Below are 72089 nucleotides of genomic sequence, written 5' to 3'. Positions count from 1 at the left end.
GACTACATGGCATGCCAACACATGCTAGGAGTGTGCTATCTTATGCTAGGGCCTGCCAACATGTGCTTGGGTGTCCTAGTCATGGCAAGATGTTCTAGGTATAAAAATGTTCCAAGAGATGTGAGCTGCCAATGAATGTTAGTGTGTGCCACAACATGTTAAGGTGTGTCAAGAGTGTAGAGGAATGTTAGGTATCTCTCATTAATAGAATTTATAGAGATTGATTATGTATTAAATAGTTCCTACACACACTAGTGGAACTTTATCTAAAGAGAATTTGTTAGATAATAAACCCAATAAAGATGAATCATGTATTGACTCATAGGAAAACTATATTCTCATTACTTGAGGAATTGATACACACTAATTACTTCTCAACAAATTGACTAGATCTAACCACTATAGAATTAGACACATAATGAAAAAGACTCCACAACAATGGTCTTAAATCGTTATCTTTTAACAAAAAATATAGTAACATGCACATAACGTCATCAAAAACTCATTGGAATTTTCAATGATGACAACATTTTTTTACCATCACCAAAAGTAACCAAAGATAGCATTGGTGAGGGTAAATAAAAGATCGTCACTAGAACTTTCACCAATGAGAGAATTAGTGATGGGCCTTTAACAACCCTCAACAAAAGTGTCACTGAAAATAGCTTTGGTGACAAACCTTAAAGGACCAGCGCTATATGCACTTACAACAACACTTTTTTAAGGACCGTCATGATATGTGACATTGGTGACATACCTTAAAGGTCCGTCACAGGCATGCCCCTCACCAATGACCTTTTTTGTTGTAGTGCAAGGGTCAGCAAGTGAAGATATACATGTATGCATACATACTTGATGCAGTATGTGCCTGTGAACAGTTTTTAGGCTTGAGTTGGGCATGGAAACCTTCAGAAACCTCTGTGTACACTTATTGCAGATTGTTCTCCAAATGCAGCTTCCTGTTGAGGGCCCTGAAATCGGGTCAACAACAAGGGGGATACCCACCCGGTCGAGAACCTGGTTGGCGGCTCCGTGCCCGTTTGGTGTAGCGGGTCCGACTGGGGATAACGGGACCAACTTCCCAATCTAAGGGGTGTGTGTGTGTGTAGAGTTTGGTGATGTGTGTGTGTGTAGAATATGATAATGAAAATCTGGAATTATTTCTAAGCTAATTTAATTCTAAACTCTAAGACTGAATTTTATACTACTTTAATCTATCAAGAACAACACATCTAATCTACGCTAACCCGGGATAGAACTTTTTCCATTATGCGATCTAGAAAGATTTCACACAATAACTGGTAATGAAGATTATTCAGCTATTATGAGAATATAAATCAATTAAGATGAACCATCCTACATAAAAAGTTAAGCAAAACGGTTGTGAACAGCATATCGCATAATCAGTTATTCATGTATTAAGCACAAATCAATGACTCCACCGTACAAAAGTGCCAAATGGTAGTCCACTCATTCATACATTAACATATAAACAACATCAGCTGTATATTACTCTAAGAATGCAAGCAGAAATTCGTCAAGAGATAAAAGTGCCATTTATGACTGATTTTATACTCACAGACCTTAAGCAATAACGATCTATTTCTACTTACTTCTAATGCCTACTAAGAGTACAGAAGTGCAACATCAGTAGCAGGTATTAAAATGCAAACATAAATAAATCTCGATCCGTCCATTCATCAAAAACCCCCTCCGAGGGTGCAAAAGTGCATGTTCTGAGGACAAGTTTTTTGACAAATTTCCGGACCCTTCTCCAATGCAACAAGAAGGGTTAAATACTACTAACCGGCTAATTTTAATTACACAAATTTAGGGAACGGCTTCAAATGACCGCCCTTTTACTAAAACAAATTTATTTCTAAAAACTGAATCTAATTTCTAACCATTTTTGTATCTGCTCCTTAGTGCTGTAAGCGATGTGCTATTCGCCGTGAAAGAGTCGGCTGCTTGTCCTTTCCTTTTGTTCGAGCTTGAAAATTAGAAATAACAAGAGCTGGCACCTCTTTCTGACAAACTAGAAGATATTTTTGAAAGTGTTCCTCTGGAGGAGTGTCTTCACGGCGTGTATACTTAGTACAACTCAGATTTCTTTCAAACTGATTGTGTTGTTGCTACTTCGGTTTCCGGCCGTGCGAATGACTCAATGAGCTGGAGATTTTGTTGCCTGAACGATTTTCTCAATTGAAACTGGTTTCCATTCTTTGTTCCAAGCTTTTCTGAGACGTCTTTCCCCTTAAGCGTTTTTCTTTTTGCTTTACCCAATTTGGGACTCAGGATCTTTCATAAACGCTTTGCTTTTGTGTGCCTTTGACTCTGAGTCCTGGATAGCCTATTTCCATCAGCATTTGTTGAGTGATACTCTGGAATCCGCGGCCCTACTGTATGCGGTATCCATCTGCGAAGTCATCTCCTCTCTGTTCTTCTAGTTCTGGCGCTTTTCCTTAGATGTTTCCTGCATATAGATTTATATCAGTTGCTGACTTATAGTTCACGTAAATGAAAAGAGACAGAAGAAAAGATTGACATGAAAGCAATTAAGTTCTAATGAATGCATAATCATGTCACCCATTATGACTTGACTCTTCGAAAAACGCAACATAATCATCTTTGGATACACAGGCGTACAATCATTAATTTCCCGTAAGGTGGGCGCCTAATATTGGGCTCACAGATCATGCCGAGGAATGCCTGCGACGAATGGCTTCTGCGATTTGCATCGCAGCGTCGAAGATTGCGATGTAAATAGTGGTATCGCAGCAATTGATGGACTCATTCGTCGCAAACCATAGATCGCAGGTCGCAGGTCGCAGCTTTGCATGGTCGCAAATCGCATATTGCAAGATCGCAAGGTCGCAAGGTTTTCGCTTTGTCACTTTGTGCTGCTTATGCGACATTGCGACGTGCGACGTCGCATATCGGCCGTCGGTGATTCTTTAGGTTTTCCCTTTTTGAGCGCTTTTAATGCACGCAGTGCGATGAGTTCTCGCGTCGCTCCCTTCCAGTGTATTTATGCGCTTTGGGAGAGCACCTCTTTTTCTTTTGCGACGCGATATAGCTCTTAGGAAGTTAATACAAAAGATTTTTCAAACAAAAATATTTTTTGGATTTTTGGTTGAGGGTCCCCCTTTGCTTGATGTTATTACTAATATCAAACAAAGAGGGGGGTTGTTGGTGACCACAACAATGGCGATTCACTGTGAAGAACCAGTTATCTCTGCATTTCTATTGACCGTTCACTTCCGAAACAACAAAATTTTTATATGTCTAAATTTTGTTATGGACAGATAGAGTAGATTACCCCTCACCTTGCCAACGATATTTTGTCTCAACCCTTTTTATATCCCAATTGCTTGCTTCCTCAGGTTTTTTCTTGCATTCGCATCAGACATTACTTGGTCTTGATTAAAGATAAAATAAGGTCTTCTCTGCGTACTGGCTTAAAAGTATGCTCATTTGTCGTAGGTAGAGCCTCTGCTGCCCGCAAGCGTCCATAGCCTCGCAGGGTTACCATGTTATCCAGCAATGATCCTTTTTCCTGTTTGAGGTTACTCGCAACATTCCAGAGAAAAATCCTTTTTAACACACTTTTCCTTTTTTAATTCTCTAAAGAACAATGTCTTGGTTTGGTGGCCAAATTATGACACAGTCATTCACCTGATTTACACTTTTTCTGAACAAGCCGGCTCGTGATGAGACCTCTTGTCTTTTGATTGCAACAATCTTAAGTCGTTGCCCTGTTTTGATAGACAGTATTGGCAAAGTCAGCAAGTTATAATATCTGTGATCATGATAAGCCGGCTCGTGATGAGACCTCTTATTCTTTGAGATATAGTGTTTTCCTTGGATTGTTTCTCTGAATGCTGTAATTTCCTTTTAGCAGGGAGGAAGTCATTGTTTTTCCTTAAGAAAGCTCTGGACGACAATAATAGAGTTTTTGAAAACAACAGTTTTGCAGAGAATGCTTATTTTATTATTGATGATACCTTTCATGGTGCTGATACAAAACAATTCTTTTACCAAAGGTTGCTTTTGTCAAAGTTTTTTTTAGAGGTTGAAACGAGTATCGTAATCAAAGTGAAGTTAACTCTATTTGTCAATAATAAAATTCAGATTTTCAAAAAAATTTGCTATTTGTACAAGCGAAATGAAAATCTGATAGAGAATTGGCGTGCTCTTTCATGAATCCTTTTTTAAATGATCATTTACAACGGGTTTTATTCAAAAAAGAGAAAAACAAAACAAAATAAAAACTAAAAACTAAATCTATCCGACAAAAATTAGAAGAATTCTCTTCTATGGAAAATATAATTTAAGAATCAGTCCATTGACAGGTAAAGAATCTCTCCTACCTGCCAGATCCTGCAACACGAATGTAGACGGGCCTACGACTTCTACAATCTGAAAAGGGCCAAGCCACAGCTTTTGAAATATCGTATGTTTGCCCTTTTCTTCATGAGCCTTATCCCATTTCAAAACTAAATCACCCATCTGAAAGTTTTTTCTGGTTATGATGCTTGAGTCAAAAGAAGATTTTATTAGCGCTTGGTGATGAGCATGGGTTTTCCTAGCTTGTTCTCTTTGTTCTTCTAGTTTGATTATTTCCATTTGTCTTAATTGTAAAGAGGAAGTAGATACTTCATCGATATATTGCACTAAAGACAAAGAGGGAATGACTAGGTGAGTCGGAAGAACCACTTCTCTCCCATAAACTAAATTAAAGGGAGAAGTGTCGATTGAAGCTTTCTTTGTGATTCTATCAGCCCATAAAGCATTTACCAGCGCTTTGTGCCAATTCTTTTGGTTTTGGTCGACTGTTCTTTTGATAATTCTGATTAGGTTCTTGTTTGTTGACTCAGCCAATCCATTACCTTGCGGATAGTAGTTGGCAGAATATTTCAGTTTGAACCCTCTTTTAAGCGCAAACTCAGTCATAGTATTTCCAGAAAAATATGAAGCGTTATCAAACATTAATGCTGTTGGCAATCCAAACCTAGTGATGATAAATTGATCTATGAATTCAATAATATTTTCAGAATGAACTGTCTTGAGAGGAACTGCTTCTACCCATTTGGTAAAATAATCAGTTGCCGTAAGGATATACTTATGCTGCTTAGAAGAGTGAGGAACGATCTCACCTATTATGTCCAAGCCCCATTGACTGAATGGTTGGTCGATGTTGACTGGTTGTAGCGGCATGGACGGTTTCCTTTGTTTTCCTGCAGCAGTCTGGCAGACTTGGCATTTCCTTACGTGATTGTATGAGTCTTTGAACAGCGTGGGCCAATAATATCCTGCACGCAAGATTTTATGTGCAGTCGCATCTCTGGCATAGTGTCCACCCGCTGGTCCATCGTGGAGTTCCTGCAAAACCTTTTCGGCTTCAGTTTTCTCAAGACACCTAAGAAGTACAGAATCGTAATTCCTTTTAAACAAGACATCATTTATGAGCTGGTATTGTTTAGCTTTTAATCTCAGAGCTCTTTTCTTGGTATGATCCAGACGTGATGGAGCATACCCGTTCTTAAGAAAATAAATGGTGTCAGCATATGATGATTCTGCATCGTTTAGGCTTACCTCATACGCTTGTACCTCTTCAGATGAGTTCTCTGGGATTTGCGATGCTCCGGCTAACATCCTGCAGAAGCCTTGACCTCTTACGATGTTTGCTGGTTTGATCTCAAGATCATATTCTTGTAAAGCGGTAATCCAATTAGCTCTCTTTTCGCCCACGTCTTTCTGCACCAAAAGGTTTCTTACCGCTGGAAACGGTACTACGACTTTGGTGTGGGCTTTAAGCAAGAAAGGTCTGAAATATTTGATCGCTTTGAAAACAGCATATGCTTGTTTCTCTACGTCTGAGTAATTAATTTCAGCACCTTGTAAGTTCGAGCTAAAGAATGCGATTGGAGCTTCCGCTTTCTCTTGATTTTCTTGGGTCAAAATCACGGCATAGGATTTCTCTGAGGCAAAGGTGTACAAGATAAAAGATTCCGAAAAATTTGGGGTGGCAAAAGATGGAGCATTGATGATAGCTTGTTTGATTAAGTTGAATGCTTCGTGCTCATCTAGACCCCATTTGAAATTTGAATTCTTTTTTATCATATTTTGTAAGGGAGAAATAATACGTGAAAAATCTGGGACAAATCTTTTGACAAAATTGATCTGTCCAAGGAAGGATTGCATGGCTTTCTTGTTATGGGGTATGGATATTTCGGAAATTTCCTTGATTCTGTCGAGTTCTATGTGAATACCAGATTTCGACACTATGAATCCGAGCAATTTCCCTTCGCTTAATGCAAAGAAAGATTTCTTTGGGTTGAGCGAAATCCCATACCTCAAGCATCTTTGAAAGATTTGCTTCAAATCTTTGAGATGGTTGTTTCGTTTTTTGGAGTACACTGTTATATCATCCAGGTAAATCACTATTGATTTATTGACTAACCCTTTAAACGCGATGTCCATGGCTCTCTGAAAGGTAGCTCCAGCGTTGATCAGACCAAATGGCATCTTCCGATATGCATAAGTGCCCAATTTGGTTCGGAACGTAGTCTTTAACTGATCATCGGGATGCACCAGTACTTGATTGTATCCTGAAAATCCATCCAGGAATGACATTAATTCTGAGCCTGCTACTGCCTGTAATATTTGCTCCATAGGTGGGAGGGGAAAGTTATCTTTCTGACAGGCTTTGTTGAGATTTCGGAAATCGATACAGATTCTAATGTCTCCGTTTTTCTTCCTAACGGGCACCATATTGGATACCCATTTAGAATGCCTTACGGGGAAGATTATTCTGGCTCTCAACAACTTATTAAGCTCAGTTTTTATCTGATTTTCTAGGTTAGGGTGCATTTTTCTGAGCTTCTGCTGGACAGGTTTTTCATTGTCAATCATAGGGATAACATGTTGAATGATAGAAGTGTTGTATGTCTTTAGCTCATCGTAATTCCAGGCAAAAACGTTTTTGTATTGTCTCAGAAGACGGATATATGCTGATTTCTCTTCAGGGGCTAGGCCGTGACCTAGGTTAACGTTTTGTGGCTTCTGATCGGTCCCTAGGTTTACTAATTCATAGTTCAGGGTAGAACTGCAAAGTTTAGCATTGGCGGACCTTTTAAACCGACTTTTCAAATCATACAGATCTTCTAACTTGACCACTGATTTCGGTATAGCATTGTCAGAGCCATTTTGTTGTATTTGGTGATCATGATGGTCTTCGTCGATTATCTGATTTGAGTAGGATCCTTCAGAAGTAAGGAAATTTACGATGTCAGGATCGTCGTTGAACACTCTCCAATTGGTGATATTGTCAGGGATGGATGGTCTAAAGATTAATTCTATTGAAAACCTATCAGGACTAAAATCTTCAGAAGGGATAAGTCTAGAGGCCACGTTAGCTAACAGGTCTGCGCTCGTGTTTTGAATTCTTGGAATTGACGAGATGTTGAATGCTACGAAATGTGCAGTGAGATCTTGAACTAATGATTGATAATGCTTTAAATGACTTGACAGGCAATGTATGGTGTTACGTACCTGTTTTACGACGATCTCCGAATCTCCAAAGACTTGAAGATACTTAACGTTTAATCCGATTGCTTTGTATAGGCCTTGAACCAAGGCTTCGTACTCCGCTGTGTTGTTCGTGCAATCGAACTCAAGTCTGCATGTGAGCATAATCTTGTTCCCGTTTGGGTTAATCAGAACACATCCTGCTCCTGCTCCCTCATTGGATTTAGATCCGTCAAAATATAATTTCCAAAATAAAGATGTATTTACAGAATTATCTAAAAAACTAAAACATTTTGAGTCATCAGTTTGGGAGAAATTTTCAACTTGGGATAAAATTAAATTCTCTAAGTATGGTGAAATATGAGCATTGAAATTACCTAGGAAAGAATCTATTGCGTAATTGCCTACAATGCTGCTATTGTATGTTATGGCTTCATTTTCTCCTTCCAGTTCTGTCACTATGTATTTTTGGTGCAACTCTCGTTCAACCTTTATTTGATTTGGTTTACCATTGTATGGTAACCACATGTGTGACCAGTCGGTTGAGAAATATCTGTGGAGTTTCTCCGACCAATCCCTGCTAAGAATCAAACCATAGAACTCAGGGATATCAGCTACTAGAATGTCGATAACCTGACACACTTTTGGGTTAGACGACAATCTTATGGTCACCTGATTAAGTTCACCAATCACTTCGACTTGGGATCGATCAAGTTGAACTATACATACTGCGGATTTTTGAGGTTGCACATTCAATTTGGCACATATTGACCTGGGTAAAATATTTGTTGAAGCACCAAAATCGACCAAGCAATTGTGCACGTTTTATTGAAGATTTCATATGTGAGAAGAAAAGGGGGAGTATGAGACCTTGATCTTCCTCCAATCAAGGCGATGTCATTTGGATCAATTTTATTGATCGCGTTGGTTGGAGGCCTTCCCAAATTGTGGGAAGCTACAACTGTAGGTAAAGATGTAGTAGGCACAGCATGTAATTCTTTCATCATTATTTTCTGCTGGTGTTTCAATTTACTCAATTCATACAGAGTGATATTAGCCCTAGTCTTCTTCATGTCGTCAATGATGTTATACTCCATTTCATCTGACACTATTAGTGTTCTTGATGGAGGTGCTTGATCAGATTGGACTGGGCTAAGCTGGGTCGCTTTAGCAGTTGTCTTTTTTGTTGCGGCCTTTTCTTTTGTTGCAGGGTTTGCGCCCTTTTGTTTTGGGGTAGTTTGGGGAGGATCAAGTTGATTTTTGCTTCTCGTGATAACAGGAAATGCTTCTTGATCCTCTTCTTGTGGGAGGATGAAGTCCCACATTCCTTGTATTTCTACGACCTCTTCCTCGTCGGTCTGCCCTTCAGTGGTATTCTCTTCTTCTTCGTCTTCTTTAGATTCAACGTTTGAGACAACACTAGGTGGTTGTACCTCCATGGGAGGATTTCTTTTAAAAGTCCTAAAGGGCTTTTTCGAAGAAGTCTCTGCTACTTGTTTCTTAATATCAATCATCTCATTGGACATGGCTTTCAACACTTTTTGTAATCCTTCCAAATCGAAAGGAACTTTCGTTTGCTTCTTCTTGGTGTCTTCTTTGAAAGAGATCTTCTTAGATTTGCGTTCTTCTATAGCAGATCTCTTTTCTAGGGCTACCACGCGTTTTTCCACTGCTAACGCTTTTGTCAAGTTGTCGACTAAGGTGGTCTTGTTTGCCCTATCTACGAAGATAGCCAAGTTTGGAGGTAAAGCCGTGATGTACCATTCACATCTTACTTCCTCGCTGGGTTGTGAAGCAGCGGGGATTTTGTTGAGGATCTTATTGAACCGTAAGTTAAAATCTTTAATGGGTTCTCTAGCCTCAGCCTTAAGATTAGATAGGTCATTGATCAATGTCGCCGTGGATCTGTCATCACCAAACTTGGTGAGGAACTGACTTTGAAAAATGTCCCACCTTGTGATGGATCCGGAAGGTAACGAAAAGTACCATGACCCGGCTGTTCCTTGCATTGTATAAGGGAAAAGCCGGACAACAACATCTTCGTTAGTGACTCCGTTGAGATTAACAGAAAGCATGAAATTATTAATATGTTCCTCGGCTAGCATGCCTGCTTCCGGATTGAATTTAGGCAGCCATTTCTCAGGATGGGCCGGTATAGGGCTCAGGGGTGGAGGCATTAAGACTGCCCCAGGATTGTTCCATGGAGACTGGGCCATCGTTGAGCTGCTGGCTAATGGAAGTGCAGAAGATGATCCCTGATGCTGAGAAGATGAAGATATTAAGATCTTTGATGTTTGAAGAGGCAGGTTTGTAGAAGATGGGTGAGTGAGTTGGAATGAAAGAGTGGGTGGTTGACTTCGCGGTGAGGGAGTTGATATGGACGAAGTGGATGAAGGAGTCTTACTGTCAGACTCTGGTGGTGTTTTCCTTGCTCTTTTCCTGGTAGGAAGAGGGAGTTCACTTGGTTGTATGCCAAATTTTTCACTCTTTAATCTGGTAAGGGGATGAGCAGGGTTGTACTGCGAAGTCACGCTGCTTTTAGATTTATCAGACTTCTGGTTAAAAATAGAGAATCCCTGGAGTTTACGAATCAAAGTTTGAATTTCAGGGGGTTTAATGATAGATTGGTTTGATATATTCGAATATGTAGCAGTGGTAGATACTTGAGCGACTTCAAATTCCGGTTTTAACCGTGTTGGAGAAGTCGAGGGAGTTGATGAGGGTGTATTACTCTCAGAATGGTATTTAGATATTGCTTTAGGTGCCATTCATAGTTCGTGCCCTCCTTCTAGCACCAAATATGTTGAGGGCCGTGAAATCAGGTCAACAACAAGGGTGATACCCACCCGGTCGGGAACTTGGTTGGCAGCTCCGTGCCCGTTTGGTGTAGCGGGTCCGACTGGGGATAACGGGACCAGCTTCCCGATCTAAGGGGTGTGTGTGTGTAGATTTTGGTGATGTGTGTGTGTGTAGAATATGATAATGAAAATCTGGAATTATTTCTAAGCTAATTTAATTCTAAACTCTAAGACTGAATTTTATACTACTTTAATCTATCAAGAACAACACATCTAATCTATGCTAACCCGGGATAGAACTTTTTCCATTATGCGATCTAGAAAGATTTCACACAATAACTAGTAATGAAGATTATTCAGCTATTATGAGAATATAAATCAATTAAGATGAACCATCCTGCATAAAAAGTTAAGCAAAACGGTTGTGAACAACATATCGCATAATCAGTTATTCATGTATTAAGAACAAATCAATGACTCCACCGTACAAAAGTGCCAAATGGTAGTCCACTCATTCATACATTAACATATAAACAACATCAGCTGTATATTACTCTAAGAATGCAAGCAGAAATTCGTCAAGAGATAAAAGTACCATTTATGACTGATTTTATACTCACAGACCTTAAGCAATAACGATCTATTTCTACTTACTTCTAATGCCTACTAAGAGTACAGAAGTGCAACATCAGTAGCAGGTATTAAAATGCAAACATAAATAAATCTCGATCCATCCATTCATCAAAAACCCCCTCCGAGGGTGCAAAAGTGCATGTTCTGAGGACAAGTTTTTTGACAAATTTCCGGACCCTTCTCCAATGCAACGAGAAGGGTTAAATACTACTAACCGGCTAATTTTAATTACACAAATTTAGGGAACAGCTTCAAATGACCGCCCTTTTACTAAAACAAATTTATTTCTAAAAACTGAATCTAATTTCTAACCGTTTTTGTATCTGCTCCTTAGTGCTGTAAGCGATGCGCTGTTCGCCGTGAAAGAGTCGGCTGCTTGTCCTTTCCTTTTGTTCGAGCTTGAAAATTAGAAATAACAAGAGCTGGCACCTCTTTCTGACAAACTAGAAGATATTTTTGAAAGTGTTCCTCTGGAGGAGTGTCTTCACGGCGTGTATACTTAGTACAACTCAGATTTCTTTCAAACTGATTGTGTTGTTGCTACTTCGGTTTCCGGCCGTGCGAATGACTCAATGAGCTGGAGATTTTGTTGCCTGAACGATTTTCTCAATTGAAACTGGTTTCCATTCTTTGTTCCAGGCTTTTCTGAGACGTCTTTCCCCTTAAGCATTTGTCTTTTTGCTTTACCCAATTTGGGACTCAGGATCTTTCATAAACGCTTTTCTTTTGTGCGCCTTTGACTCTCAGTCCTGGATAGCCTATTTCCATCAGCATTTGTTGAGTGATACTCTGGAATCCGCGGCCCTGCTGTATGCGGTATCCATCTGCGAAGTCATCTCCTCTCTGTTCTTCTAGTTCTGGCACTTTTCCTTAGATGTTTCTTGCATATAGATTTATATCAGTTGCTGACTTATAGTTCACGTAAATGAAAAGAGACAGAAGAAAAGATTGACATGAAAGCAATTAAGTTCTAATGAATGCATAATCATGTCACCCATTATGACTTGACTCTTTGAAAAATGCAACATAATCATCTTTGGATACACATGCGTACAATCATTAATTTCCCGTAAGGTGCGCGCCTAATATTGGGCTCACAGATCATGCCGAGGAATGCCTGCGACTAATGGCTTCTGCGATTTGCATCGCAGCGTCGAAGATTGCGATGTAAATAGTGGTATCGCAGCAATTGATGGACTCATTCATCGCAAACCATAGATCGCAGGTCGCAGCTTTGCATGGTCGCAAATCGCATATCACAAGATCGCAAGGTTTTCGCTTTGTCACTTTGTGCTGCTTATGCGACATTGCAACGTGCAACGTCGCATATCGGCCGTCGGCGATTCTTTAGGTTTTCCCTTTTTGAGCGCTTTTAATGCACGCGGTGCGATGAGTTCTCGCGTCGCTCCCTTCCAGTGTATTTATGCGCTTTGGGAGAGCGCCTCTTTTTCTTTTGCAACGCGATATAGCTTTTAGGAAGTTAATACAAAAGATTTTTCAAACAAAAATATTTTTTGGATTTTTGGTTGAGGGTCCCCCTTTGCTTGATGTTATTACTAATATCAAACAAAGAGGGGGGTTGTTGGTGACCACAACACTTCCATGGAGTTATCACATAGTTGTGAGACCACTTTGTCACCCCAGTGTACAAAATTATATTTGAGCAAGATCCACCTTGCATTTCGCAGGCAACGATGGAGGCGTTGATTGACATAACAGATTGGTATGCCTCATCCCTTGGGACCTTCATACGAACGTACAATACAATGAAGGCTCCGCATGTTTTACCAAAGTTTGCCATGGTCAAGCCCATCATGCAAGAGGTGTCATATTACATCTCGATAGGGTTGTCAGCAATACAGCACAGGAAGAAGAAGGAACCTTGGGCCGCTCTTCCTTTGCGGATCGGGTTGTATGAGATACAAAATCTCAAGCATGTTGAGGCTGAGATGGAGGAGTTCAAAAGATTCACCTTTGGCACCACAATTTTCAATCCGTACGACTCACATTGCTTCGTGAAGGACCATTATGCAAGAGTGTGGTTTCCTTGGATCCACGGGGCATGCCATTGGCCTGAGGAAGATCCATGGAGATATTGCTATAACTTCTCCAGGGTCAATGAACTAGTAGACATAGTTGTAGAGTGGTTGACAAAGCAGAAAGAAGCAACATCTTAGATAGCACTATCATCAGTAACAACAAAGGGTAACATACATGCGAGTGACAAAGGAAAGAGAAAGGTTATTGACAATGTAGAGACAGAACAATGTGCAAGTTCAAAGAAGATCCACTTGTGATGAAAGAAGCTTTCGAGATTGAGGCTAAGAGGTGATAGCAAAATAAGAGGATCGCACAAAGGCTAAGAGAGAAATAGAGGATGGAGGAAACAAAAAATGAGTTGTTGGAGTTGAAGTAGCAACTCCAGTAACAATAGGAGCTGCGAAGAAGAGAGAAGGAAGTGTGACAAAGACAGGAAGAACAGGGGGCACAACATGCACAGATTGATGAAACTGTGCCCATACAGGTTATAGACTCATCCAACCAGCTGGCACAGAGCAAACAGGGTGAGAATTCGCATGAGCGGGACTTAGCCCAAGAGATTGAATAGATGCTTGAATAGATGGACACGGATATGATTCATCCAGAGTTAGATCAGGATATTGACCTCATGCCTCAGAACTAACAGGTCACCCCACCAACTTCACCAAATCTGGAACCAGAGAAAGTCCCAAGAGATCAAGGAGACAAAGATACCCTTGAAGACAAGCCAAAGGCGTAGATGCAAAACATATCTTTCGATGAGTTGCAACACAGAGTTGTGCAGTCGCGCAGAGTGCCCACACTGGATGTTCACATATCTCCTGCATAGTTTGAAGAACAAATTATTGTATCCAATGTACACAAGCATCCAACAACAATGGTTGATGCTACCCGAGCATATGCTGAAGCCACCAGCTTGAGTGTTCGATTCTTGATAGTAGAGAACGAGTGCATGGCTAAGGAGTTACAAGTGGCCAAGCAGGGACGAGAACAAGCTACATCATCCACCAGAGAAAAGTTAAAAAGAGTGATACTGGATGAAGTATCATCCCTCGAGACAATCATGCAGATGTTGTATTCCAGATTCAGCACAGTGCATAAGTCAGTTGTCCATCTCAACAGTAAGCAGCAGCGCTATGCTAGGAGAGCATGGATCTTATCAAATCTGCACACTGTTTTCGATCGCATGCATAACATGGACAATGAGGTACAAAGGAGCCCCATTTCATTTGCTAAAATGATGAAGATAAAGGCGGTAGAGTTGAAGGCAAACATCTGGAGTCAAATCTGGAACTATGAGGAACTCCCGTAGCCCATCACTAATTTGCAGGTTTCACATGCACGGGTGTTCAGAAGCATGGATGTCATTGTGCACATGCACACGATCCCATCTATTGGAACACTCACCAAGGTGAAGTCAAAGAACCAAGTCCGACGGGAGCTAGACATGTACTTTGATCAGTTGATTCGTGTAGCCACTAGCGCAGAATTGAAGATCAACGCAGACACTATGCATCAGTATGTTTCTGGTCCAGCTGCACTCAAGACTATGATGCACATTTTATTAGACGAGTTGGAAAGAGGTTCCAAGTCAATGTACCCAGATGCAATAGAGGCGAGAGTTCGTTTTCATTAGGATGTAACTATTGAGCACGTGGACACCATAAGAGACTATCAAGCTTGGCATTCATTCACCACCATTGATCATCACGAGGATGTGATAGAGTTGGTCTTCCCACAGCTGTCTGAGTCTTGGTAATGTCTTGCATGGCTTGCTCAAGCCAATTTTGTCTCACATGGGTAAATGTGCAGATTGTAATGTAAAATCCAGTAAAAGTGAAAGACCAAGTGTCGATGGTAGAATGTAACGGTCATGTAGTAATTGAAGAGTCATGAGGGTAGGTGAAGAGTCACAAAGGGGTATGTTAAGGGTCACCCCAGCCTTTGCTATTTATGGAACCTCATAACTCATTATACAGGTTTTGGGAGCCAAGCTTCCTATAGGTGTATCTTAGAGAAAGCTTGGAGTTTATTGTAATGAGCCTTGGCCTCTCCAAAGTGTAGAGCTAGTATATCTCTTTAGAGGAGTAGCTGGAAGTGACTATAACATTCCATTTTTGAGACTAGTGGTTGGTCATAGTTGTATGTATGATTGGAGCTTTCACTTTCTTAATATAACAGAGCCAACACATTTCATGCATATGTTGTTACTGTATTTCAACTATCATGGCTACTCTAATGATATATGTATTTGATGTTTACGCATGTATGTATGGAATTTTCTATATATGTTTGTATGAATATTATCGAGATGTGTTGTTGGTTTAACCATTAATTTGGATCGTTGGCTAACCTTCTTTCCATCTTGTGATGTATCTCTCTCGTGTGTTCCCTTTCAAGCTACGTGTTGTCACAGGTTTCTAAGGGGCGCACTCATACCCCCATTATGTGTGTTAGATCGATTCATGCACCTCCCTTAACTTGATGCACATATCACACCCTTGTGTTATAGCCATATTTGGGCATTGCAACCCCAATCACATATGTCAATAAACCAAGGGCTCTCAAACCTCTAAAAGTGTTGTTTCATACCCTAAAGGATCAAGGTCAACTGATTACATCATTTCCTAGAACTTCTCCCTGAAAAACTGCTTAGAACTGGTCAAAACTGGACCATACAGACTGCTCCATGCTGAGGGTGCAATGCATCTCACCTGCTACACACAAGGGGTGCGATGCATATTGAAAAGCCTTTCTGTAGGGTGTGATGAGCGAGAGAAGACAAATGGCAGAGGCAGTTTGCTAGGTGGAAACTCAAAGAATCTTCTAGAAACTGCTCATATGACACTTGCCTCTCTGAATTCGCCCGAGGATGAGTAAGAAATCATGAAATCTCCAAGTGGAACCAAGAACTATCAGTGAAATGACACTAATGAAAATCCCAGAAGTTGACTCACTCCCCTGCAAACATCTATATATGGATCCCTCATCCTAGAGATCCAGAGGCTGGAATTTTGTAATTTGTAAGGAAGTGCTGTTGGTTTCTCTTTGAGACATGGTATTGTTGGGTGATCTTGCTTTTTATGAGGTGAAGAGGGCTTTCATGCTGGGAGGATGATGTTGGATCAGACAGCTAGGTTGTAATCCTCTGTTCTACTACTTCTATCAATAAAGATATTTAAGTTTTCCTCCATATACTTGTATATTTCTAAACCTTGTATTTATGTATGCATTTGTATGGTTAATGTACATCTAATTTTGCATTATTTATGGTTATAGATCTCTATGCTTTGATGGTATTTTGCTGCTTTGATTCTACATGTTTTCTTTGAAGCGGGACAAGTGAGAAAGGAGTGGTGAAGCTCTATCAAAGGAGAGAGGAAACAAGTGAGGAGCCAAGCGAAAGACTGAGGTTGGTACTCTCTACTTCTCTCTCATCTCTCTCATAAAGGAAAAGACAAGTTACTTTGAATTTTTTGTTTCTAAGATAGCTACCCATCTTAGTGGGACTAGTAGCTCTGAATAAACACTAGTTTTCCCAATAACAAAATGGCGACCCTACTGGGGAGCGAATAGTTTGTTTGTTTGTTACTCTTGTTTGATTTATAAACTACAGAAGGAGCCTGAAGTTAAGCCAGCTAGCCTTCGAACTGCTTTTGCTATGCAACTGCAAAGTAGATCAACGCTGCTTCAGTCAATCTCCGGGTTGGTTTATGAACTGAACATCTGACTTGCAAAGATCCTAAGTGCCCTGGTGGTAGCTCAAATAACCTCACTAGATCAGTCCCTATACTTTGTGTTTATTTCCTATCAAAATCTCATCCTAAACCCCTGAACTTAGCCGCAAACTATGAGTGAAAACCAAGCTCAGTATCATCCCTGGACCATCGCACTATCTCTCATTGGCAATCTAGATGCATCGCACCTACCGTGTGTTGCAGGTGAGATGCATCCATGTTTCCCTGTGTTACAGGTGCGATCATTGAGTGAGACTATTTCTACCTCCATATTTTGGTTTTTTCTTCATTGTCTTCAGCTTTATTCAGTAGTTTTTCTATCTATGATCAGTATATCACTGTTGAAACCTTCTTCCTTCACATTATTCAACCTCCATTGATAAGGAATTGTGAATGTTTTTTATGTATTTTTTATCATTTACAATCCTCCTTTGCAAATAGTAGCTTAATCAAACTGTCGTCTTTTGATTCGAAAGTGTCGCAACTGTCATTTTCAGTCAAGAAAAAGAGTGTCATAAAATCTTCCTCTTTTAGATAGTTGATTACACTTTTTCTATTGTATTTGATTTGAATCATCAATTCTTTGAAGTGTCGAAAGTAGTTTTCAAGTCAAAATTGAAAGTTTCGTCTTAGTTTTCCTTTCGTTTTTAACAGAAATTGCTAAAGTGTAGCTTTGAGGAAAGATAATTCAGATTTGTACTTAGTTTTATTTTTCTCATTCTCACATTAAGGAAACTGAAAAAAAAAATACATGCATGTGCATTTTCATTTAGGCTGCATGTGGAAATTGATTTAGGAAAAGTTCATCTAGTGTGTGCTCTCTGCTCTATGTTGAAAGAATCTTATTTATCTTTCCTTAGTAGCTAGGATTTTCATTGCTAAAAGAAAGTAAACAACTGTTTATCATCTTAGATTGCATGTTTAGGAATTGTATATCTACATCACGTGGTGAACCTTAAAGGAAAACTTCTTAAGAAATATCAAATGTAAAATAAACCTCAATGAACATAAAAACGCTTTGGAACCTAACGCACAACATCTAGAAGTCCAGGCTAGAGATGTATTCCGATGTCGTAAAGCCTGGTAACTATCATTTTCATCGTAGGTTGGGTTATTCCTCCTATTTGATACAACAAGTGCCAGTACGGACTTGTGCTCCCACGTACCGTCGAGTATATATTGGGAGACCACAATAGGCTTTATCCTTTATCCTTAGGAAGCCGTGTCTACTGCCCTATTGATCGTAATGCATTGAACACATCATTTGGGAAGATTGACTGCAGTACATAAAAGTATATTGCAATTTTGCGATTGGCTTGGTAATCCCTCTGTCTAGATTTCCAGAGTAGTCACTTTCGTTCCTTTTCAGAATCCTTAAAAGAAAAGGTCCATCTGAGCACTTGTCACTTCAGGCTCATTAAAAATCGAAGGCTACTAGATTCATCTTTATATTTTTCTCGACTCTTAAAAATTGAAAAAGCAATTTGTGTCAAAGCGTCATAAAATTTATTTTATTCAGAATAACATCACTATTCCCTCGTTGGTCTTAGGTTGAGAAAATGGAGTCTACCAATCAAGGATTTCCCCTTGGGGGAAATCCTAGTCCTTTCTCCTCTTGGGGAGATGTTGGTGCTCCACACATGGCTACATTGTCCCTTCCAAGACTCACAATTGGCCTGCCAGTATGGATTTTATCGACCTCTGTTATTCAAAACACTGTAAATCCTCAATAATCAAATCAATAACCAAATGATACTGAAGTTTCCCCCCCACCTTCTACTTCAATCGTTTCTCCCTCTCCTTCTTCCTCTTCACTTGGTGAAACTAGTAACACTAAAAACCAAGTAACTGAGAAGAAGAAGAAATGGAAGGAAAAGAAGAAGAAGAAGCCAACGGGAAAGGGGGAAACCATGCATCGTCTGGCGAAAATCCACACACTGCACCTTCCAAACCTAAATCTCCATGTGTCATTTGCAAGGGAGACCACTATCATCAAGATTGTCCCTGCATCCCATGGATCCTGAGGGACTGGTCTCCCCACTTGCATAATCCGGTGTCTTCAACCTCTGTCAATCATGTTGAGAGTACGCCGTTAACTAGTGAAAATGAAGTCAATGGACAAAAAGGAAGATCTAAATTTCCTTGTAGGCTGTGTGAAGGCGATCATGACCTCCACTGTTGTCCTTTTCTAGACAAAGCTAAAAGAGTCTTGGATAACCGTCCTACTTCACTACAACGACTTCCTCCTGGATACAAGAAACTCTTGCCAAGTCCATCGCTAGTTGAAAATCCGACTGACACACCTTTGTTGTCGGTCGAAGCATCTATCATTGAAGATAAACCCTCTGAGTCCACACCAGACCAAATTCAACAGGTCAAGACAACAATCGACCCAGTGTTGTCTTCAGAAGGTCCATCTTCGAATGATACAGTCTCCAAAGAGAATGAGAACGACACCGTTCAAATTCTTTTTGTTAACATAGAGTCAAATGAACATGGGGGAAATCTACTCGTTCCTTTACCACAAGAAGGAAGTTCATCAAAGATTCATCCGGCAGTTTATTCAGTCCCTCCTCCAAGCAATCTAGTCATTTCCTTTGATTAGAATCTACTAGCGAGACCCCGCCTACCATCTAATGTACCATTCTGAATCATAGTACAAGCTTACAGAATGATCATGGCTAGTACTATCATAGATGAAGGGGCTTCTGTGAGTATCCTTTCCTCAACTGCTTGGAAAGCGCTTGGTTCACCATTGCTTCTGCCTGAGATTCAAAATCTGTCAGGCTTCAATAAAGGAACCAGTCGACTATTAGGGATCCTTCCAAATTTTCCTATAACTTTGAGAAGGAAAACCATTCATCTAAACGTGATGGTAGTCCAAGGGCCGCTAGATTACAATCTACTCCTTGGGTGTGACTACATTTACAGCATGGGAGCTATTGTTTCCTCACTCTTTTGGGTGATGTGTTTCCCGTATGAAGGCAGAATGGTCCAGCTCGTAGACTAGCTTTCATTCCCTAGTTCAAACATGGCTACTAGTCAAATACCATCCCTAAATGGTCTTTTTGCACAAGGCATGTCTCATCAACCTCCAGTCCGTCCACCTGATGAGCGCGAATGATTCGGTGAATGTGACTAAACCCAGGGGGCATTCGCCCTCGTCTGCGTCGGCAAGAAAACCCCAGATATAAGGTAGGTTTCCTCGTAGGATATATGACTAGTCTGACACACCCGTCCATTTAGGAAAATGGGATCAGTATGGAAAAGTATTCCCTCATCGAAGGTTATGTGATTGGAAGCTCACACCATTCACCTTTGTCTATTTCGATAGACAGAGCCAAGGGAGTGTTTTGTCTGCTACGTGGATGGAACAATCTTGCTTTAATGCAAGAACTTCCATATGGTAACCTGGAAAGTCTACTTCTCTTTATACCTGGTGGCATGCAAACCTTTTTTACGCAAGTGAAAAGAAAGCAACGTAATTCTAACCCTGTAGTTTTTTACTAACTTCAACTACTTAAGTTAGGTGATTGGTCTGATCCACCATTCACCTTTGCTAGAACCGACAACGATGGCAAAGTAAAGGAAATGTTTCCCACCGAGAAACTATCCTACCTAACCTCAGTAGTTCTTTAACCCTTAGGATAGTAGTTGGTCATTCCTAGCTTGCATACAAAAGGCTCGGAGCAAAGTTTCGCATGGGGCAAGCTCCCTAAAAAATGAACCTACTAATGAGAGACACCCTTATTATATGACTGGCATGAGCAGGTTTACGCGAAGTTCAAGCTCATTAAAAAATAAACCTCGCAATGACAATATGTTCCCCCAGAGTTCAAGCTCATTAAAAAATGAACCCACCTTCGGTAAATAACCTTTGTGATTTCATAACTATCAGCTTTTGAACCTTGGTCGTGTTCTTACCATCACCTCCACTCTTTTTTAAGCCGATCATATGCCTCCACTTGATTGTTTACCCTTTTGAGGAACAACTATGACGAGTGATTCTATTAGCCACCTTCTTTATACTACTGTGATTGAAAAGTTCCAAACCTTACCTGGAACCAGCTGCTACCCGAAAACATCACTCATTCCTTAAAAAAAGAGTCTCTTTTAAGCGCTTTTTAGACTTGTAAAATATAAAAATATTGCCGAGCAATTGGCCTCTCCAGCTCGTTAAAGTGATTAGAAGTGCCATCCCTCCTCTATATTTTAATCTCGTTGGACCTGAGGGATCATTACACAAAAATATCGAGCGCTTGTCTTTTTTGGCTCGCTAAAGTGATCGAAAAAGTCATCCCTTTCGTATTATTTTATACTTTTTCGGACTTAAGGGATTATACTATGAAAAAGGACTACTGGAGTTTCCTTTCCGTCTCTTTTCAGACTCTCTAAAACTGAAAAGGACCGAGTTATCTTTGTCGTTAAACTCATTAAAACAATAGCGACAAACTTGTCCATACAGACAAGAGCGAGTTTCACTGTCGCTAGGCTCACTAAAACATAGCGACAAGTTTGCCCGAAGGGAAAATTATAGAACAAGCATATGTTATCCTCCTCAAGCTTGACAAAAATAAAGAGGTATTGGTTAGCAATGACTGGGGAAAAAGGGAAGAAAACTTGAAGAACTTCATTAGTAGCAGGTCGCTCTTGAACATGACACTTTCACTCCATTACCATGATTGAGTCGGGTTGGGTTATTCTGTTCACCGGTCATATTACCATTGGTCCTCCGTACCATACATTTTGGTGTTAACGCTACCAATCCATTCCAATGTTGCTGATATGTTCAAGAGAAGTCGCTCAGAGAATTCACCAACCCAGCTAACACCTCATCCACTGCAATACCTTCACTCTCCATTTTTCATGACTGCCACCATGAACCTTGTATCATCATATCGTTTTCACCTCCACAAAATCATTTGCTTCGTTCGGTGTCATAGATGTGGGATTCATTAAGGCCCTCCTACGATAGGTCACTTCTTGTTGACATCAACTCATTATCCAAGAAGTTGACTTAGGAACAACCCTGTCAGTACTTTGAAGCTTGCATGCCTCAATGACAAGTTTCTCACTTCCGGTGACAGGTTTACATCAATGGCCTTCGACTGAAATATTTTGCATGGTGTTCGACACCGACTCATGTATTCACACCATGTGAATTGTACTGCAATACCTTTAGGGTCATTATCATTATCAGTGATTCCTCTCGCGTCTATTAACGACTTACATCATTGGCTGGTAATTAGGTGATGTCTTTCCATGTTCGACATCAGAACATCTTTTCACATGGATTAACTTGTACTTCGGGCGAAGATTGAACGAGTTTGAAGACCCCAGATCTAGTTTCATCCATTTGGGCTGCAATATATTCAGGAAAATAAAGACATCAAATGTACACCATAGCTGCACAGATAATCATCCAAGCTAAGGGATGATGACTCTACCAGAATCATCAGTCTACCACATAGACGGTTGTCTGTCCTATGTACATGAAAATGAATTTATAAAGCTAAGCATGGGAATGCCTGCCTCAGCTAGATCATGAAAATATTATGAAGATAATGTATTGTATTTTATCTTATTACAGGTCACCTTCCAGTTCGAAAAACCTCGGATCCTCATGATAAAGCATTTCACCCGACATCAGAAGATTTACAACCTCATGCTTTAGGGGGCAACTGTTATAGACATATTTGGGCACTGAAAACCCAATCACATATGTAAATAAAACAAGGTCTCTCAAACCCCTAAAAGTGTTGTTTCACACCCTAAAGGATCAAGGTCAACTGATCACATCATTTCCCAGAAGTTCTCCCTGAAAAACTGCTCAGAACTAGTCAAAATTGGACCATACAAACTGCTCCATGCTGAGGGTGCGATGCATCTCACCTGCTACACACAAAGGGTGCGATGCATACTGAAAAGCCCTTCTGTAGGGTGTGATGAGCGAGAGCAGACAAATGGCAGAGGCAGTTTGCTAGGTGGAAACTCAAAGAATCTTCTATAAACTGCTCATATGACACTTGCCTCTCTGAATTCGCCCGGGGATGAGTAAGAAATCATGAAATCTCCAAGTGGAACCAAGAACTATTACTGAAATGACACTAATCAAAATCCCAAAAGCTGACTCACTCCCCTAAAAACATCTATATATGGATCCCTCATCCTAGAGATCCAGAGATTTTGTAATTTGTAAGGAACTGCTGTTGGTTTCTTCTTGAGACATGGTATTGTTGGGTGATCTTGATTTTTATGAGGTGAAGAGGGATTTCATGCTAGGAGGATGATGCTGGATCAGACAACAAGGTTGTAATCCTCTCTTCTACTACTTCTATCAATAAAGCTATTTGAGTTTTCCTCCATATACTTTTATATTTCTGAACTTTGTATTTATGTATGCATTTGTATGGTTAATGTACATTTGATTCTGCATTGTTTATGGTTATAGATCTCTATGCTTTGATGGTATTTTGCTTCTTTAATTCTACAGGTGTTCTTTGAAGCGGGACAAGTGAGAAAGGAGTGGCGAAGCTCTATCAAAGGAGAGAGGAAACAAGTAAGGAGCCAAGCGTAAGACTGAGGTTGGTACTCTCTACTTCTCTCTCATCTATCTCTCATAAAGGAAAACACAAGTTACATTGAATTGTTTGTTTCTAAGATAGCTACCCATCTTAGTGGGACTAACAGCTCTGAATAAACACTAGTTTTCCTGATAACACCTTGCTACCAACATGGACATCTTACTCACCTCTGCACAGAACTGCAGTCAAGGCAATACCGTACTACCCCATTGCTGGGAATCCTACACCAAACGGTTTGAGGTCTAGGTGGAACTTCTTACCGAGGAGATCCCCTGACATGTTGGCAGGTCCAGCACCATCAAAATTTATGGCGCTAAAAGGAGGGCCTGATGACAAGCTGAGTCCTCACATCTTGTTTTGAACCTTTGCATATCTATCATGGAAACTGTTAGGATCATCCCTCAGCGATGTCTGCCTAATTCTAAACCTATTGACATCACGAGGGAGTTTTTTGATCTCTTATCGTAATTCATGTATGATGGTGAAGGCAAAGTGGCCTATCCTGAGTACTTACAAGACTTCTTTGCATTCCCTGAGGATGCAGATGAGTTCTATGAAGAAGAGGTCGACTTGCTACTTTCACACACACTTCACGAATCCCCACAACGATGGTGCCATAGCCTGCCTCACGGTTGTGTGCAGTCACTTCAACAGTTATGTGATCTAATTGAATCTACTTTCCATTATTTTGATCTAGAACCTCTTGACAATAAACTGTTAAAACAACGAAAGAATCTACAAGAATCACCTATGGATTTGTGGCAATGCTTCTGTGTATTGTAATTTGAAGATCCAAAAAAATAGATGAAATTTCCATATCTTTGGGACAAATTTGTATATTTCCTTAGTAAATCACTCTATCCAAAGACAAATTTGAATTTCAAACCCCACTCAACATGCTTCGGTGATGGAGTTGTGCAATCAAAAGCAGACACAATCACTGTCACAAGTAACTTTCCACCTTCCCCTCATCAAACAACTCCACCACCATAGAGTGATGTGGGAAAACATGCACACAAGTCTGTTCAACGGTCATATCCTCCCAGCATCACTTCTCTCAATTTTTGCACAGATTTGGTTGCGAAGCACATGGGTTGCCATGTTCATTTGTTACCTCAGCCTCTGTCTTCATGTTTTACTGATCCTCTAGATTGCACTGTCTTGTGTTCTTCCGTTCCAGACTCTACACCTATTGTGAATGAGGATCAAGCCATCGGCGAAGTTGATGTTGCAAAACCAACCTGCGCTGTCATTCATGATGAGTATGACTAGGAACCTGAACATCAACACGTGGCAAAGGATGATATCCTCCTATCCACGTCTCCTCCAATTTTTCCTGACATCTTTGGTGATTCTGCTATCTCTGATCTACCTTGTGTAAATCCGTCAACAAATGTATCCATTGTTGATCATCCGCAAAACACACCCGATGTCAGTCCATCATTTGAAAATGGAGAGGGCAAATTATTCATTAAAAATCCACTTGATTTTTCATCTTCTTTTTCCGGAAATGCAGAGGATGAACATTATTTGTTCTCATCTACCCCTTTGTTTTATTTATCTGATCGTGAGGATGCCGATGAAATCATCGATTTTTCTGATCATAGCTGTCGTAATCCATTTACTCCTGTATTCGGTCACGATGATGATTCTATCACTATTGATCTATCTAAGCCACTTGTTTATGATTATCTATTTATCGACGAAGCCAAAACCCCATAGATTATTAAGGCACTTCAACTCGAGCTGATGGTTATGTCAGGTCCTCGCTCTCCTGAGGTTGGTTTCACTTCTGGTGAGGAAATTTTTGAAACACCCAAGGCTCCTCATCACTCATCTTTATGCATTGAAGATCAATCCAACACATAGATTTCGCTTCCTCCATTTTAACTACATGATCCCATCACTCATGCATTGGAGGAATCTTACACAACAAGCACACTTGTGCAATGCAAGTTGTCTATGTTTCTCGTGTTTTCTTACATGTTAGAGTCAAGATAATACACATGATTAACATCTGCACATAGTGTAGCACAACACCATGGTAAGTCCACGGATTTCATGTCATGCTCTTTCACCTTTTTCTTTTCTATGGATGCATTTAAATTCAGAGTCTGTTTGTCTTCATTGTTATATCTTTCATGTTTGCTGGTTCACCTGAATATGTTGTTCGCGAACCATGCCTTCACCAACATGGGTCGACCAATGTGCCGGTAGCTGCATTGGAAATATCACTTCACATGATCAGGCCCATGCACTGTTAGCTTAGGAGTAGGAGTAGTGTTTTCTTTGTCTTGTTTTCTTGCATGCATGTTTTCTTTCTTGCTCTGTTGTTTGTTTGCTTTCCTTCTTGTTTTTCTTACTTTCTTTTCTTTTGCATTTGTTTCTACTCTTTGTTTGCTTGTTTATGTTCATAGGTTAGTTTCGCATGAAACCATGTGCAAATCTTGAAACAAGCAAGGGTAAAGTACAAGAGGACTTGTGCAGTTATCAATACTTGGTTATCTATTGTCCTGTATCTTTATATAGAACTTGTTGTCTTTAGTCCATGATACACCAATGGAAAATATGTTATGTTTGAAGTGAACCTTGATGAAAACATAATGCTTACATACTAACTAGTATCACCTACTCTAGTCAGTTGTTTTGGGTTAACCCTTGTCAACTCATTCAAGTAGAGTAATGTGAGTGGGAAAAGCCTTAACAAGTATGTCAGAGGTATATACAAATACTTCTCTAAAGGAACAACCTCTTCTTCTATCAATAAGTCGAGATCCCTCTTTAGCCTTTGAAATGAATAAGTGTTATGCATAGTTATGAAAATGAAAAATGAAAAATGAAAAAATGAAAATGTGAAATTTTTTGAAAAAATGAAAAATGAACAAGGCGAAAGGAGAGAAAGGCTTCCTGTGTAAAGAGGTGATGCAAGTAACTCTGTTGGGGTACTGACTAGGCTTGTTGGTATTGGAGCAATGCTTGTGTTCCTGCGTGACTCCGTCAGGGTACTGTCCAGGCCTACTAGCAGCGGAGCAACACCAGAGATGAAACTTAAACTCTGACTATCATATTTCTTATGTTATAATATACCCCTCATCCCAATTGAAACAACTGTGTTGACTTGGATTGGAATGTGTGCTGACCGACCAAGGGCATAGCAGGTGCTACATCTTTCAATCAAGCTAGTGTTGAAACCAAGAAGATCTAAGAACTAAACAATACTTCCAGAGGAGTTAGACTTCCTTTTCATGAAACAAGGTCCATTCAGAGAGATGGAGTTCTAGCAGTGTGTCGCCAAGTGTTTTAGCAGCTACAACCACCCTCCAAAATTTTTCCTTAGATTCATTTTGGAGCCTCCATACCTACCATCCTTAGCAGTATGTCTTGCACTAAGTAAGTACATAAGCTTCAGCTGAGTTTCAATGGCCTGCCAGCTTGTGCATGTTAGCTTGTTTGTCTCCCTCCACAAGCTGTCATTCCAGACTTAGTCAATCTTTTGGCTGAGATGCTCAGTCAGAAAATTTTGCAACTCTAGAGGGGAACTAGCCTTCCCTCCAGAAATTGTGCAGTCCTGTTGGGCTACTTCTGGGCTCTAGAAATGTGCAGTCAAGCTAGGTAGCCTTCCCTTTGAAAACTACACAATCTAGCCCAACACTGGGCTTCAAATCAGAAATTGCACAATTCTGAGTGACAGCCAAGGCTTTAGTCCAGAAATTTCACAATGCATGAGGGACAGTTGGTCTTGCTTAGCCTAGAAATTGTGCAAATCTCATCCCCAGGCTTACAAACTGTTGCATGTGCTTTCAGGTTGACCAATTCCCTCTAGGACTGAGAAATCCTGATTTGCATGCATGGGCTTCTTTTACCGAAAAAGAAAAAATAAAAAAATAATTCCTAGATTTTAGGGATCTATTTTTAGCAGCTGGAGGTTACATGCAAAGATTGTTTAGAAACTTCCCTCAAAGTGTCGCTTTTTCCTAGATTTGTGGCATGTGGGTTATAAGCCTCATCCTTATCATAATTATTTATTCGACACTACAGAGCTCATTCTTCACATTGATCTTGGAGCTATGAGATACCACATCGCATCTAGGAGTCTTCAGCACATTCAACTTAGCTTTTTCTGGGTAAGTTTGCTTTTCATGTCATTTGCTTCTTTTATGTCGCTTTTTGGATTTCGCTTTGTATGGATGGTGTTTTCTTCGTTTTTTTGAATGCATGCTGTTGTTTTAATTAATGTTAGCCTGTAGAAGCATTGTTTCAAGTTTTTAATTGCATCTCATTGCTGTCGCATGCAAGACATTGATTCTACACTGACAGTCATCACTGTTGTGACTCGTTTCATACACATGCTTGCTTTCTCGTTTTCTAAATCTTGCACTCACTCTTTGCAAGCATGATCTTTCACTCTTATTTACACTTAGCTTCACCATGCATTCATAACTTTTCATGTTTTCATTCACCCATCAGGGCGTCTGGGCTGCCTTGGCCCAAACCTCCAGGATTACATTACGCAATTTTGGGAGGCAGTGGCCTGCTAACCCCAGAAATTGTGCAATACAGTTTGTGGGTTTACATGTCATTATTAACTAAAACTGCGCATTACACAGTTTTAGTCCTCAACAGTCCAAGCTGGACTGTGCATTGCATAGTTCTAGCAGTCAGTCAACCTCCTAATAGCCCAGAATGTGCCTTGCATAGTTTTGGCAGTGAGTCTCCTAGGTATGTTGCATGACAATCCTCAGATTTGTTTTGGTTTTCAACTCGCAGATTTCTTGCCATGATCATTACTATCTCTCCAGGTATCACAGGTGTTCATCTGTCTCTCAGCACTTCAAGTTCAATGGCCTCCAAGAGAGTAGGGTCAAAGGACACTGTTGAAAGTGCAACTGGAGAAGTAGTTGAAAAAGTGTCTATGAGCTTGCCTATCTACGAAGACACCATGTTGTTCATAGACAAGGACATCAAGATGAAATGGCAGGATATAATGATATATTCTCAGGCACATTTGAGGAAAATCTGGAAGACCTTAGGGTTTATGTCAACATTCAAAAGTTTGGCTTGTACCAGATTACATGCAGGTATCTTACATTTCCATGTGCGAACATGATCCACTAGATTGTCTCACATATAAATCCTGAGATGATGATGTTGAGCAGTGAAAATGGAACACAGCTTGCTACCTTCAGGGCAAAGGACTTTCAAGAGATGTATCACTTGCCACGATCAGTGATGACAATGGAGAAACCTTCAGCAAAACCAACAACAGTGCAAACTCAAGAGATATCTTGAAGAGTTTGGAGAAAGAGCCAACCGAGTTTAGGACAACACCTAGACAGGTTTACAAGACGAAGATACTGCAGAAAGAATATTAGTACTCGGTCATCTTTGCATGCTGCTTATACGGCCAAGAAAGAACAAAAAAAATCCCGTAGAGTCGAGTGTTTGTGTTGGACCAACTGATGAGTGAAGGAAAACCTTGCAACTGATTCGACATGTTGGATCTCAGGTTGAAGGAACATGTGACAGAATCTCAACATCCACCCAAGGGTCAGCAAGAGGATATATACATGTCCACATACATGCTTGATGCAGTCTGTGTGTGTCAGCAGTTCCCAGGCTTGAGTTGGGCATGGACACCTTCAGAAACCTCTGTGCACACTTATTGCACATAGTTCTTCGAATGTAGCTTCCGCAGAGTTATCACACAGTTGTCAGACTACTTTGTCACCCCGGTGTACAAAATGATATTTGAGCAAGATCCACCTTGCATGTCACAGGCAGTGATGGAAGCGTTGATTGACATAGCAGATTGATATGCCTCACCCCTTGGAACCTTCATACAGATGTACAACACAGAGAAGGCTCCACATGTTTTACCAAAGTTTTCCATGGACAAGCTCGTCATGCAAGAGGTGTCATATCACATTCCGATAAGGTTGTCAGCAAGACTGCACAGGAAGAAGAAGGCACCTTGGCCCACTCTTCCTTTGTGGATCAGATTGTACGAGATACGAAATCTCAAGCATGTTGAGGCCGAGATGGAGGAGTTCAAAAGATTCACCTTCGACACCAAAAGTTTCAATCTGTATGACCCACATTTCTTAGTGAAGGACCACTGTGTGAGAGTGTGGTTTCCTTGGATCCATGGGGCATGTCATTTGCATCAGGAAGACCCATGGAGATATTGTTATCACTTCTCTAGGCTCAATGAACCAGTCGGCATAACTGTAGAGTGGTTGGCAAAGTAGAAAGAAGCAGCATCTCAAAGAACACCATCATCACAGCAGCAAAGGGTAACATAATTGCACGTGACAAAGGCAAGAGAAAGGTTGTTGATAGCGTAAATGTAGAACAAAGCCGCAAGTTCAAAGAAGATCCACTAGTGATGAAAGTAGCTTTGGAGATTGAGGCTAAGAGCCGATAACACGATAAGAGGATTGCGCAAAGGCTAAGAGAGAAAAAGAGGATGGAGAAAACTTAAAAGGAGTTGCAGTAGTTAAAGCAGAAACTCAGGGAAGAACATGAGATTCGTAGAAGAGAGAAGAAAGCACAGCAGAAGAAAGCACTATAGGGGGAACAACATGAAAAAATTGATGAAACTGCACCCATATAGGTTATAGACTCATCCAAGTAGTTGGCACAGAGCAGACAGAGTGAGCAGTGGCAGGAGCAAGACTTAGCTCAAGAGATTGAGTAGATGCTTGAGCAGATGGACACAAAGATGGTTTAGCCAGAGTCAGATTAGGATATTGACCTGATGCCTCAAAACCAAGAGGTCACCCCACCGAATTCACCATATCTAGAAGCAGAGGAAGTCCCAAGCGATTAAGGAGACATAGAGATCCTTGAAGACAATCTGGAGGAGGAGATGCAAGACATATCTTTCGATGATTCGCAACACAGAGTTGTGCAGTTGCGCAGAGTGCCCACTTCGGATGTTCACATATCTCCTGCACAGTTTGAAGAACGAGTGATCGTATCTGATGTGTGCAAGAATCCAACAACATTGGTCGATGCTACGAGAGCATATGTTGAAGCCATCAACTTGAGTGTTCGATTCTTGATAACAGAGAATGAGCACATGACTACGGAGTTACAAGTGGCCATTTAGAGAGGAGAACAAGCTACATCATCTGCCAGAGCAGAGTTGAAGAGAACGATACTAGATGAAGTATCGTCACTCGAGACAGTCATGCGGATGTTGTATTCCAGATTCGCCACCATGCATAAGTCGGTTGTCCATCTCAATAGTTGGTAGAAACGTTGTGCTAGGAGTACATGCATCTTGCAAAATCTGCACATTATTGTCGACCACATGCAAACATGGAAAATGTGGTACAAAGGAGCCCCATTTCATTTTCCAAAGATGATGAAGCCAAAGGCGGTAGAATTGAAGGCACACATCCGAAGTCATATTTGAAACTACGAGGAACACCCACAACTCATCACTAGTTTGCAGGCTTCACATGCACAGGTGTTTAGAAGCATGCATGTCATTGTGCACACACACACGATCCCCTCTATTGGCACACTCACTAAGGCGAAGTCAAAGAACCAAGTTTGACTGGAGATGGACATGTACTTTGATGAATTGATGCATGTAGCCACCAACACAGACTTGAAGATCAACGCAGACACTATGCATCAATATGTTGTTGGTCTGACTGCACTCAAGACTATGATGCACATGTTATTAGACGAGTTGGATAGAGGTTCCAAATCAGTATACCTGGATGCAACGAAGGCGAGAGTTCGCTTTCAACAGTATGTCACCATTGAGCACACGGACACATAACGGACTACTAAGCTTGGCATCAGTTCGCCACTATCAATCATCACGAGGATGTCGAAGAGTTGGTCTTCCCAGAGCTGTCCGAGTCTTAGTAATGTCTTGCACGGCTTGCTCAAGCCTATTTTGTCTCACATGGGTACATGTACAGATTGTAATGTAACATCTTATTGAAGTGAAAGACCAAGTGTCGGTAGTAGAATGTAATAGTTATGTACTAGTTGAAGAGTCACGAGTGTAGGTGAAGAGTCACAAATGGGAATGTCAAGGGTCACCCCACCCTTTGCTATTTATAGAATCTCATAACTCATTGTATAGGCTTTTGGGAGCTAAGCTTCCTATAGGTGTATCTTAGAGAAAGCTTGGAGTGTATTGTAATGAGCCTTGGCTTCTCCACAGTGAAGAGCTAGTATATCTCTTTGGAGTAGGCGGCAGTGACTGTAAAGTTTTGTTATCGGGACTAGTGGTTGGTCATAGTTATATGTATGATTGGAGCTTTCACTTTCTTAATATAATAGAGCCAACACATTTCTTGCATATGTTTTTATTGTATTTCAGCTATCTTGGTTACTCTATTGATATATGTATTTATTGTTTACGCATGTATGTATGAACCACGTATGAACTTTTCTATATATGTTTGTATGAATCTTATCAATATGTGATGTTGGTTTAACCATCACTTTGGATCATTGGCTAACCTTCTTTCCATCTTGTGATGTATCTCTCTCGCGTGTTCCCTTTCAATCCGCATGTTGTCACAAGTTTCCAAGGGGTGCACTCATACCCTTGTTATGTGTGTTAGACCCATTTATGCACCTTCCTTGACTTGTTGTGCATGTCACATCCTTGCTACCAACAGGGACATCTTACTCACCTCTGCATGCAACCGCAGTCAAGGCGATACCGTACTACCCCACTGCTGGAACTCCTACACCAAACAGTGTGAGGTCTAGTTGGGACTTCTTACCGGGGAGATCCCCTGACATGTTGGCAGGTCCAGCACCGTTAACAGGTGGGTACTCTCTAGCTTTTCCATCTTCTTTAATCTCGTGAGCCACTTGGCTTCCAACTTCATTCTTCTTTCCTTGCTTTGAAAATCACCAATTTAGTGTTAGGGGATCTTGGGTAGAATTAGAAACCTTAAATATTCTTATGAATATCCCCCTTTAACTATTAACATCCTAAAACAAACTTCCATCCTAGAATTAGAAATTCAAGTCTTTCAAACCGTATTGCATCTTATGGTCATTGGTACAACCTAGATAGGAACCATGCTTCAATCAATAGAACATAGAGGATATTTATCATCACCACCATATGGATTATACATAGCAGCTTTGATAGATTAAGGAATCACTAGAAAGCCACGAAGCTAAGATAAGTGGAATTTAGCACCAATTGGAGGAAAATAAAAGTACTCTTACTTTTCAAATTCTAGAACTCATGACAAATGAAATTGCCACAAGTTCCCTAGTTTTCCAATCTCATCGCACCTCAATTTTAGAAGACCAAGTTGGGGACCTTGAGCATCACTTAATCCACTAATTGATTTAGAACCAAGCTTTCATGCCTAGAGTGTTTCTTCCTCTGTACCCCATTAATGCACTCTTGGTGAATTATATTGTAGAAATAAGCATCCAACCATGCCAAACTCAGAACCTCGATCTCAACACAAAAGAAACAATGATGCCTTTGACTTTGAAAAGGAGGACACATTATGTAAGTGATCTTTATCTCTAACATTTTGACTTTTATGTACTATAAAGTATAACTTTTTCATGTCTCTTTTCTAGAATTTATCCATATAGGCATTTTAGACTATGGTATGCTAGAAAGTTTCTTCTTTGACTCTAGTTGGTCATTTTTCTGATAAGACTCTCTTGTTTTCTCAATGAAATAACCCTCACTATTGTACTCCTCCAATGAGTCATGAATGCAATTTTGATTTTAATACATTTTTTTTCCAATATATATATATATATATATATATATATATCTTATACATAAAATTTAAAATATTTAATAAATAAATGCTTTTTACTTATTATTAGAGTAAAAAGTAAAAAATAATATTTTTTTAGTTGACCTAGATTAAGTGCAAACCCTAAGTGATTTTGATAACTTACATGCTTGAAATTCTATAGACATAAATTAGACCATGAATTGTGATGACTAACACTGGGTATAATAATTGATTGCTTTTAATAGCAAATGGTCGTCTATCACTATTTTTCAATATTATATATTATATAGTAAAAATCAATATTATATATTATATTTTTTATTTTTTATTTTCAAAAATTATATAATACAAAATATACTATATTCTTTCTCAAATCTATTTCCAACCACACGAATTGATATTCATCCAAACTATTACTTTAATTATTTTATATTATTGTTGTCTTCGCCCGAATCTGATCCTTACGCATTCATTGATAGTCGGCGAAGAGATTCCTCCGAAATTCTCGACGCCATTTGCTTTTTTTATGCAAAATTCGAGGACGATTCGCAGGATGTTTACGTAAACGTTATTTGAACAGTGGACATATTCCCGCAGCCAATGGAGGAGTACTTCTGCTACTGTTTTAAATGTCCTACCGAATAAAGGAATTGATTTTCCCACTATTTGGCTAACTCTGAGAATAAAGACGCAGGATATGATTTTCTCACTGTTTGGCTAAGTTCCAGAATAAAGCTGAGGGATTAGGTTCTCTACCACCTCGTCGTATAATGCTTCATTTCGCTTTGACTATAAAAGCGCTGCTCTGTTACCATTGGTGACCATCTTTAAAATTTGTCGAATTTTACTTTTCTCAACTAGAGGCAGAATTCAGGTTACATTCCACGTGGTGACTTTCAATTATACTTTAAAAATTATGTGGATAGGTATGATTATTTTGAAATACGATTTCCATAATTCAATAGATAGTGGACATCTAATCTCCATAGAATATGTTAGAATATTTATGAGATTTAATTTCCACGAAATATGCTAGAATATTCATAATAGCAAGTACAAATCAAAATTTATCTTAAAGTAATTATGCTTTTTTATCCTTTAAATAAATTGATTAATTAAACTATTTAAGCTCTTATGTCTTTAATTAAAAAAATATCATATAAACATGTGTCATATGAAGTAGGTCATGGTTTTTTGACATATGTTATTGATAAGTCATAATATTGACCCATGGTATTGTAATAAACCCTATATACAGATTAAGAATATCTATAATAACTTAGGGATATAGCTCTTGTTTCATATTTTTTTAAATGCATATATATTTAACTTATATATTATTTTATTTATAACAAGCACAACTATATAAATTAAATGGTTTGTAAATGTCGATAGTTTTAAATCTATGATAAGCATCAAAACACTTACCCCAAGATATATTTCACATTACCTAGAGTAAATTTTTTTTATAAAATTAATTGAATTTTAACTTTGTTTAAATTATTATTATTATTTTAGTTATTAAAAAAATTAATATATGAGTTAAACAATATTTTTTACCATGGAGATTAACTCTCACTTTACCGTAAAAATTCTTAACCTTTAAATAGTTTTTGTTAGAATAGTATGATTTGTCAATATCACAGACACAATAGAATAAGTGTTGATATGACATTTTCTTAATTTAATTTTAGATAATTGATTAAAAGAGTATAACTAATTTGGTGAAAAATCTTAAGCCTTGATTTGTGTATACTATTATGAATATTTTGACACATTTCATGGAGATTAAATTTTCACCATCTACATAATAACTGAAATTAAAATTCTGAAAAGCTTATTCTAAAATAAACATGCCAATCCACATAATTATTAATAATTCAAAATAAAATAATAATTAATTATAATAATAATTTAAAATAAAATTATAAATTTAATTGTTATGATCTCTTTTTTTTTTATAATTTTAGCAATATGAAACACTTAATTAAGTAATTGTTTTGATGCTTATTATAGATTGATCCCTCTCCATTTCTACCAACTATTTAATTTACATGATGATCTTAATTTAATGGATTACCATTTGATGCCTATCCCTTTTTACTAACTATTTAATTTAAGTGAGATCCTAGTTTAATGGATTATGATTTGTTTGATTTTGTTCACATCTATCAAATTTATATGTAAACTAATTCTTTGCTAAAATTGCAATCAAACTAAGCTCAGGTGAAATTTTCACTTGCTAGAATTTTTTCAAAAAAAGGTTGGGAGTGTTTGAATACTTTGGGGCACCCAAAATCTTGAACACTGACACCTGCAACTTCGATCTCCGAAAAGTCCCCCAATAATACCAGAATTTTTGGTGAAAATGTGGCCTCTTTAAATTCTGCATTCTAATTTTTTTACAAAATAAAATCTACAAGCTTGTATATGGATTTCTTAGCACCATTGCATTTGTTGTCGGAGGAATTCCCTGAGCTACCAAAACAGGGGGAATCCGCACAAAAAAATTTCAAAAAATCTTGTAAAGACAATGTTTGAATCAAATTTTTAATAGTGAAAATGAATTCAGCATCATCAAAAACCTCTAAATCACCTAAAATTATGAAAATTGTCCGCTTTTATTAGATTTACAAAATTCCATAACTTTTGGACCAAAAAAGCATAATCGTTAGAATACGGCTTTGCTGTTTCTGCATATAAAGTGTTTGTACCAGCAGAATATAATCCCCTTATTCCGGAGGTTGGCCTTCAATAGTTTTCCAAAGACCCTGCGCATCGATATTCCGTGACCTAAAGAAGACCTGATCCATTCAAAGGGCGGCGGGACCATTGCACCGGACGATGGCGTATTAAAGTCTACTTCTGAATGACCCATTACGAATTTCCGGCAAATCACGACTGACTCGTACATTCATCAGAAACAGCAGTTAAGTGGCAAAAGGGACCAGAATATGCCATTTTATTGCGTTTCCAACTCAGATTTCGTGTTTTCGACGACGCAATTTCTCCACCTGGAGTCTCCTCGCGTGCATCTGGTGCCCAAGACTAGGGCGGCAAGATTGACGACAGTACGCGTATTTAATTGCCATTGCAGATAGTGCGATCTTCACAGCGGCCACTCTTCTCTTGCAACTTTTCGATGATAATTCACTCCCCCTGTCACATCTTCACAGCGACCACTCTTCTCTTGCCACTCACTTCGTTGCCTTAGGGAATATTCATGGTTTTTTATATGTTTAAACGCGTGGTTATACATCAGCCATGCATATTGACGTGGTTTTTTCTGAATTCAATATCGTTTGGGTTATAGAATATTTTGCAGAGGGCCAACATGGATTTTGCCTTTTGCTGTTACAAATTTGATTGTGAGAAAGAGATGATTTTTAAATGTATTATTGTTATCGGAGACTTTGTCATTTTGAAAATTGAATTTGATTGTAAGTGGGGTAGATGTCTGGACTGGCTACATGCAATAATTTATCAATGAAATCTTATATATTCCATTTTATCTTGCAAGTGAGTGGAAGCTGACTCCCGTATACCATTTTATCCTTGTGAGCCAATGGCTCAGGATTGTGTACGCCACAAAAATGAATTTAAAACATGTCTTTTTTTTATAAAATTTACATAACTTTAAAGAACTTCCATGATTAAAAAGTAAAAATGAAATCTTAGCTATCTTTCAGCGATATGCTGAGTAACAACAACTTATCACTATCAGTGAATCATCTCTTATCTGATCAAAGTGGTATCTGACTCCCATATACCAATCTGGCAGCTGAATCTCATATGCCATTCTATTTGATTAGAAAGTAGCATAACTAAAAACCCAGTTAAAAGGAAAATCATTTTCATTGACTTTAATACTGTGCTGAATAATAACCTATCAATAAAATGCCATTCAACTATCCATCTTATCAGAGTGGAAGCTCACTTCCTTATAACATGGTAACTTGTTAATAAGTTAATAACTCAGGTCTAATATGATCACTGAACATTGAAAATTATTTTCATAAGAATAAGTGAAAAACTTTAATTATACAAAAATATTTTTTTCACTCAGTCTAGAGGTTTATTATACAATTTAGTATGAAGGGAGGTGTAAATTTGTCAATTTGTCAATAGGGGCTTTTTAAAAATAAAAATAAAAAATAAAAACTATGTTCTAAATAGAAAAATAGTGTAGATTATAATTAAAAAAATATGAATATAATGTAAAATAATTAGACGCAAAAAAAATGTGTGAATAATGTTTAAATTTTATACTTTTCAAAAATATTTTAACAATAGATTTAAATAAACTATTTGAAAATCTTTGTTGACTAATTTATGTGAATATCAATTTTATATAGAAAATGAAATTAATCTTTTATGGTTAAAAATTTTATACTCTATTTACCATTCAAAAATACAATTTAAACAATGAAAAATAACACATTGTATTTTGCACTCTAAAAAAAATTGCAGTTGAAGGAATTTGATCGTTCTAGGCTCATGCTAGATCCATACTTCAGATAAATCTATGCTAATTATTAATAATATAATAGATAATAACCAATAAATAAAACATTACTCATCTATTTTTTTCATCAAAATGGAAGCTAATTTGTATTTATAATTTGGTTATATTATATATGGAATATTTGGAATTTTTATAAGAATATATTGAAAATTTTATAGATATAAATGAAGTTAAACATTTAATTTTATTCACATCTATAAAATTTCACAAATTTAAAATAACCCTCATTCATATAACCAAAATGAAAAATGTATTTCTTTGGTTCATATAATGAAAATGAAAACTCACTCCCATATAAAACACTACTTGTCCTATCTGTTCATATCATCGGAATGGAAGCTCACTCCCATATAAAACACCACTACTCTATTCATATGATCAAAATGGAAGTTCACTCCCCTATGATATTTTATCTGGTTAATCAATAAATAACTCAGATTTAATAGGATCAATAAACATTATATCATATCTTCGTAAATCTCATATATCTTTCAAAAAGTTAATGAAATAAAAAGATTGATGTTAACATTCACATCCCCCTCGATAGCAATATTTATCTAATAGCATAGTTTTTTATGAGCCTTATACCATCTCCATTCGCTTCACTCCGGTAACAGACTTATTTGAGTGCCCAAAATACTACTATTCCCTATCTTTCCTTCTTCAGTGCAACAAAAACACTCGGACCATCATATATTATAAAAAATCCAAGTATTTTGGACATGGTTTTGAAATGTTCAGTTTAATCCTCTTGGTCATGGTTTTGAAATGTTCAATGGTTTTGAAATGTTCAATTTAATCCTCTGTGTTTTTGGTATATTTTTTACAATCAATTTTATTCCAAATCAAGTAAAAATTTGAAGGGCGCATTATGCAAAAATCTCAACCATTTTTAATAACACTGAATTCATTTATATATTTAAAAAATGTTTTAAACATAAAAATGATATAATAAAATTCAAAAGGAAAAAATTAGACAACGCCGAGACAGCTTGACATTAAAAAAAAATTCCGAAATCCAAAATATTTTGGTCGTGATTAATAATATTGTTTGGAACGCAATGGCTGATAAAAATAAACTGCCCGGCCGGCCAATGGTTGAGTAAGCATACAATATTATAAATACCATTTTATTGAAACAAGCCTTAGGGATACATACATAGTGTCAAACTCTCCTGGCCTCCAATTTATTGAACACTTGATTCAACTAAAAAAATAGGTCTGACCTTAGGCCACTGACCCAATTATAGGAATAACAATAAAACTAGCATTAGGTCTGACCTTAGGCCACTGACCCCAAGTATAGCCATTAGAATAAACTACCATACATTTTTTTCTGACGATTATAGGAGTTCAACATCGCAATTTAGGACGTTTACAACAAACCCTAATGCCGGAAAATCTAGGTAGCATGTGTTACGGATTAGCCAAACCAGAATGAACGAGAACATACAGATGTTCTAATGAGCGTGAATTCGGTTTGTAGATTGCAGTCGCAGTTTTTCTAACATGCTTTCTGATCAGAGAACCTAACGACCTCCATTTATCATATCATATATTTCCCACAAGTCTATAAGGCTCCAAGGATTCTCCCACTGAAGGAGCTCATGAACGGCTTTCTCAATCTCCTTTGACTCGGTCACTATATTCTCCAGGCACAAGGCCAGAGAACTTAAAGAAATAACAAAATCATTTGTGGAGCTGATCTCGTCCTGCAGGCACAGAATATGTGTCACCACTTCCTGCACACTTTTAATAAGAGAAAGTGTAAATTCCCCATCACCTGCAATATCACAAGGCCCATGGCCTACTAAAACAGAATGATAATTTGAATTGGGATGGTGCTCTATGTTTATATGGATCCCAGGAACACCACCATGATCATGAACTGTGGCCAATCTAGTACCTGATTGAAGGTTCTTAGATCTGCTGTGTTCAATATGTTGGCTCTGCATAATTAGTTTTCTGGGAGATTTAACTCGGAGTACTTCTGCAAAGCATTGAAACGCCTCGCTGACTCTACTTTCAAACCCTTGGAGATCATCCTGGATGAAGCCATAGATGGTTTCTACTGAGAGATCATTTCTGGCACAGCTATCAACGATGTATTCGTGGGAAAGCATAGCAAAATGCAAGAGGTCTGCTATTTTGCAATAACTGTTCAGGAGTTTTGAGTATGTAGTTGCAGGGAATGGCAGGAACCAGAAGTCTGGCTCCACCTTTGCTTCTTCTATGTAATTACTTAGGCTACAAATATGGTCCTTTAATTTCTTCTCCTTCTCTTTCAGCTCTAGAAGAGCCAACGCATGTGAGTGCACACAACCTTTGCTATTTTGAGCAGAAATCAAGGAGCTGGTAAAATCTTGGAGGCTACAGACAACGACTACTAATTCTTTTCTAGCAAGGGTTGAAGCTCGCCTTGGCTGTAATATGAGTTCCACTAATATATAACATCCTATCCCTATGAAAGTCTCTGTGATTCTTACGATAGCAAACTCTGAGGGTGGATCCACATCCTTTCGCCCAAGAATGATGATCGCTGCAAGGAAGGCAGACAATCCTCCTGCATAACCATACATCTTGCTCTGTCTGAGAAAACTGGTAAATATTACCCATGGTATAAGAGCCACAGCTCTCAGAAGAATGGATTCTGCTGTTAAAATGCTTGCTATTACTGCATACACAGATCCTGCTACAGTACCTTGAGCTCTAACGTTTGCAAGTTTGAAGGTTGCCTCTCTGGAAGTGCCCATGCTGATGGCCACTGCAATTCCAGCCCAATATCCTCGTTGGTGACTGAATAAAACCCCCAACAAGACTGAAAGTCCAAGAGATACAGAACATTTTGATGCTATGAGTAGTCTGTTGGTATCTATGCAGCTTATCACATCACAGAGAAATTGCCATATAAGTTTAGATTTCATAACCACCTGTGATGGTTCTTCCTGTAATGCATCGATGTTAATAGAAATAGTTCTCAGAGGCAGGGAGCATTGGTTACAATAGCTAGAACCTTCTGTGGATTGGGATCCAGGGTTTAGTGGAGCAATCTGCTGCACTCTTTCAGCACAAGGTCGTATCATGTCTATGGCTTCTTTACACAGATGCTTCATGCTGAACACAAAGAAGCACATTGGGAGATGATATTTAAAGGTAGCTTGTCTTACCTTATCCAACTCTTCAGAGTTAGCAGAGCCCAATTCATGGTCAGGGATTGGTAGACTAGTGGGCTTATTTGTATAGGGCTTCTGCATGTAGGTACCACAGATTCTTTGTATGACAATTGCCAAGGCTTCGTCAAATGACTTTAAAGCCTCTTTCCCTTGTTCCAGGATGAATTCATTATGTCCTAGCATTGGATTTGTGCTCATGGAGGCTGAACCTGCATGATTTAAAGCTAGACTTGCCCACGTTGTGAGATGGAGTAGTGGGTCTGCAAGCAACACATGTGTTGTGTCTCCGATTTGAGAGGGGGGTGAAAATTTCAGGGCCATTTCCATGCCTGCAAGAGATTGCTTCAGTTTACCATATTCTTTACTGAAAAATCTAACCGATGGCAAACATCCTATTGCTGGCAGCTCCCACTTTAAATCTACCTGTTGCACAGTAACAGAAGATTAGAGTTTACTGCTGCAATTTAACTAGGAACATATGGTAGAGAGGTATGTATGTCAATATAATAGGAATTTCTACCTGATTGTCTTCCACTTGCTTAAGAATAATGCCTCCAGCAGTGGACAAGGACTTAGCTTGGAAGCGTAATGAATTAGCCTCCTCGTATTCATCTGCATTGAAGGCTTCAGCCAAAAGTCTGAAGACCTCTGAGGTTATGCGAGCAGACAGCTTGCTTTTCTCTTGAAACTGAACAACCGAGGTTATATTCAAATTTTTAGTCACTTAATCAACATATTTAGAATTCAAATTTTCATGTTTACAGAAAAAACCTTTGAGATGGATAGAAGCAAACTTTTTACCAGGTTCAATAAAAGTTCAAATACTACAATGATCTCTTATTTTGAGCTTGCCATAATGATTTGTTTCATTAAAATCTTTGTGATTTATAGAGAGCAATGAGATGAGCTATCTAGTAGATAAATTGCTCCTAGTTATAATTGTTATGAAGTATTATGTAAACCATGAAATTCAAAGAGTAATAAAATTACCATGAAACAATTCAATCAATTGCTAATATTACAAAATATTATTTAAATCATGAAATTCAAAGTTCTTACCCAGCCCCAAAAAACTATAAAACAATGAGATTACCTGGTAGCAAGCTAGTTTTGGAACCGGAAGGATCAAAGCCAGTAAGGCACAACCTGCCCCAAGAGCAGTAGTCCCTGCTATACGTAGAGGGTATGTGATTGAATCCATAGTTTCCCTCATCATGAAAGCAGAAATGTAAATGATAACAACCTGGGCAAATGCTACTCGCTTGGAGGTAATATTAACAACTTTGGCATAGGCGATGAAAAAACAGCTCACAGTAACACACGCTGTTGTTGCCCATACTGAAAATCTCTGGGGTTTTATCAACCATAGGATGGCTATCGTGGGGAAGGCTCCATGAAGAGTTCCAATCAGAACAGAGAAGGCGGATCGCAGTGCTTCTCCGAACGAGGCCTCCCCAACGACCGTAACGGTCACAACATATGCAAAGACAGGGAATGCCAACCAGTGGTGATGCATGCTGCTGTACTGCATGACAATTCCCACCATGAGACATGCCCATCCTGTTCGGAAGGCAGCACTAACTCTGGATTGCCAGAACACTTGCTCGTAGCTCACCGGCCCCACTGCCATTGCTTGCATTCCTGCCTTGTTAGACGACTGTCTCTGCAACAACAAAAACAAAATGTTAATCCCTAGCGTAGTTCCTATCCCTGTGTTTGTGCCACTTGTAAAAGAATTTGAATTTAGACCTACCACGATCTAAATTAACATGTTTCATGATAATCTCAAATTTGTATATAATGGGAGAGCAAGCTCGTCTTTCAAAAGAAACATATTTTCTGGTCACAAATATAATAAGGATGGTGTAGAACTTTAAGAGAGGAAAAAAGCTCTATCACATTACATTTTCAATATAATTTTTCTGAGATTTTGGTCCGCTCAAATAAGCATTAAAAAAACAAAAAATAAATAGGATTTTTATAATCAATCACCATTGATCTCTCTGTAACAGAATTTATTATTTGATAAATGGAAAAAATATTTTTTTACAGGTTGGAAAATTGATCATAATTAAGCTGTCAAATCAATAGTCAGTGTTCAAACCAGTAGTGAGGATAACTATTTCTGGTTCTTATTCACTAATGCAAGCTGACTCGCCACAACCACCTCACCTGGAGTTACTGGCTAGAGATTCTTAAAGAGGCAGATTTTCATTCCTATCAAAGACTTCTAGGCCTTGAGCAGTTACCTGTTTCCTTACTTCCTAAAAAAATTGATATATCTTAACCAAATAAAAACAATTATAAGACATACTCCAAACCTAACTACTGATTTATAACTTACATAAAATTATAACTTCTTATAACAAAATTTTAATTTTAAAAAAATCTAGAGATTTAAAAATTTCCATAAAAGAAATAATAATTCTTCCACTGTTTTTGTTTTTCATTTGAGATATAGAAGAATTAGAATGGACACATGATAGATGGATGTTAACCTCAAATCTGAATTGACACATGACAGATAAATTTTAACTTCAAATCTGAAATCCGTTGTAAAGAAAAAGATATCAAATTCACTGAGCTAATAATCTGAATCTTAATATCAAGACTTATTCACTAATGCAAGCTGACTCACCACAACCACCTCACCTGGAGTTATTGGCTAGAGATTCTTAAAGAGGCAGATTTTCACTCCTATCAAATACTTCTAGGCCTTAAGCAGTTACCTGTTTTCTTACTTCCTAAAAAAATTGATATATCTTAACCAAATAAAAACAATTATAAGATATACTCCAAACCTAACTACTGATTTATAACTTACATAAAATTATAACTTCCTATAACAAAATTTTATTTTAATTTTAAAAAAATCTAGAGATTTAAAAATTTCCATAAAAGAAATAATAATTCTTCCACTGTTTTTGTTTTTCATTTGAGATATGGAAGAATTAGAATGGGCACATGATAGATGGATGTTAACCTCAAATCTGAATTGACACATGAAAGATAAATTTTAACTTCAAATCTGAAATCTGTTGTAAAGAAAAAGATATCAAATTCGCTGAGCTAATAATCTGAATCTCAATATCAAGGCCACGTAAAAGAAATTATAAGACCTTTTCACCATGTTATATCATATAAAAAAACATACATACTCACCTATACGATCCAGCCACGGCCCGTAGAAAAAGCTCTATTTTGCGATCAGGCCGAGCAAACACTATGCAGCACTTGATCTGCATAAATTTATAAGCCGGACCTCCTTGGTTATATAAGAGTAGCAGCTAGAGACATCCCTAATAATTTCCAAACTTCATGACAGATAGTCATATCCAGTCAACTGCAGAGACCTCATTAATCATTCGTCTACCGTATTGTCTTCTAACCAACAGCATTGGTATGACTCGGAGTACTGCTGGTGGAAGCAACGGAGGCACCAGTCCTTTTAACTTGTTGGGCTTAGGTGTGATAGTGGGATATAAAAGTCCCACAATCTTGGCCCTCCAAGGAATCCATGAGGTGGGCCAGTTATATCCATTTAACCTCAGTGCTGTAACGCAGTTGCTTTTTCAGAATGTGGGTGGATGAATAGATTTTTCAAAGATATCCAGCATAATTTTTTTTAGATATGCAGGGTGAGATTTCATAATTTCAGTGGAGGAAATGATTACTCAATTTTACCACGAAGACGTTGAAAGGTCATATATGTGAAGTCGTATACGAAAGTCATATATGTGAAGTCGTTGGCAGACAAATGTGAATCATATGAACTGCAAGTGTGCATGTTTCCTGTTCTGATAGGGTCACTGTGATTTCCTAGAAAAGGGATAAGAACATAATATGTTCCTTAATATTTTGCACATCATTACCAGATGAACAAATGGTAGGTTTTTACCTATGTTGTACGCTTCTCGAATCTGGGGTGGGGTTTTCGAATCCGTTTCGGTTTCTAGTTCCTATGTAGTGGATTGGGTTCAAGTGTTTATGAGAATAATTTATAATCACTGGGTTCTTCATTAAAAAAAATTTGGGTTATCGGTACAGAAAATCTTGATGATGGGTATTTAGAATCCCAAAATCTAGTTTTTTTTTGGGTTCTTTAGAGTTTATTTTAGTTTTTATTTTTATTTTTAATTAATTTAATGGGTTTCACCTAATATTCTAGGTAGCTAGTTCTTCATCTTGCGAGAGGAATTGGGGTACGTATGCCTTTATCTATTTAGTAAAGAGAAATATGTCGGACTCAAAGAAAGCAAAGAACTTAGTGTAAGTTCATAGCACACTTCACTCATATCTAAAAAAAACTGTGGATACAAGGAGGGTCCTTTCAAGAGATGAAACCAATACACATAGCACACTTGTCTCATATCTCCAAAAGACCTTGGATACAAAGAGGGTCCTTTCAAAAGATAGAGACCAATACACAAACGATGCTATGTGTGTGGACGAGGAGATACAACCAAATGACCTTATTGAGCTACCTCTCGTTACTATGAATGAGCAAGAGCCTCAAGATGAGAGTGATTCCTAACTGGAGAGCATGCTAACTGAAGATCTTAGTGATACTGATGACATGACTTGAGTAAGCCATTATTTACTATTAGCTATTTTTATTTTAGTATTTTAAAATTTCCTATTTCTAGTTTAGAAATGTCTTAAGACAAATTTTATGATGATTTTTATTAATATATAAACTCCAATTAACAGACATCTGACATCTGTCCCGTCCCGTCCCCTCCCCTCCCCTCCCCTCCCCTCCCCTCCCCGAACCCACGTTTCATGGCAACATAGGGTTTTACGATACTTTTTTCCCTCGGTGGAGAATACATTGCAGGTAGGTTGATCTGGATGTGCACTGTTACTAAGGGAAAATATCGTCATAGATTCCTGAAGAGTTTACACATCAATACCAGAATAACAAATGGTAGATTTTAACGATGCCTCTTTTTCCAGTGGGGATTGCAATCCAAGTAGGTTGATCTCGATGTGCATTCCAAGAAAAGGGATAACAGACGTAGATACTCCTCCATATTTTACCACAAGAACAAAGGTTAGGGTTTTACCATAAATTTTTCCACTAGAGAATGCATTGCACGTAGGTGGACAGAAAATACATTCTTTATCATTATTTTAATTCGTTACTAGTGTGATGGGAATGTGAATCGAATTTGTACTCAATAACCAATGGCTGAAAGTTCATAAATTATTGTTAAAGAAATATATGAAATGGACTTATTGCGTGTCCATTATTATTTTGTGTTTAACTATCATAAACTTAGTGATAGAATTATAACTACCACACCCTGATAGGAGCTATTTTTCAATTGGTTTGAATAGGTATTTGAAAACATATTGCGTATCCATTATTATTGTGATTAACTGTCATAAACTTAAGGATAGAATTGTAACTAGCACAACTTGATAGGAGCTATTTTTCAATTGGTTTAAATGGGTATTTTAAATAGGTATTTGAAAGGTGATCAGTAGATTAATTGATTATGTGAGATATTATGTAGTGATTATTAAATATGGTAAATTAATGTTTTTGATGATGGTGAGGAAGTGGTTGACTAAGGGTGACCATAGTAATACATATTATATTAAACTTACCCATAATAGATTATAGAAGATTGTGGTTGACCATTGTTGACCATGTTTGTTGTGAATGAATGTGGTTAGGATGGTGCCACATGTTGAGCATGTGTGAAATTAGTTGATGAGTTTTGACTATGGTTGCCCATGGTAAACTTTATGTGGCCATGTTGAAAATGGTTGGACTAGGTTGATCGTAGCTTGAGGAAAACGAACAAGGTTGAAGATGGATGACTATGCTTGATTATGGTTGACTATGATTGGCTTTTGAGGATGATGGTTGAACATGGTTGACTACGGTTGATGATGTTTTGATGACTATGGTTCATGATGGCTGTCCATGCACAACTATAGTTGACCATGTTTGGTAAAAGAGAACAAGGTCTCCCATGGTAGAATGTGGTGACAAATTTTGACCATGGTTGAGCTGATTCAACCATGCTTAACTATGGTAAACATATGGTTAATTAGAGGTGGAGATAGTTGAATATGGTTGTCATTGTTTGCCTATCGATGAACACATACCATGTAGAACATGATGTCCACATTAATTTAATTTTCCATGACAAAGTTTGATTGACTATGGTTTTCCATGGTTGAACATGTTGCCAATGGTTGAATGTGTTTGACCATGATGTCCACATTAATTTAATTTTTCCTGTGGCAAAGTTTCATTGATTATCGTTTTCCATGGTTTAATATGTTGCTAAAAGTTGAATGTGGTTGACCATGGTTCAACACGTTAAAAATCGTTGAACATGGCTAGAAATGGTTGACTATAATTGTCCATATTTAGCATGGTTGGCTATGGTTCTCCATTACTGACTATGGTTGGCCACCTTGAACACCTTTGAACATAGTGATGATGGTCGACCATTTTGTCTAAGGTTGACATTGCTTGAGTATGGTTGAATATGGTTAAATATGGTGAAGATGTGGTTGAACAATGGTAATGTTTGATAATGTTTGACCATACTTGACAAAGATTAGCCACGTAGAGCATAGTTGGCCTTGGGTTGACCATGGTAATTATTATGCACATTTTTTTAAGTGCATAACATAATGGTGTGAAGGCTTTTCTTCTATTTTTTTATTTTTTTGGTTTTCGCATTTGGATGTGATAATTGTTTGTCAATTTTTTCTCATTTTAATTTCTACCATTTGTTATTCTTTTCATGATTTCATTTCTTGCCATTTTTTTGTTATTACCATTGGAATAAAAAACTATGCTTTTCAAGATGTGGCATTGAATGTCATTCATCACAATGTGATGTTTTTTTCATAGCATATTCATGTCATTTTATTTTCACAACCAAATTGTGATGCTAGTTTTTTATTGTGACATTGTGATGATGTTTTTTTGTTCATGAACATGCAAAGTTTATTGTATTAGTTTCTCATAACCATGGCGTTGGCTTGTTATGGAAAATGTGATGTTAGTTTTTCATCAGATTGTCCCAACATTTCATTTCAAGTAGTTTCACACCATTTTATTTTGCACCACTAGGATGTGTTGTTAGTTTTCTAATGCTATCTTGCAACAACAATCATGTTAAGCACAATGTGACATGGATAAAAAATTTCATGGAATTTTCATGTGATTTTTTTTCACAACCGTGTTGCGATGTTAGTTTTGTAATGTGATGTTGTGATGATGTTTAATCTTCATCAAAATGAAATGTCTAATATTTTTATTTGTGAAATTTCTAACATTGTTTTGTCTGTCACAATCTGACATTGACTTTTTATCACATTTTCCAAGCATTTGTTTTCATAAATATTTTACACCATTTTTTTCACACAAGCACATTGCGCTGTTAGTTTTGTAATGTGAACTTGAAATAAATATTTTTATTAATCATAATGCAAATGTAGCATGGACTTTTTCATAGTGTGCTCATGTCATTTTTATTTTCATAATGACATTGTGAAAATGATTTTGTTTAGTATATTGGAGCATTGAAAAAATTTCATAGCATTTTTGTGTCTTTGCATAATCATTTAATCATGTTAGTTTTGTAATGTGACATTGTGATGGTGGATTTTATTCATAAAAATGCAATGCCAATTTTTGTTGCTTGTCACAATGAGATGAAAAATTTTTATCATCACATTATCCTAAGCTTCTCCTTTATATTAGTTTCACATCAATTTTTTTCACACAACCACATTCTTATGTTAGTTTTGTAATGCCATATTGTGATAATGATTTTTTTTTAGCACAATACAAGGTGTAATTTTTGTTGCTCTCATACATATCTAGATTTGTGTTCATTGCATTGCAACAAAAGAATTTTAGTAAAATATATATAGGAAATATGACAATAGATATATAAAAAGTGCAAAGAAACATGTGTTCATGAAGTACTTGAGTGAATAGCATTAATGTATAACAATAGATTTGTGATTTATTCAAGAGTAATAATATATATTCACAACTATTTTTTTTTTTGCTCTTAGTGAAGCATTGATTTATTTTCATTACAATGGAATAAATAAATTATAGAAAAAGATAAATAAGGAAAGTAGTAGAAGAGAGATAATATTTTTTTAAGAAACATGGGTTTATGAAGTGATTAAGTGAACTGCTATAAAACATTGATTTATAAAATGTGAATAATAAATAAAAAATGATGGAATTATCATTAAATGGATGTCTTAAATTTTAAATTCATTAAAAGTAATATCAAAATTGGATAAGTGATAAATTGAACAACTATAATATAACAAATTGATAAGAAATATGTATATATGAAGTTCACAAGTGAAATGTTATAAACGAATGTCATAAATTTAAGAGGAAAATAAAAAGGATGTTAACTTTAAAAATATGTCACATTCTAAGATTTCAAACCAAACATATGGTTGGCATTAATATTATGAAACATTGTGCCATTCAAAGCAATAAAAAATGTTCTGTTAAAGGTAAAGATAAAGATGCCTTGAATTTTATCACATAATTTTGACACATATCAAAAATTTTAAGAAGCTCACATTAAATTTAATGTGATGCTTAAAATTCACACTGAATATAAGAAAATGATTTTTAAAATTCAAATGAAATAAATGATAAAAATTTCTTATCTGGTAAATATAACATATCATATTCTAAAATGGAACCAGATTAGTGATAAGAAGAACATGAATTAACATCAACTATTACTAGATGACCATGATGTATGTGAAGCTACTCAGTCCTAAGTTTCCTTTTAGCATCCTTTTTAGATTTATATGATGTGACTTTTGCACAATTCTCTTCATATTTGAAATGTTTTATAAAAAGGTGGTATGAACATCTATTTCTAGTAGTGAGTATATTTTTAAGGTGAGTAAGGTATTCTTCTTTCATAATAATATCATGCGAAAAATAATTAAGATTTGAAGAATTTGTAATGTTCATAGTTTCAAGAGAATAAAAACATTAATAAGGAAATAGGTCAATTAAGATGGAAAAAACTATTTGAACAAGAAGAAAATTAAACATCACACAAATGGTGAAAAAATGAAAATTAGGTAATAATAAAATTTCAGATTTAATTGTTGCTTTTCCTTCTTCCTATGTTATATATATATTTCAATTATTTCTCTTCTTTCTTACCAAGTGTAACATATGCACTATTTTTCATTTTAGCATAATGCTTAAAAGAGAAATGTGGTGAAAGGAATAAACCATCTATGGATTTGGATCTTGATACAGCTAAAAAAATGAATCCCCACCTCTCTCTATTTCCAATATCAACAATATATCATTCTAAAGTCAACCATTGTGACCTGTGTATAGTAAGTTCCCGTGCCATCTTCAAAGGCATTTTTATGATTTCCTCTAATAATAGGAGTTATAGGTACAAGTTTTTGATATTTTTTTATTAAATGGAATTCCTATGTAATTATCAAAAGGAACTATAGTGAACTATGGGTGTTGAGCGGATTTTGAGCTAACCATAGATAACATATCTTGAATATGTCCAAGTGCACTACTAACTAAGCCATCTTCCACCCAAAAGTTACATGTCAACATGCAATTTTGTCTATGGCATAAAAACACTTCACTTTCCAACTCGTCATCATTATTTCCAACTATTTTTGTTCATCTATTATGCTCTACAATGCATCTTACAATTGGAGAATTCAATGATTTTAGCATCTTCTTGTTGTGTAAAGAGTCCAAATTATTTGTTGGGAAGAAATCAATTGCGAAATGAAATAAAAATATTTTCCATAAGAGCCAAGATTGTGTCAAAACATGACATGAGAAGATCCCAACCATGAAGAAAGCATTCTACATTTTATTAGTTTTTTTTCACTAGTTTATGGAGTCTTTGGATGATTACATGACTAACTTGTGGCTTTATTAGCTATGACCCGAAGATGTCTAAGCCATAAAAATCACTTGGGGATCACACTAGGCCTATAACACACTAGCCCTTAGCATGGTTGGGTTTTTGGCCATGGAGTTTTGAACCAGTGGCCTTTACACCATGGAGTTCCTTAATGAAACACCTTGAAACCATATATTCTATGCCATTTGGGTTGCATTTCTTATATTAGTAAAAGGATTATAAGAAGAGGATTGTTTTAGATCATTTTCTTATTCGTGGAAAATTCTATAGAAAGTGAAGATAATGTTGAAATTTCTATAGACAACTTTCCATATTGTTTTACCTACATATAGAATTTTATGTTTGACATGAGAAAATTCACCAAGGTCACCCACAAGAATGATGGATCTGTCACTAAAAGGAGTAGATTTTTTTATCTCTGAATGCTTCTTGTAAATGAGAATCTATCTGTATAAATAACCTTGAACCTATAAAACTCATTTGATTAATGAAGGTATGTTGAATATCCCTAATCTCTTCTTGAAATATTGATAGATATTGTTCATTGAGTGGTCAAATATCTTTAATAGGAATCTTCAAAACAAAGTGTATTATTTTTTCGTGTATATTTAAAGAAAAACTACTAGTTGGAGTGAGAAAAAACAATGGACTTTTACCATTAGCTATTGAAGTAAAAAGAGCTTGAGAAATACAATGAATAAGAAAAGACTTGCCAGTCCCAGTTATTCCTTTAAAAACCATTTTAAGAGGATTGTAATTTTCATATGCAACAATGTGGTGTAAAATGATATCAAAAGAAAATTGTTACTTTATGACAAAGAAGGTGGCGACAAAAATGTATTCCCAATTGAATTGTTAATAGAAACACATGTAGATTGGGAATTTTTTATAAAACGAATAACGTTTTCTATAACATCATTTGAGATAATTATTTTCTCCCCATTATAATCTATATCGAATTCCCTTCAACCAAGACTATGAACGTAAGAAAAAGTGACATTATTTTGAGGAATTATTCAGGATAGAAGCTACCATTCTTGAAAATTTTCTTCAACATCGGCCTCTTGTACAAGGGAGTCAACCTCTTCTTTAGGAGTTTCATATGAAAAAGGGGCTCAATTAACATGCCATGGTTGATATCATAAATTCCTTCGATTCTTAATGATTGTTTCACTTGAAAGGCATATATCTAAAGGAATGTTATGAAATGGTTTGGAAAAAAGCAACTCAATCCTTAAAGAGTCTTAAAATAATTTGAACCCTCATTGTGAATAGAATAAAACCATGGACAAAAACAAGTAATTGCATGGACATATCTATGTTTTCATGGCTCCTTTTATGGTGAACATCAAATTTCCAAGATCTTTCTCTTTCTATTGTAGACAAATGGTTTAGAAAATGAGGTCAAATTTGATATATTTTTAAAAAGTGTTAAATTTAGCAATGAGGGAGAAATTCCATAATAAATAAATATTAATTAAATTTGGATCAAAATAAATTTCTCTTAGCTATGATCGATTGGAGGGAAAAAAAATTAATTTGAAAATTCAATTTTTTTTCCTTATGTTGGCCTGTCCCAAAGCCTCCTATTCAGATGAACAAATATCTATATAAAACCTTCATGGATAATTCAGATGATATATAATTTTTTCTGGGCTTTTCAAATGGTATTCAATCTGATGTTATCAAATTTGGCTTCTTCTGTTGCAAGGGTTGACTCTCAGAACCATCGCTCTTAACATGTGGCTACAAATATTCTCAGTTTTGGATACAAGTCTACTTAGCATGGCCCAAATCTCTCGTATAAAAATTATGGTCTCTCGTTCTTGGTTCTCACATTTGGTTCAGGACGCTCTAATGGGATTAGAACTATCATTCTCATTTAGCTACTAGTTGTGCATGACTACATGAAAAAACTATCGTTATCTATGACTCTCACTTTTCTCTATCTTTGTTACGATGCCCTGGGGATGATTCTATCCATCATGGTGTGATGTATGGTTAAAATTATGTCTCTCTGTGGTGCGATGAAAATTTCTAAGGTGTGAATGTTTGTTTTATTCGTGGTTCATTTGTCTACATGATCACATTTCTCTGCGGTTTGAAAATTGGTTCGAATAACCTTTGGATGGCTTGCATTTTAGAAAGCCCACACTATGGCTTATATCTATCTCTATTGTGGATCATTGATATTATAGTGGATCACTTTATTTCTTGCAACTCATATAATGGCTCATAGTCAATTATAATGGATCACATTAAAATCTCATAAGCTCGCAACTATAGATGGTTCACATATGTTCTTTATGGAACATATATATTCACTGTGAGATATACATTGTCATTTTGTATTGTTGCATCACTCTATGCGCTTTGAGGTTTACATAGTGGCATCGCTCTGTGGAAAGTATATTGTATGGCTTTCTCAGTGAGTAATCTGGATAGCTATATCTTGAAGATCTTAAATGGAAGTGACAATATTTGTTGCATAGATACCATGTGGAATATTTCAAGAATAACATAATTTGGTAGTAATTCTAATCGTTATGGCAAAATTAAAAGTCACATTCAAATGTTATTTATTATGACCTTATTTTGACCTAATGTGACTGTAATCTTTCTCTTATATTCATATGCTTTAGTGACCTAGCTCCATGATGTTAGTGACCTTGTTTAAGACTCAATGCTTCTTAACAATGATGACAACGTTTCTTAACACTCATGTTTGTGGTTCTTGATGGTTGTGTATTAGCTCCTATAATATTTGATTCTTGATGATAGTGATGATTAGATAAATTCCAAGAATGGCATAATTGACACTGTTGGCATAACAATAATGACAATATTTTCATGAAAAAATTGACAACATAGTCATAAAAAATATGACAATATTGATGTGATAGTGGTCTATGTGTCTCTATGGCTGATGGGAGGTTATGATTGTTACTACCTTGTATTAATTTCATTCACTTCACAAATGAAATTATGAACTAACCTAAGTTTAACTCAAGAAGGCCTGATATGTGTATGATGTCTCATGATGATGTACTTTGTATCTCAGTTGAGCTATTGATGAAATAGAATAGAATAAGAAGAAGAATTGAATTACGGGTTTTCCCCCTTGTGGGGTTTTGCCCTGATCTCTGACCAATCCTAGTGCCTCTATGTGTGAATTCTTTTCTTTTGATGTTCCTTTTATTTCCATTGCATTGTCAATAATGTTGTTCTTTCTACATAGTTTCATAAGATGTGATGATGTTATGGGGTGAATGAATATGTAACTAATGAATATATATATGAATGCAATTATCAAAACAAATAAAAATATAGCCCTAAGTGAAAATTAACAAAAATTATTTTGGAAATAAACATGATTAGCATCCCTTGATAGTTTTTGGAATTCAAACATTCAAGTGAAAAAAATTGTGACCACATAAAACAACAAGTAACTTCAACAATGTATGGCATGTTTCTTGTGCTATAATGTCATGGTCAACAAGTGTTTTCGAAAGGAACCTTATCTATGCACATAAAGATTGATCTTAATATCCATTTCCATTTGAAATTCTTGTTAGCATGTCTTGATAACTTTCAGAACTATTTTTTACTTTGAAGCATGCTTTGTAATATATTTAAATACTGCATGCCAAGAAACAACTAGATGAAAATCAACATTTGTTTGCAACATTGTGAGAAGATCAATACTATGAATGTTTAACATATCATCATTACATGCATGATCATATTTTTTTTCCCTTTCTCATTTATGAATAATATTGATTCATCATAAAACTACAATGGTGGATTGTAGTGACATGCAAGGATATACTCATTTTTGCACAAACAAGAATCGCTAGTACACTTTATATGTCTTTGAACATGATTCAATAAATGCTCATAATCATTATGACCATTATAGGAAAAAAATGTAAAGTGCTCAAAAGGCAGTGATCATCATTCAATATTCAAGGAACCATTCTGTTTCGTATATGTATGTCACATTAATTCTAATTTGTCCAAGAATGTCTTTGCAACATGCACATTAGAAATTTTAGACCAATCAAATGCTTCCATCTTTGGAGCACTTGGAAACCATAAGAAACCATGGAGGTGCACTAAGCCTCTATGTTGTCACTCATACATAAACAAAAATAAGATGTAGTAAAGAAATCATCAAACAATAATAACAACAAAAAGATGTGACAAAATAAAAAAGTAGGAAAAATAAAAAATGAATGATGAAAAATATATATGAAAAGCATTTAGCCCCAACATATTTTTAGAGTACTAACTCTTGAAATATATTGAATATCTGGTGCACCAATGTCAGTATATTGAATAACATTTTCAATTCCTTTTCCATGTTGATTTATGCATCAAAATATGCATTTAAAGGAATCAAATTATGTAATTCGGCTCACTTGGTGCCAATTACAATTAAACTAAAAAGAAAGGTGGGGAAAATCAATTGTGTAATCATATCAGTGAGCTTAGCATGACACTTTGTCTAATAGGCCCTTGTACCCATGAAAAAAGAATCAAATTGCATTAGTTTCTCAACCAACTTATTGTTAAAAAAATCATTAACTTGTTAATGCAAGTCTTAAAGAATTATAAGTGCATTGTAATAGATATTATTTCGTAAAAAAATGGATTTTATTCCTGGGCTACAATGACACATAATTTAGTTCAATAATAAATATCTAAATTAAGGACGACTTCCAAACTTTTGAAAAAATATCTAAGTAGATGCAAATCCTATTCATGCATTTCAACATTACAAATATGTGGATGTAAGGAATCAACATTACGAGTGGGGAATAGAGTGGGAAATTCCATGTCTAATAACCCTTGAGTATTTTATTCGTTTACAGGAGAGGAACCACTATTTGGTTGATCTAATGGATAATTAGGTGTAGAATCTGCATTTTCAATAAATCTTTTTATTTGATCCACTTCTTGTTTTTCATTGGATAGGATAGAAACAAAAGATGAAGAATGGGATTGCAAACAATTAGGGGAGATCCTTCAATGACTACATTATTTCTCTCTATTTCATCAATATCACAATCAACAAATGTTTTCTTAGTAGACACGTCAATCAATCTTTTTGGGAGAGCATTAATTGAATCCATATCAATTTCAATGTCTTTATAATATTTATTCATATGATTTTTTTTGATAGAAATGCATCCATCATCTGCACTCTTTTGATATAACATTCATAATATTTAGAGTGAACACCAAACCTACTCACAATTACGAAGTCATGTTGTTCAACACATCATGGGAGATTCTTTGTAATCTCAAATATATCTTATGGAAATACAATTTTGTGCCCATTATATTTATATTGGCTACTGCAAGCATGTGTCAATTGCAATACTAAATTAACCCTTCTTATTAGCATATGTTAAACTATTAACCCACCCCATGATATTCATTAGCTCTTTCACATGATGTAGGAGAACAAGGTCTTTTCAAACTATGCCCACTTGTTGCTTCACCTAACATTTCTACAAAGACGTGTGGCTATGAATAAAAAAAGTTAAAAATATACATATAAATTTCAATTGTTAATCAATATAAATAATATTAAACTTTGGAATTAGTAAGATATAGATATATGAACAATAATCAAATATTTAATATTTGAATAGTTGGATATATCAGAATATGTACAATGAAGTGAATTAGTTCATCTAATAAATTTTGTAGCCTAAAATGAAATGCAATGTCAATGCATTCTAATAAACAATGATACATGAATTGCATTAATCCATTTCACAAATAGCATAAGAATGCAAGCAATTAATAAATAAATTGATATCATTATGATTTTTAGTACACAATCAAAATTGGTACAACCATAATTTTCAATTTATATTAGAAACTATGAACTAACGATTAAATGTTTAAAAATGTGAGAAAAATTCATTTTTGGAAGCCTTAAAGCCTAAGGCATGATATCCACATGAAGCAATGGTATGTCAACAATATAATTTGTATTATGAACAAGTAGAAAAACGTTTCTACTTTTAATAAGAGGATTGCAATGCTCAAATAATGAGAGATGTAACCCATATTTCTCTAACATGGATAGCTTAGCAACAAGTGTTGAGGTACAAAATCGAGTCAACATATCATATAATTTGAATGGCAATTTAATGTAATTGTACAACAATATCTTCCCATCAACTATTTGAAATGTAACACAAGCAATGAATTTTTATTAATATGTATAGAAATGGAATGCTATAAGGTCCATCAAAATCTCCAATCATCTTCAAAATAATCTAGACACAGTTCATTGCAAGGTTGGTCAAATTAAAAAGTATCAACTTCCCCAAAAAAACCAAACAAAGGTGGAACCATCATTGATGAAAAAAGAAACTATTTCTTATATAATTCCAATAACATATATCATATTTTAATGATGGAAACAAATGAGTAATCCCACATATTTTTAAAAATGTACAACCACTAGATAGCATACCCATATGTAGGGTAATCATCATAATCTTTGTCTAGAAACAACCAATAAAATTTTCCTTTATATAAAGTGGTCTCCTTTGGGGGAGTTATGCCACCATAAGGAAGTTCTATCCTCCTTCACACTATATCAATGATGATAGCATACCCATATGTATGGTAATCATCATAATCTTTGTCTAAATACAACCAATAAGCTTTTCCTTTATATAAAGTGGCCTCCTTTGGGGGAGTTATGCCACCATAAGGAAGTTCTATCCTCCTTCACACTATATCAATGATGCTACAAATGTAACAATGGCATTGCATGTTTTTGTATATATGTTTTAAAAAAACCCAATTATATTTTTGTGAACTCACAATGAGAAAAAAATAGCCCAAATCTCCTACCCAAATAGACTCGATATTTCCAAATGTCTTTGTAAAATGATTCGCTACAAAATAATTCTTTGAATGGGAGAAAGTTGTAGGCATAGAAAACATAATCATTAATCCAACTATACACTCATTTGTGCATCTAAAATCAATATAAATAAAAAGAAAAGTAAATATGTGGTCTTTATCATTAATGTAGGATCCAATAAATCATTTCTCTTTAAAATGGATTGGTGGAGCTAGAAATCAAATCCTTCGAATGAACATCGATTATAATGCGACGAAAAAGAGGGTTTTTGAAAAGTAACATTTTAATGTTTACAAACCATTTGAAATATTTTGAGCACTAATAATTAAAGTCAAAAAAATATTAGCTCAATAATCTCAAATCATAGAAACTTCCAAATTCCTTAATCCATAAAGAAAAACAAGAAATGCTTGTAGCCGAAATAAATATTGGCCATTATATAACAAATAAAAAATATATTGCCATCATAAAGATAACAAGGAATATGAAATAACAACCATAAAGTTTTTAAACATTATTTATAATGTTAAATATGTTAAACATACCTCGTAGACATTAAACATGCCACATAATAACACTAGTATTAACATTAATCATTCCTCACTTTAATATTAGAGTATATAATATTGAAAACATAAGATCCTAATATTGAAAATATGATATTGAAACATTAACTAATAACTTCAAAACTAAATAGAAAATATAGTTTTAAGATAATAAAAGTACATATCTTTTGAGGTAATTCCTTGAACACTTGAAACAACAAAGCATTAACACATAATAATAATAATAATAATAATATTACCATTATAAAGATAGAAAGAAATATGAAATAACAATCATAAAGATTTTAAACATTATTTATAATGTTAAATATGTTAAACTTACCTCCTAGACATAATAACATTAACATTAAGTATACTTGACTTTAATATTAAAGTATATAATATTGAAAACATAAAATCCTAATATGATATTGAAACATTAACTAATTATAACTTCAAAACTAAATAGAGAATCTAGATTCAAAACTAAATATAAAATATAGTTTTAATATAATAAAGTACATATCTTCTTGAGATAATTTCATGAACACTTGAAAGAACAAACATAGCATTAACAATAATAATAAAATAATACTAACAAATATTAATATTGAAGTCCAAAACTTAATATTAATATTAAAAATCAATAATATAAATATAAAAGAGAGGATAATATTAACCTAAAAAATACCACAGTTTTTTTTGGGTTAATATTATGCTTTTTTTTAGTATTAATTATATGAAAACTTTAACATCAATATTAATATAGAATAAAAAAAATGTGACATGAAAGTGTTAATATTAAAATTCAATTTTTAAATTTAAGCTTTTGTGATCCATTTGAAATATATCTTAGTAATAGAACATGTGGTTCATAGTAAAAAAATTAATATATAATTAAAAAAAAATAAAATCAAAATGTTAATATTAAAAATTAATATATTTAGACAAGTTAATATAAAAAGATATCACAATTACTTGACATATTATATTAAATATAATAACAATATTATATTTACCATTCTAAATAATAATATAAATATATTATTTATTTATTATTATTATCATTATTATTACAAACTTTATATTAATATTATGTATATTATTAATGATAAAATTGAAAAAATGTATATAATTATCATATATTTTTATATTAATATTAATTCGGTAAATATGTTAACATTAATATAATAGAACATATTAAAACAATAACACTGTTTCGAATGTTAAAACTTAATGTTCATATTAACATTTTCACACGAGTTGTAATATAAAGAGAGCATAAGAGGTGTTAACAGTAATATTCTTTACATTTCGTTTTCAGAATTAAATTTTTACATGGCTTTCTATGGTTACATTAAACCAATATTAAAGTAGGACAGCGCTCATTTGGTCTCACTTCGAAATACGCAGATATATTACCCCTTATGGAAACAGAATTAGTGGTCCGCAAAGTAGCGTTTTAGAATATGTTTATTATTGCATTTAAAAGTATATATGCATTTAAAAATATATCTCCATTGGTTTTATATTCACTTGATATATATACTTTGATATTTTTATATCATATATATGTCTTTTTTCTTATAAATATATGCCTATAATTGCGGTGAATATATACTCTGGTCATGTAACAACATTCATTTCATTCCATCAGCAAAATTCAATTAAATTAGAATTTCACATAGTACATACACATGTATAGGCTTGTCATTTCAGTATTATTGCACTTGAAATTCACGGAATGTTGTATTATTGAACCTCGAACATATACCTTTTGGTGTGTCTACATTAAAAGTTAGTTTCAAATGGCAAAGTATATTGTAAAAGGATAAACAGATGCATCGATAGACCCATGAGATCCCTGAGTTGAGTAGTAACTGGGGTCTCAGATTGTTTATGGAAATTTCAAAGAAGCATAATATATATATATATATATATATATATATATAAATATAAAATTCGTTGATTTAAAATTTGTAGGTTAAATTTTATTTATGTGATTTCTACTAAAAGATTTGTTTAGATAAAATCTAATTTCAATAATTTTATTTAAATCGAAATAGAATAAAAAAAGAAAAATCATTATCGATGTAAATTACTTATCATTGTAAAAAATGAAATTGTTGCTAGTCTAATACGAAATAATTTTGGGTTGAAATAAGCATTCCTATATCTTTTTAAGTCGTGAAGGCCAAAAACTTCACCCATCTTCATATGAGTATTAATATTTACTTTATATTCATCCGACAAGGTATTAAGTACTCTTACCTAATTTCTTATATCGATATTATGATTCAATGTGCAAAGAAATTAAATATATTGGTTTAATGTTTTAATATTTTATATTAAACAAAACATGGTCCATAGTTACATACCTACCAAATCCGGAAGCAATTGTAATGGTCCAATCAACCCTTGTAACTACATTATCTAATTGTATTCTAGGTGCTTGCAGCCAAGCCATGACAATCCAACAACAATGGAGAGAGCAATGAAGCATATGAAGATAGCAATCAAAAATAGATTAATTAAATTTGAAAGGGTAGAGATTAGATAATGTCATTCAATCACCTATCTCAATGTTTTCTATTTTGTGTGGTAGAGGAATGATATATACAATACTATCTAAAGTGAATGTGGCATAAATAAGAATTATTTATAAAGAAAAAAGTGGTTAAGGAAGAGGAAACAAGGTAGGATAGGTTGTGAAGAATGGAAAACATGGTTAAGGAAGAAGAAAATCTCAATGTTTTCTATTTTGTGTGGTTAGAGGAATGATATATATAACACTATCTAAAGTGATTGTGTCATAAATAGGAATTATTTAGAAAGAAAAATGTGGTTAAGGAAGAGGAAACGAGGTATGACAGGTTGTGAAGAATGGAAAACATGGTTAAGGAAGAGGAAAGGGGTAGGACAAGTAGGGAAGAAGGAAAAAATACTTCAGGAAGAGGAAATGGGGTAGGATAGGTGGTGAAGAAACACATATGTTGTGAGAAAGGCATAACATTATTGATTTAATTTAAAAAGAAAATGAGGAAAGCACAAAAGATGAAGGTTTAAGCTAAATCTCAACCATCTATTCCTAACTAAGACAAAGAATATTTGGTGGATATTAAATCCTAACCATCAATCTAATTATTCCTAATAGTTAAAGTAGAAAATTAGAAGCCCTATATTGAAATGGGGGACACCTATAATTGTAATCTAACATATAATGATGAACTAGTGACTAAAAATGGTTGATAATCATTTTTTTTTATGATGGATGGTCATAAAATTGATGACAATGGGTAATTCCATAACAACCAATTTTGTGAAGTAATATTTGTGTACCTTTTTATTTCGATTGATGGTCATAAAACAAGCACAACTACATTAATAAATGTGGTTGATATAAGTTGATGGCACCATTTTTTAATTTTTATAAGCTAATTGGCATCATTTTCCTCCTTTTATATGCTAATTGACATATGAAAATGGTAACTATCAATATCATTTTCCACCTTTTATAAACTAATTGACATATGAAAATGTTATGGATCAACTTATATCAACCACATTTATTCATGTGGCTGTACTAGATGGATATTTGGGTGGGTGTGGATGATATGACTATGGTTACATATGGCTAAATATGTTTAACTTATGGTTAATGAGGGTTAATTATGGTCAGCATATAGTTGACTATGGATCACCATGTCTTTCCATAACTAACTATAGTTGACTATGTTGGACACCTAATCCTCTAAGGGTTGGTTTGGAAGTTGAACGATTAAAGGGAGTCCAAGAGACCACTTGGAATATGAAACCAAGGGTCACTATACTTGTAAATATGTATAATTGTGAGTAGTAATGGATTCAAGGCTGATCCTTCATATCTTTTGTCTTCACCATGGTTGTGTTTAACATGGTATGAGAGCTACTTGGCTAAAAAATGATCTTGTAGTATCTAAGTTTGGATGCACTCTCTGCTTATCTTCTCCTAATCCCTCATATTCACATGTTGTGAATACACCTGTTGCTTGAGTACCTCATTCTCCTTCATCAGTCACTCAATATCACTAATCTTAGCCTCGAATTCTCGCTTCCGCTCGGCCAAACCTCGTTCCAGGGCCTCTTTCTTGGACGAAAAATTATTCACAATGTTATGAAGTTTGGGCCTATCATTGGCCAACACAGATTTATTCATCTCCAAGGTTTCAAAGGCAGAGGGCCCAATCTTCAATTCCTTGATCCTCACCTCCAGTTGTTTTACTTTTGCTTCCACAACAACTATTCTCTGAGCGTTCTCGACTCGTTCCTCTTCCAGGCGCATTATGAATTCGCTCTTTAGGGTCTCAACAACTGCGTCATCACCATAGATAAAACACTGGTAGCTATGTTCCACGAATTCAAACACTAGATCCATCAAAAACCATGAAGATCCTTTTGGGTGTTGGATTATGTCCTTGTAATTTAAGAGCTAAACAAGCCACTGTAACCACGATACCACTTGCTCAGTTCTCATATGTATCAGAAATGTGTTGCTTAAGCCTAGCATTCTGCTACCATTCCTTTGAGATGTCAAAACTCTATTATTTGTTACTCCTATCTTAAATTAGACCTCTAAGGATTGGTCTGAAAGTTGAACAGTCAAAGGGAATCCAAGGGTCACTAGACTTGTATAAATATGTATCATTGTGAATAATAATGGATTCAAGGATGATCCTTCATATCTTCTATATTTTCCATGGTTGTGTTTAATAGACTATGTGGGACTTGAACTGGTGCCATTTATGAAGCCATCCATTCATGACTAGTTCTTTCAAGAGAGGAAAAAGGAAGGATTGCTTGTCTACATATGATTGACTATGGTTGTTCATGTTTGATCGTGGTTAACCATTGTAACCCATGCTTGACTATGGTTGGGCATGTTAATCATGGTTGACCATGTTGACCATGGGTGAACATGGTTTAACCAATTTGACCATGGTTGACCATAGTTTTCTATTATAAATTATGGCTGTCCATGTAAATAATTGATGACCGTGGTTGACCATGTTCGACCACGATGACCTTAGTTGAGAATGTTTGACTATTCTAATCATGATTGACTATTATTTATCATGGGTTGACCATGGTTTTCCAAGGTTAACTATGGTTGACTAGAGATGGCTATGGTTGGTCATAGTTGACCAATGTTGACCATCATAGACTATGGTTAGCCATGGCTAACTATGGCTAGCTGATGTTGATTATGGTTGACCATGACTAACCATGGTTAACTATGGCTGGCTATTATTGACTATGGTTGACCATGACTAACCATGGTTGGCTACAGTCAACCATGGTGACTAGGGTTGAAGAGGGTTAATAATGTTGACCAAAGTTATCTATGTTCTACCATAGTTAACTATGATCAATCATAATTAACCATAGTAAACCATTATGACCATAGTTGAATATGATTGATGACATTGACTATGGCTTACAATGATTCACTATGGATGAAAAGGTTGAGTATGTTGACTATGGTTGATTGAACATGACCATGCTGCACACAGTCAATTGAGGTTGATAATGACTAACTATGGTTAGCCATGGTTAACTATATGGTGACTATGGTTGATCGAATATTACCATGATTTCTCATGGACAACTCATGGTCAAATAAGGTGGACCATGGTTGAATATGATTACCAATGGTTGAATTTGGTTAACTAAGATTGACATGGATGACTATGGTTAACCTTATTCAACCATGAGAAACTTTGGTCAACCATGATCAACCATGGTCTCTCATGGGCCTCCAAATTAGGTGCAGAATAAGGCCCATCTAACCTTTATTAGACACATAAAGGCTATACTAAATCTCTCATTCTATACTTAATAATGTTTTCTTAGCTTTAATAAGTTCTTATGAAGGTTTAGAGATAATTTCTTATTATGTGCCTAATATTAGTTTTTTTTGCAGAATATTGAGTAAATTCTAAATATTTGCAGAATGAGAGAATTTACGGACTTGCCCCTTGACATAGGATGCTACAGGATGGATCAATAAATGAATAGGATATCATGAAATTATTAAACAGATGTTAGAGATCCACTGATTGAGAAAATATAAGGATGTGTTCCCTGCTACAGGAGAAGCCAAAACTCAGTATTTAATGAAGGCTTCTACTATTGGGAAACATATCCATTTTTTGAAGGATTTTGAAGGGGAAAGTTTCCTCCTTTCAAGGATGATACTTCCCCATAAATTTTTAGAAGTTCCAATTTGGATTATCCTATAGTGGCATGGAGTTTTTAGTCTTCTTGTGAAGAAAACTTGTTATTTAGCAGTTCTACTCTCATTTCCGGTACGAATGTACTTGAATTTATTCTAATAATGAAGTTTGGTTTCATTTTTAGCTTCTAAGACTTAGTTTCATTGATAGGACTCTGAGTATCCTTGGGCTTGGCCATCCTAGGAGTCTTAGAACCTTGATGTACAATTTCTTTATCTTCTTTTCATTTCTTGTTCACTTGCATATCTTATTCTTACATCTTGTATTTCTACACTTAGTAGTCATGCTTCATTTGTTGTAGGCTAGATTGGTTAAATGACTGAAGTAAGTAGTTTTTCAAGTAATTTATATGTTTACAAGTATGATGCATCCTTATAACAACTCTACAAAGTCATTTTCATCATTGAGCTACTTGGATTGGTTTACTAGTTCACAAATATGAAATTTTTGGTCTTAGTAATAAATTTATGCTGAATTTTATCATGTGTTAATGGGATTATTTTTAGTTGATTCCACTTGAATTGAAATATTAAGCATTCAAATTAATAACAAAATTTACCCCATAACATTTTCATTTGATTAACTTAGGCATTTTGGTACTTATATCAACTTACTAGTTCACTATTATGAAATTTCTAGTTTTTAGTAGTAAATTTCTATTAAATTTTAGTAGATGATAGTGAAGCTCTTTTGTGTTGATTCCACTTGGATTGAAGCATAAAAAAATTTAAATTAATAATAAAATTTACCCCACATTGTTTTCATTTTATTAGCTTGGGAATTTATCATGTTAACTCAAGAAACATGCTTGTTGGAAGTTTCGTGTAGCAACAAAGAGTTTCATGTAACAACCTATTTTGGAGCTCATTGCTTGCCTAGATTCACTCCAAATTCATGATAGAAGTATATTTATGTCTTAGAATAGCCCATGAATGCTTTGAGACCACTTTGGTTGAGTTGAGGCTTGGTTAGGTCACCATTTATCTTTTGCATTACTTTCTTCTTGAATGTTGATTTCTACAACTAGTCTAGATTTCTTTTCCTACAATTTACTTTAAACAAAGTATGATTTATTTCCTACAAGAGTAATATAGGGCTTTCCTTTCCTACAAAGTAGAATATATTTCCTTTACTGTCATTTCCTTTCCAGCAAGATAGATTAGATTTTCTTTGTTGTCATTAGCTTATGTGTGCTTTCCTTCTTGCAAATAAAATATATTTCCTTTCTGTCATTTACTTTCCAACAAAAGTAGAATAGGTTTTCTTATTACTATTTACCTTATGCAACTTAGGACTAGCGACTTACCTAGATCTTTGTTCATTTAAATTTGTTTCCTTGCCTTCTTTCACCTGCATTAAAGGGAGTCATTCTAGGAAGAGGAAGGTGTTTGCTACACATACACTATCAATGCCTCTTGAGTTTGTATGAAGGAAAGGTCAATAATTAAAGTTGGTAGCCTTGGGAGTTACAACATTAATTTTACAATACTGACACTCGTCACGTTTTAGCGTCATTTCTGAATGGGGTGTCAAAACAAGCATTGTATTTTTCTTGTATTTATTCCTTTTTTCTTTTTTTGCATTCATATTTTCTGCGAAAATAAAAAAAATGCATTAGGCATATTTCATTTCATTTCATTAGCATTCTAATTCATTTCTTTTTATATAAACAAAAAAATATTTCTTCAATACCACTAACCCCCAACCACCCCCCCCGCCCCCAACTTGATCATGTGGTGCAATAAGGACCACATCACCATCCACTTTTGTAAGTAGAAGAAGAAGATGTGGTAGATAAGTTGGAAGGAGGTATGGAGTAGCTTTACTTTTTCAACTCATATCAACAGAGTATGAATTACCCCTCCTCTTTTGATACAAGTTATAATGCACAATTTCAACCTTGGTATTCACCTAGCACATTATCTTGGTCTATCCCCACTCCACGGTGTTATCCTCCCCAATGTGGTGATCAAAATTTCCCTCAATATTCATGGCCTTATCCTCCCCAACTTGCCATTTCTCTTTTTCATCCATATCAACACCAACCTCTTCAATGGGGTGATCCATATTTCCCTCTACATCCTCAGTATCCTTAATACCATCCACCTCCACCACAACCAAAAACATCTCAAAGATTCACTCCCACTCAACTGCCTGCACAACCATTTCTAAACCCAATAAATAAAGTAACTCGACCCACTTACAATGTTGAGGTACAAAATTTCCAAAAAAATCCTCTTGATCTTCATCTTAGATCTAGAAGAGTATTGGAAAAAATATATTCTCTTTCTATTATTAAAGAACAATATCAATAAGAAGAAGATCCAGAATAATCATGGAACACATTTGATGGAGAGAAACCAATGGATCCTGAGATTGAAAAATTTCTACTATGCTTATAATCATATCCTTTACGTGTTTAAGAGACTAATTGGTAAATAGTAGAATATTTGAATAACATGGAAGAAGAAGACACAAAGAGTGATCCAGATGATAAAGTGAACCATGGGAATCATAACTATATTGAATTTTTGTTCCTAAAAATCATTAAGCTAGATCACCACTCTCCTCTTCAAGAGTTTTTGTCATCATCAAAGCCAAAGAAGCTAATCTCTCATATTTTAGTATATATTGGAGCATATCTTTCGAACATGCATATGAGTTTATTTCCCATATTGGTGTATAAATGGATCCATTGGAAGTATTCATATACTTAAAATATATTTTTTCTTCTTCAAGTAAAGTATGATAGATAAAAATAAATAAAAAAGAAAAAAGAGAAAAAAGAAAAGAAGATGAAAAGATAAAATCTTAGGTGAAAACCTCCTTTGAGTTGCTTGAGATTGGCTCGCTAATTGAAAACCTTTATGAGGAGGTCATTGGGTTTAAAAAAATAAATAAAAAAGAGAAAAAATAAAAATAAAAATAAGGAAATAAGATCCAAGGTGAAAACCTCCTCTAAGGTGCCTAGGCAAACATGTTGGTTGAAAACCTCATTGGGGAGGCTAGTAGGCCGAGAATTAAGAGAAAAAAATGAAAAATATAAAAGGGAAAAAAGGAACCCTTTCCTCCAAGTATCTCTCTTTGATGTATGCAACTTCTATCCAACCTGTGTAAGCAACAACAACAAAAGAACCATAAGAAGAAGCTGATTATAAAAGCAGACATTTGGTCAAGGGAAATCAAACTTGAGCTTTTCACCTCCTTTACCAATATGCTCCAACAAGGCCAAGGAAAAATCAATCCATCATTCTCATCCATTTCCAAACTTTACACATCATTCCCAAGCCTTTCCCATTAATTTTTATTACTATCTTGAGTTGTTGCAAGAAAATTTTGTGCTACTATAGGATATTCCAAAATTGCAAAAAAAAGGGCACAAATTGTTGTAACCATATCTCACAAAATGTGCATCCATTGACCAATATTTTTTATGGAGATATGCATAAAGATTATGGTAACATGCTCAAAATTTCAAGCAAATTCTAGTGTATATTTATCAAGAAATTAACCACCATCACATACGACCATTTCTCATTTTTCTCACAATTTGTGCAACTATTGACCAATATGTTTTATGGGCAGATGCATAAGGATGATGGTAACATGATTAAAAAAAAATCAAGAGAATAAAATCTACCATTTTATAGATATTGGATAGACAATTTTGCTACAGGAAAGTATTTGTATTGCTACATGAAACTACAAAGCAAGGGAGAAGGTTATAAGTCCGATTTATTTTATATCTAAGAAAGGGGGAAGATAATTAGGACTCCATACAACTAATACACCTCACCAAGACCTCAAAATATTTCCACTATTACACGTTTTCACCAAAAAATCTCACTTTTCCATTCATTTTCACTTGTCCAAAGCAAAAAATGTTCCCCCATCACTAATAGCCTCCTCCTCCTCAATTATAGAAATTTTCCAAGGGATTTAGCATAGAAAATAATTGATTCTAAGTGGACTTTATGGCCACTATAGGGAACCACACAGTGATGTAACAGTCTCCAAAAACCCTAGAAAATTAGCTTGCTCCCACACTACAAAAGTATAATGAGTTTTACCACATTCCATAAGGAAAAAGATGACCCTGAACACCAAGAACACCCCCTTGTAGGCTACTAAAGGATTACTAATCGTCTAGTAGTAGAATCATGCAACAAATTGTTTAGCCATTTTATGAAGCAGAGTATCTAAGACCATAATAAAGTGTTCCAAACGGTCAAAGGAGGTCAGCATAGTCAAAGAAATTCAACATCAAAATTTACCTTCAAGCACTTTCAGTTAGCTCTATGTGTCCATTCCACCCATTTCTTAACCCTTTCCAAGCCTTCCATATCATTACCTAGTCCCTCACACTTTTTTCTGTCAGTATCCTGAAATGCTACAAGAAAGTCCTTGTATTTGTATAGGAAGATGATAAACATGTAAAGAGTGAGAAAATTAGAATTTGTTTACTTGAGGACAAGGGATCCCATGAGAGTCCTAACATCCATCCACTCCATCAATTTTTACTTTTTCCACCTTTATTCCACTCACCATCCATCAAAAACTTGATCCTTCACCTCTTCTCCACCCATTTCCACCATAGGGAGACTCTCTATCCACCATCAGTAGCCTCCCCATGAATTATTAAGATTTTTGGAAGCAACATTCAAAGAAAATTGTGATCCTCAGGGGTCTATGTGGATGTTATAGGAAGACACACAATCCTATAGCAGCACAGATAAACCCTATAGGATCAAACTTGATGCATTAGACCGAGAATTTTGAATAACACAAAGCTTCAAGAGACTCCAACAACTGACTTGAGTAGCTACAGGGTTCCCAATAAGCTACCACAAGACCCTTAATCATAATTAATGAATAGCACCAGATCAACTACAACAACAATATTATAACATCCTAAACCAAAGAGGTTTCCATTAATAAAATGGGTTTACAAAACATCTCCAGAGGTAATGAAGGGACTACTGGAGATTATAGATTACATTACTAGCCAGTTTAGGATCCTAAGGAGAAATTCAGATAGTCACATCAACATTCCAACCACTACATACAAGTTCCAACAATCTCAACAATCATATCATAGTTCCAACAATCATATTAGGGTTCTAACGGTCACATCAACAGATCCAACAATCATATCAAAAGATCTAGCATCACCTACAAAAGAACACCCAAAGAAAGCCTCATATATGAAATCCTCTAAACCTTTCCTACAAACTTATTTTATCTCGAAAAATGTTGTAAGTGTATGAAGGAAAAGGTTTTTTTATAGCCAAACTTACTAGTAGAGCAACCTCAGCCTTATCTAGCAGTGAAATTCACTTTTCCAGCAAGACAGCCACACATGTGGGAGAGGAACAAGAGAAAAGTGAAAAATACTTGATAAAGTGGGTTGTTATAATTTAGTCATGATAAAGGACAGTGAGTGTGAAGGGGTGGGTGGGATCTAGCTCAGTTAACTCATAACACTCATAGTTTCTTTTACATGCAATATTAAAAAAAAACAAAATAAAAAAAAATTAGAAAAAATATAAAAACTTGTTATCACCATGGGAGTAAAGTAAAACTCTAGGAGTTGCTATAAGATGCAAACACTGCTATAGGAACCTACAGATAAGATCCTATATGTTGTTATAAGAGAGAGAAATGTTGCTACAGGATCCTACAGGTTTCTACAGGAGACAAACATATTGCTACAAGAAGACAATTTTTTCCTAGAACAGCCACCAAAGCCTCGAATAACTTGAAAAGCAAGGGGATCTTCCAAGCTAATTTAGGTTAAAAATTATTTCCACTTACATTCGAGAAATTTTTTCAAATTATATCAAATATAAAAGAGAAAAGTTTCTACATTACACAATCTGAATTCAAATAGTGTAACAATTGGGTGGTCTGATTATTATTTCTGGTGTGACACATGGTGAAAATTTGCATGAGATAATTGGTTAACCATCTTATCCTTTTCTCTTCTTAAAAAAAGTTATGCATCTTTCCTCTTCCACAACATCCCTTGTTCCATATGAAACCTTAAAATCTTGTAGCAGCAAAGACCCAAACAAAGTTAGAAGAGGGAGAGATAGAGGAGAAAGAAAAGAAAAAATAGAGGAAGAAACAAAAGCAGAAACAAAGGAAGAAACATAGGAAGGAGAAGAAATAGAGTTATCAAAGCCAAAAATAGAAGCAAAGCTGGTTGATATTCATTTAATAAAATCATAGGATCAAACCTCTTTTATTATTGGGACTACAAGAACATGAAAAACATGAAGAAGAAACAAGGGAATGGAAAGATCTTGCAGGGATAGCTACATTAAGCACAATCTGGGATGTTAGACAAACCATAAGGGAAATGAATGTAGAAAAGAAGAGAAAATAATATGAGTGGGTTTCTCTGAGGATGAGAAACAATTTCAGTAGGGGGATATGATGGGCCTCCAAATTAGGTGCAGAAGGCTCATCTAACCTTTCCTAGGCACATAAAGGCTATATTAATCTCCCCCTCTGCACTTAATAATATTTTCTTAGATTTAATATGTTCTTAGGAGGGTTTAGAGATAGTTTCTTATAATTTTCCTAATATTAGTTATTTTACAGAATATTGAGAAAATTTAGGGATGTGTTCCCTACTACAGGAAAAGCCAAAACTCAGTGTTTAGGGAAGATTCCTACTGTTGGGAATCAAATCTACTTTTAAAGCGATTTTGGAGGGAAATTTTTCCTCCTTTCAAGGAGGATGTTTTCCCAACAATTTGTATAAGTAACAATTCAAATTAACCTTTAGGGGCATGGATTTTTTAGTCTTCATGTGAAGAAAACTTGTTATTTAACAGTTCTACTTTCATTTCTCGCAGGGATGTAATTGAATTTATTCTATTAATGAACTCTGTCTTCATTTTAATCTTATAGGGATTGGTTTCCTTTATAGGAATTTGAGTATCCTTATGCTTGGCCATCATTGGAGCCTTAGATTCTTGATGTACAATTTCTTTATCTTCTTTGCATTTCTTGTTCAGTTGCATCTCTTATTCTTGCATTTCCTATTTCTGCACTTAGTATTCATGCTTCATTTTTTGTAGATTAGATTGGTTAAATGATTGAATTTATCTTTCAAGTCATTTATATAGTTAGAAATATGATGTATCCTTAGCACAACTCTACAAAGTCATATTCACGATTGAGCTACTTGGATTGGTTTATTAGTTCACAATTCTGAAAATTTTGGTCTTAGTAATCAATTTTTGCTTAATTTTAGCACATGTTAATGAGATTATTTTGATTTGATTAGAATTGTATTGAAGTATAAAAGCATTCAAATTAATAAAAAAAATTACCCAATAACATTTTCACTTGATTATCTTAGGCATTTGGATACTTAGATCCACTTACTAGTTCATTGTTCTGAAATTTATGGTTTTTAGTAGTAATTTTTTGCTAAATTTTAGCACATGCTAATGAAGCTATTTCATGTTGATTACACTTGTATTGAAGCCTAAAAACATTGGAATTAATAAAAAAAAACTTACCCCAGAGCGTCTTCATTTGATTAGCTTGGGAATTTAACATGTTAACTCTCATACTTGCTAAAAGTTTCTTGTAGGAATCCTGTAGCAACAGAGAGTTTCCTTATTAGATCCCTATAATACTAGTGTATTCTC

At 35.7% G+C, this 72089-nt stretch overlaps 1 protein-coding gene across 2 annotated transcripts; it reads right to left on the bottom strand.

Moving 5' to 3' along the window:
- Positions 1 to 38716: 38716 nt before the first annotated feature.
- Positions 38717 to 44216, bottom strand: LOC149151027 (uncharacterized). Of its 2 annotated transcripts, none has more exons than XM_089441369.1 (4): positions 43938 to 44216; positions 41869 to 42438; positions 41296 to 41463; positions 38717 to 41198 (listed from the first exon to the last, which is right to left on the bottom strand). In XM_089441369.1, the coding sequence occupies exons 2-4, from the start codon at positions 42412 to 42414 to the stop codon at positions 39132 to 39134; spliced, it is 2781 nt and encodes a 926-aa protein (XP_089297495.1). In that variant the 5' UTR covers positions 42415 to 42438; positions 43938 to 44216; the 3' UTR covers positions 38717 to 39131. The 2 variants fall into 2 exon arrangements, with proteins under 2 accessions (XP_089297495.1, XP_089297496.1); XM_089441370.1 differs by lacking the exon at positions 43938 to 44216 and adding an exon at positions 42529 to 42668.
- Between the last annotated feature and the right edge of the window lie 27873 nt (positions 44217 to 72089).

This window comes from Pinus tabuliformis, chromosome 9, assembly GCF_031772625.1.
Source record: "Pinus tabuliformis cultivar Carrire ecotype Pingquan chromosome 9, CPIR1, whole genome shotgun sequence".
Classification (NCBI taxonomy): Eukaryota; Viridiplantae; Streptophyta; class Pinopsida; order Pinales; family Pinaceae; genus Pinus; species Pinus tabuliformis.
Note: the sequence above shows the minus strand (reverse complement) of the source record. Positions and strands in the feature narration are given on the sequence as shown.

Coding starts and splice junctions, on each gene's coding strand:
- LOC149151027 (XM_089441369.1), bottom strand. CDS start 42,414: ATGCAAGCAATGGCAGTGGGGCCGGTGAGCTACGAGCAAGTGTTCTGG. Junction 41,464..41,868: donor CAAAACTAGCTTGCTACCAG/GTAATCTCATTG, acceptor TCGGTTGTTCAG/TTTCAAGAGAAAAGCAAGCT. Junction 41,199..41,295: donor AGCAAGTGGAAGACAATCAG/GTAGAAATTCCT, acceptor ACTGTGCAACAG/GTAGATTTAAAGTGGGAGCT.